Source organism: Panicum hallii, chromosome 3, assembly GCF_002211085.1.
Source record: "Panicum hallii strain FIL2 chromosome 3, PHallii_v3.1, whole genome shotgun sequence".
NCBI lineage: Eukaryota > Viridiplantae > Streptophyta > Magnoliopsida > Poales > Poaceae > Panicum > Panicum hallii.
In genome coordinates, this window is record NC_038044.1 from 6,688,266 (window position 1) to 6,750,398 (window position 62,133).

General features: G+C 45.7%; 9 protein-coding genes and 2 long non-coding RNA genes across 22 annotated transcripts; 5 read left to right on the forward strand and 6 right to left on the reverse strand.

Annotated features, from left to right (window-relative positions):
• Positions 1-2,520: 2,520 nt before the first annotated feature.
• On the reverse strand, positions 2,521-6,226 carry LOC112885803 (metal tolerance protein 1). Of its 2 annotated transcripts, none has more exons than XM_025951449.1 (2): positions 5,927-6,226; positions 2,521-4,210 (listed from the first exon to the last, which is right to left on the reverse strand). In XM_025951449.1, the coding sequence occupies exon 2, from the start codon at positions 4,208-4,210 to the stop codon at positions 2,945-2,947; it is 1,266 nt and encodes a 421-aa protein (XP_025807234.1). In that variant the 5' UTR covers positions 5,927-6,226; the 3' UTR covers positions 2,521-2,944. The 2 variants fall into 2 exon arrangements, with proteins under 2 accessions (XP_025807234.1, XP_025807235.1); XM_025951450.1 differs by lacking the exon at positions 5,927-6,226 and adding an exon at positions 5,072-5,668.
• A 5,014-nt stretch (positions 6,227-11,240) lies between these two features.
• LOC112886149 (glutamate--cysteine ligase A, chloroplastic) lies at positions 11,241-16,240 on the forward strand. 3 transcript variants are annotated; one of them, XM_025951948.1, is made up of 16 exons: positions 11,244-11,569; positions 11,668-11,936; positions 12,349-12,499; positions 12,702-12,809; positions 13,280-13,372; positions 13,729-13,812; positions 14,000-14,068; positions 14,143-14,213; positions 14,295-14,363; positions 14,473-14,566; positions 14,694-14,783; positions 14,868-14,948; positions 15,103-15,195; positions 15,374-15,454; positions 15,560-15,629; positions 15,747-16,240. In XM_025951948.1, exons 2-16 carry the CDS (start codon positions 11,689-11,691, stop codon positions 15,833-15,835), a joined length of 1,491 nt encoding a protein of 496 aa, XP_025807733.1. In that variant the 5' UTR covers positions 11,244-11,569; positions 11,668-11,688; the 3' UTR covers positions 15,836-16,240. The 3 variants fall into 3 exon arrangements, with proteins under 3 accessions (XP_025807732.1, XP_025807731.1, XP_025807733.1); XM_025951947.1 differs by having other exon boundaries at positions 11,241-11,569; positions 11,673-11,936; positions 14,694-14,948; XM_025951946.1 differs by having other exon boundaries at positions 11,242-11,569; positions 14,694-14,948.
• A 369-nt stretch (positions 16,241-16,609) lies between these two features.
• On the forward strand, positions 16,610-18,752 carry LOC112886150 (acetylornithine aminotransferase, mitochondrial). The gene is made up of 3 exons (XM_025951950.1): positions 16,610-17,152; positions 17,289-17,723; positions 18,036-18,752. The coding sequence occupies exons 1-3, from the start codon at positions 16,727-16,729 to the stop codon at positions 18,570-18,572; spliced, it is 1,398 nt and encodes a 465-aa protein (XP_025807735.1). The 5' UTR covers positions 16,610-16,726; the 3' UTR covers positions 18,573-18,752.
• Positions 18,753-20,185: 1,433 nt separating this feature from the next.
• LOC112885084 (endoglucanase 14-like) lies at positions 20,186-22,041 on the reverse strand. Its single transcript, XM_025950762.1, has 5 exons — positions 21,835-22,041; positions 21,324-21,737; positions 21,131-21,217; positions 20,898-21,050; positions 20,186-20,779 (listed from the first exon to the last, which is right to left on the reverse strand). The coding sequence occupies exons 1-5, from the start codon at positions 22,039-22,041 to the stop codon at positions 20,186-20,188; spliced, it is 1,455 nt and encodes a 484-aa protein (XP_025806547.1).
• A 6,283-nt stretch (positions 22,042-28,324) lies between these two features.
• LOC112886151 (bZIP transcription factor 53-like) lies at positions 28,325-29,610 on the forward strand. Its single transcript, XM_025951951.1, has 2 exons — positions 28,325-28,371; positions 28,449-29,610. The coding sequence occupies exon 2, from the start codon at positions 28,838-28,840 to the stop codon at positions 29,270-29,272; it is 435 nt and encodes a 144-aa protein (XP_025807736.1). The 5' UTR covers positions 28,325-28,371; positions 28,449-28,837; the 3' UTR covers positions 29,273-29,610.
• A 1,903-nt stretch (positions 29,611-31,513) lies between these two features.
• LOC112886152 (homeobox protein knotted-1-like 10) lies at positions 31,514-38,068 on the reverse strand. Of its 2 annotated transcripts, none has more exons than XM_025951953.1 (5): positions 37,077-38,068; positions 36,863-36,976; positions 36,623-36,752; positions 32,149-32,387; positions 31,514-32,049 (listed from the first exon to the last, which is right to left on the reverse strand). In XM_025951953.1, exons 1-5 carry the CDS (start codon positions 37,302-37,304, stop codon positions 31,855-31,857), a joined length of 906 nt encoding a protein of 301 aa, XP_025807738.1. In that variant the 5' UTR covers positions 37,305-38,068; the 3' UTR covers positions 31,514-31,854. The 2 variants fall into 2 exon arrangements, with proteins under 2 accessions (XP_025807738.1, XP_025807737.1); XM_025951952.1 differs by having other exon boundaries at positions 32,149-32,399; positions 37,077-38,066.
• Positions 38,069-42,728: 4,660 nt separating this feature from the next.
• Positions 42,729-48,118, reverse strand: LOC112884419. Of its 4 annotated transcripts, none has more exons than XR_003227116.1 (6): positions 47,573-48,118; positions 47,347-47,434; positions 44,444-46,688; positions 44,299-44,350; positions 44,017-44,205; positions 42,729-43,145 (listed from the first exon to the last, which is right to left on the reverse strand). It is a non-coding gene; the product is annotated as an uncharacterized LOC112884419 (long non-coding RNA). The 4 variants fall into 4 exon arrangements; XR_003227118.1 differs by lacking the exon at positions 47,347-47,434 and having other exon boundaries at positions 44,444-44,600; positions 44,695-46,688; positions 47,477-48,118; XR_003227117.1 differs by lacking the exon at positions 47,347-47,434 and having other exon boundaries at positions 42,729-43,055; positions 47,477-48,118.
• Positions 48,119-48,378: 260 nt separating this feature from the next.
• LOC112885085 (heat shock cognate 70 kDa protein 2-like) lies at positions 48,379-48,858 on the forward strand (the record flags this gene model as incomplete). Its single annotated transcript, XM_025950763.1, has 1 exon — positions 48,379-48,858. A coding segment is annotated over one exon (480 nt), but the record flags the coding sequence as incomplete, so codon positions are not given.
• Positions 48,859-49,266: 408 nt separating this feature from the next.
• On the reverse strand, positions 49,267-53,299 carry LOC112886028 (RNA polymerase II-associated protein 3). Of its 3 annotated transcripts, none has more exons than XM_025951773.1 (12): positions 53,145-53,299; positions 52,951-53,019; positions 52,399-52,527; positions 52,168-52,292; positions 51,763-51,884; positions 51,585-51,667; positions 51,229-51,336; positions 50,802-50,915; positions 50,333-50,518; positions 50,154-50,248; positions 49,973-50,070; positions 49,267-49,710 (listed from the first exon to the last, which is right to left on the reverse strand). In XM_025951773.1, the coding sequence occupies exons 2-12, from the start codon at positions 52,951-52,953 to the stop codon at positions 49,580-49,582; spliced, it is 1,194 nt and encodes a 397-aa protein (XP_025807558.1). In that variant the 5' UTR covers positions 52,954-53,019; positions 53,145-53,299; the 3' UTR covers positions 49,267-49,579. The 3 variants fall into 3 exon arrangements, with proteins under 3 accessions (XP_025807558.1, XP_025807557.1, XP_025807556.1); XM_025951772.1 differs by having other exon boundaries at positions 50,333-50,515; positions 52,150-52,292; XM_025951771.1 differs by having other exon boundaries at positions 52,150-52,292.
• A 1,404-nt stretch (positions 53,300-54,703) lies between these two features.
• LOC112886034 (cysteine-rich receptor-like protein kinase 2) lies at positions 54,704-58,989 on the forward strand. 3 transcript variants are annotated; one of them, XM_025951786.1, is made up of 9 exons: positions 54,704-55,594; positions 55,914-56,024; positions 56,113-56,252; positions 56,402-56,612; positions 56,711-56,945; positions 57,081-57,234; positions 57,321-57,649; positions 58,015-58,143; positions 58,221-58,989. In XM_025951786.1, the coding sequence occupies exons 1-8, from the start codon at positions 54,790-54,792 to the stop codon at positions 58,019-58,021; spliced, it is 1,992 nt and encodes a 663-aa protein (XP_025807571.1). In that variant the 5' UTR covers positions 54,704-54,789; the 3' UTR covers positions 58,022-58,143; positions 58,221-58,989. The 3 variants fall into 3 exon arrangements, with proteins under 3 accessions (XP_025807571.1, XP_025807570.1, XP_025807569.1); XM_025951785.1 differs by having other exon boundaries at positions 58,015-58,136; XM_025951784.1 differs by lacking the exon at positions 58,015-58,143.
• On the reverse strand, positions 55,802-57,165 carry LOC112886037. Its single transcript, XR_003227318.1, has 3 exons — positions 57,024-57,165; positions 56,386-56,787; positions 55,802-56,278 (listed from the first exon to the last, which is right to left on the reverse strand). It is a non-coding gene; the product is annotated as an uncharacterized LOC112886037 (long non-coding RNA).
• Positions 58,990-62,133: the final 3,144 nt, after the last annotated feature.

Sequence of the window (62,133 nt, forward strand, 5' to 3'; positions counted from 1 at the left end):
ACCCCATTCTTACTTCTACAGTGGAAGATCCCGACTACATTTCCGAAGACGTCGAGTAGGGTTCCGTCCTGCACCCAGTCTTACCTGTGGGCGAGGTCGCCGTTGGAACTCCGCATGGCGCAAGACTCTGATGATCCTCTTTTCGTAGCTAGTGTAGTAGTGTGGGTTTTGGTTGTAATCCTCGCGATAGTGGCGCTTCACTGCCCATTACCGCGTAGAGTTGTACGGTGATGTACCATCTGATGTAATAAAAGTGTTATCAGCCTCCTGGGACTGATAAATCAACACTTTTAAGTCTTCCCTGATGGGGGGACGCTTCACAGCGGCCAGGCGCCAGGGCCGGGGTCGGTGCCCTCTTGGCAGGGGGCGATGCCTAAGGTGGCGGGGGCGCGCGCTTCGTGGCTGCCGAAGAGAGGTTGACAGCGACGGTGGCGGGTGCCAGTGCCGGTAGCTATGGTCGGCAACGGCCTCGATGTGCGGCAGTGTCTTGCGTGCGGTGGAGTCAGGTCCGGCCCGCCCCCATGTACTGCCTGATTGGAGGGGGTGGTGCCGACGCAGCTGTGCGGCTACCACGTGCAGCCGGTGCCTCGTCGCCCCTCTGAAGAGGCTTCCGTGGGGTAGCGGGACGGCGGCGTTGAAGGGGATGGATGGTGAGGGATCCAGCTTCTTGGTCCGACATTCGTGCTAGTGGGGTCTTGGACGAAAGCCTTGTTTGACGACAACACCGGTGGGCGCCGCTTTCTGTGCTGGGGGAGTCGTGTTTCCCCCCTAGCGTTGACATCCAATGGTGAAAGTCCGGTCCTTTTTGGACGTGCAATGGCGGCGCCGTTGGTGTCACTACCTTCTTGAATGCGTCGCATTTGGATTTTGTCATAGCTTCGAGGTCTTCTGGGCGGATGCTCTCACTTCTCGGCGTCTGGTCGAAGCGCGGAAAGCGGGTTTTGCAACGTGAAGTCAAAGCTGTTGTGTCAAGGGCGTGGCTCGGCAGCGATGACACGTGGCGTCTGGCTGACGCGGGGAAGGTGGGTGATGGAAGACAAGGAGACATCATGCTTTTGGAAAAGCTTCCTGCGGCTGTAAGGGCACTTGCAATTAGCCCCTTGATTGATTGGTAAGGATATCTTGATTTAGTACTTAATTTATACCCCTCCATTTATACGACTCTATTTTCTATTTGTCCATATTTATGATTCATAAGTTAGGAAAGAAATATTCATAAGTCAAGTTTGTGCATAAGGAAAGAAATATGCGGGGATCAATTCTCTCCCTTAATTGTGCATGTCTTGATGTTGCAATTAGCCTCTTGATTGATTGATATGGATATCTTTATTTATTTAGTATGGAAAAAATTTATAATCCTTAATTTATGCCCCTCCATTTATACTACTCTATTTCCTATTTGTGCATAAGCAAAGAAATACGCGGGATCAGTTTTCTCCCTTAATTGTGCTCATGAGGGTGCTCCATGCGGCGGATACACCGGGTGGGTACATTAAAGGTTTTGGTGAAAAAAGTTTTAGCTTTTAGATGGAAATATTTTCCTTCTATCAAGAAATGGGACTTCACCCTATTTCGTCAAACCTTTTGACCCTTTTGGCCTTGAGGCCTATCAAGCAGGATCTCCGTGAGAAGTATGGTGAGCCTAATGTTGATGAAAAATTATTTCAATTGTTTTAACTTATAGTATAGAATAAGTATAGAAAAGGGCCTTTGGGCGTTGAAGTTTCCTATTTTCCCTTTCAGTCAAACGGATCGGCTGTCGGCTTGGAGGAAGGAAAGCGAGAGCCGAGAGAGATGAATCTATCGGCCCCGCCTGGAAGAATAGAACCTTCTTCTCACTACGCCATGAAATCAACTGAAGAAGCCCACCACGGTGCTAGTTCGGCCCAATAATAGATGTATTGGTCTCGTGGAGGCCAATCAATCAATCAGCCCGCTTCTTTGCTGCTGCCTTTGCCTTCTTACAGGTTGCATGCTAAGAAGAAGAAACAAGTACGCACGGGAGGATCAAAGAGAGACAAACAAAAACCTGCCTTGATAAGAATCACAATGCAAGGGGAAAAAGAAAAGAAAACGTAGCTCCCACCAGACTGGTTTGCAAGTTTTGAGATTTCCATAGAGCGCTGTACCCTGAATAACAAGGTTCAGGGGAAGGCTTGGTTTACTGAACAGAAAGAGAAGATTTTTGCAAAGTAATGTATACAACGCTTCTTGTTTTTTTTTAATTCAAAAACAGGTGAAGAGCTTGCTGTTTGGCAGAAACATGACTTGAACATTACTGTTTCTCACCAATTTCCTCAGCATTTTGGATTCTGGAAGATACTAAGTTCATGTTCAGCACATTAGATATTGTATGTGTAACAGAGTAATTTCACTCGAGAAAAAAAAAAGAACTTCCCATCTGCTTGTCCCAGCAGATGTACATTGGAAAACAGATACATGGCAATAGAGACAAGGAACAAAGGTGCCCAGACCAATCATAGGCAAAGTGTAACAGCCACTGCGTATCCAGTGGTCAGCTGAGAGCATGCCTTTCCGGCTCCCTCCATTCAATTGCAACAAACAAAGCAGAGCTCAAAACAAACGGTCATAGGCCACTCACTAACTTCATATCTTTCATGCCAGAAACATTATCTTACATAAAGATGACGACACAGGGTGCTAAACTAGAGATGCAGTTCGATGAACCCACAAGGCGTTAACATGTCCGAAAATTTGATTCATGTGAATGCACAGACTAACAACTACACCGCCCGAATAATTCCTTCACCTAATAGACTAGTAATAGATGATATTACCCAGCATCAAAGCTGATGAACCTGTGAGCACATTATGGCTCGGTTGACTGGCTGACGCCTTCCCCGGTGCAAAAAGCAGTATTAACTGACATGAACAAGATAACCAGCGAAGACACCATTTATGCCCTGACAGCCTAAAGATATCCCTACTCGCGCTCGATCTGAATGGTCACATGGCTGATGTTGTACTCTGTCTTGATGTATCCGATCACCTTGTCAAGGATCTGATCAGCGTCGGCTTCCCTTGCTATTGTCACATGGCATGCTAGGAGCACCTTCCCAACTGTGATGGCCCAGATATGAAGCTCGTGGACAGCAACCACACCATCCATCTCGCAGAGCCCCATCTCGAGCCTGGTGGCATCAATCTCACGGGGAGTGCTCTCCATCAGTACTTCAAGTATGTTGCGCAGCATCCTGATTGTGGTGAACAGTACAATCACAGAGAAGATGAGGGTGCAGATGAGATCGATGATCTTCCACTCAGGCTTGTACCAGATGATAGCCCCACCAATCATTACCCCAACACTCTGGATCGAATCTCCAAGCACGTGAAGATAAGCACTGTGTACATTGATATTGCGGCGTGGTTTCTTAGCAGATTTGGCAGCAGATTGGGTACCCTCACAGCTGGCTTCATGCTTAAGCAATGGTTCCTCAGCATCATGATGTTGTCCAGTGCTTGGGTGGTGGTGGTGATGAGTTGTGACAGTAATAGAACTTCCATGGCTGTGCTCGTGGCGATGCACATGGCCCTGCTCTTGTTCTTCATGGTGTGAATGGTCATCATCTGAATCACCATGGCTATGATCATGCGAATGTCCATGGCCATGACCATGGCTGTGGCCATGGCCGTGTCCATGGTCATGCCCTAGCAGTACAGCCATTATGATGTTGACAAACAATCCGAAAGCTGATACAGCAAACATAAGGGAGCCCTGCACCTCACCACTCTCATTAATGAGCCTTACAATAGCCTCATATACGAGTATGCCAGCAAGCAGCCATATGAGCTGAATGGAGACCAATGCACCAAGAATCTCAATACGAAAGAACCCGTAAGACTGTTGTGGTGTTGCTTCCCATCCAGCAGCCCAAAGAGAGAATAATGATATGGCAAAAGCTGCCACATCAGAAAGAAGATGAGCTGCATCAGTTAAGATTGCAAGACTGTTTGCTTTGATGCCTCCAACCACTTCCACTGTCATGAATATGATACAAAGGATCACAGCAATTATAAGCTTCCTCATGGATGCGGATCTCTCCTTGGCATCTTTTGAGCTGTTACTGGAATCAGAGAAATCACATGCAGCACCTCTGCAGATTTTGTTCCCTGCTGCTCCAGAAGCTGATGGTGAGATGTCCATTTTCACTTCAGTAATCTGAGGATGGGATGAATTATGGCTTTCCATCTGAAAAAAGAAGAAGATACAAGTCAATACAAAGATGATGACAGATGCACTGCTGAACTGCCACACATACTATAAGAAAACCTGCTACAAGCCTACAACTAGTGTGGAAAAGAAGGAAGAGGCAAGCAATCTATTTGTCAGGGAAGGAGCAAAAAAAAAAAGGTAGCATTGATGTAAGAACAATCTCATAACAAGTTAAATGTAAATACTGAAAAACATCCATTCATGTATAACCAAGGCAATTACATGCAAGTAAGGAAAAAAAACTTGAGGACAAATTTTCACAAAGAACAGTCCTTAATAACACAATATGCAGAGTATAACTCAACACAACTTCAACAGGTTCAGCATCGCCACATCATTGTATTCCATTCAAACCATCCAAATGCACGCCAGTAGCGCGTACTATTTTATTATATGGAATTAAGGAATAGCAGAAAAACAATGCAACTACGGTTGTAGAACAACAAATTTCTGCAGCGATAACAAAACTGATTTCTTTGTTTTTCTTCCCTCCCTTTTTGTTCTGCTCCCTCCCCCCACAAGTGACATGACAGTCACACTCCTAATTGAAAACTACTAAACATTCAGTCCACACTAGAGCACAGACCGACCTAGAAGATTCAAGCAGGTGCCTGAAAAATCACAGGTACCCAAGTACCACACACATCATTCATTCCCTTGCAAAGCTACATTACACTCTACCCGATCCAAACAAAAATTGCAACTAAACCTCGAAAACGGAACCATACCATCAGTAAATAGGCATGCACAGGATCGAGACCGTTGAGGATATTTGCTATCCCGGAAGCAGAAAGAACTAGGTTACTCAAACTGAGAATGGAAAAGAAGGTGCAATACCAAACTAAGATTCAGCGACAACGATGACTCTGCAACCAAAGATTTCCACTGTAACTCAGCCAAAACAAATGACACGCGAACCACTGGACTGCTGTCTCCCGTCTGGAATCAACCATGGGCAGATGGTATTTGTAGACACCACGGGAGAGAGGAATCAGAGAACCATCTTCGTCTAGAAGACACCAAAACACAACCACGGACACACAGTACTGGTACACTTACCACGACGCGGTGGCATTTGGCATGACATGAAAGAAGCAAAGTAGCCGAGCAGCATGATGATATGATGGAACCAGTCGACCCTACCCTACTGATTGAACCTATCCACCACGTCGCTCGGTCCCGGACAAGGGTGAAAGGCCTGACGAACACGGCCACCTGCAGACCAAGGGAATCGCGGTCCTGAAGAATAACGCAAAAGCAGATACGAACAAGGCGATCCCTCCCCGACTTTTCCTATAATGCGGAGAAAACGACCGGTAATTGACGCTCACGTGGTTGTCGGATCGACGGAACGAAGATTCGTTTTGATCCTCCTTCCCCCAAATCAATTAACAAAGCACCATCCGTCCAACAAAATTCCATAACAACTACGGGAATTCCCTCGCGTCTTTAGACTGGCGGCGCGTCCCCTCGCTGATCGGTGGAGGGGGGGGGTGCAGCGATTGCCTACGCCGAGCGCGGCGCGTGCGAGCATCAGATCGGGAGCGTTGCCGCCATTAGGCTCCGCGCCGCTTTCGCTCCCGCCCTTCCCGGCCGGTTCGCCCGCTCGCGCGGCGTCGCCGGATTGGGATTTCAGGTGAGACGCGGATGCGGGGGGAGAGAGAGAGAAAGAGGGACGGTGCCGGTGCGTACCTCGTGGTCGCGAGCACGCCCGTGCGGTTCTCCCCGCGCCGCCGCCCGCCGAGATGGGCAGGGGGGTGTTCTGCGGCGGCGTCGAGACCCGACCCCAACTGGAGAGAGGCGTCTGGCGCTGGCTCACGGGGCGAAGGCGTCGCGGCGCGGCGCGGGTCTCCGCCTCGGGAAGGGACGGACAGGGAGGGAGGCGTGGGGGTGTCGCGGGGCTGGCAGGCGGCGGTTATATCTCTCGTGGCGTGGCGTGGAGGCGGGACACGAGCCACAAGGCCAGGGAAGGGGCCAGAGAGACGAAGAGGATCTAGGGCAGCCTGGTAATTTTCGTCTTCAAAGCAATCAGATCTCCTGCGGATTGCGGCTGCGTCGACCACCCTGTTCCGACGTGGAGGCCCGGTTCGGATCACTTTGCCACGGCCACGGGCCCGGCCCGGCCCGGTCCGGGGCCGGAAAAGGAAGAGCAAGAGTTCTTCTTTTCCTAAATATAAATACGAGAGGCATTCAAATCAAACTTGTACGTCTGAATGAGAGATCTTTTTCTTTTAAAAGTTCGGCCGGCAGGCAATATATACCCAAACACAGTGCACTCGAGGTCAGAATTCAGCTCCGAGTTCCTTCCGAAAGACCCGGCGCACATGAGCCCTCTGGGCTCCGGCGAGCAGTGCGACTTTGGGTGCGTTTGATTCAGCTGTGAGCTGTGAAAAAGCTGCTATCAGATGTCTGCTGTGAAAAAGCTACTGTGAGATGAATGCTGTGAAAAAGCTGAAAGTCGTTTGGTTCAAACTGCCGTGAGTTATCGACTGCGAAAAAGTTATATATTGTCTTTATGCAAATTGACAGTATACAATATTTTTTTTGATGACCAAATTCTTTTTCCTTTAAATCTTTATTTATATATATATGAAAATATTTGGAGTTAACTTTTTTATTATTTTTTATTTTTATTTTCCTATATATGAAAATCTTTATTTTCTTATATATAAAAAAGAATTGAAAGGGTATATATGTGACCAATATTAGGTGTGTAGTTTTCACAAATTCGGAAAATCTGCAAACAGGATGTAACCTACTTTTAAATTTGTACTACAGAAAAGCAGCTTTTTTAAAGTAGTTACAGAAAAAAAATTTCTGAAAGCAGAAGCAGGTTCAGAAATCTGAACCAAACACACAGCCTTCTTCTTCCAAACAAAAAAGAAAGCACTTGTTCAGAATAAAAGGTTAATTAGGGCAGAGCATGCTGCTGCGGTCAGAAACGCCATGTGTTAATTACTGCCTGAGCAAATGCGCCGGGAAATTTTACCACGAACGCCGGAAAACGTTTGCAGAAGAGACCGTCCAGCTCACGGGAATGCATGCGTTTCTACTTTCTACACTGTTCGCTAACGGTGGCTTTTCTACTTTCTACACTGTTGGCATAATGTGATGTTTCAGGATTTAAAGTTTCTTTAAGCTACCTGACTTTCAAATTTCCTCGGAAACATATGTTAGTCGTCACAGCAATCGCGATGAACATCTAAACCTTTCTGTTGTTAATGAAAAGCCAAAAACTTTTTGCCGCAGATATATTGAGACATTATTAGGTGTTGCCATCATGCGCGAGTGCGCCACACATGTTCAGCAAGCAGTGGTTACATCGTTACAGCTCACAAAGATCTAGCTTCTAGCGCATGTAAAGCCACGCACTAAAAACAGAAAAACGCATGAGCGTTTGCAGTGCTTGCGTCTTTACGCTTGAGGAACTTGTAGATCGAGATCGTTGATCACTTTGGAACGACAGCTGAAAACGATGCTCATCTGCAGGCATCACGACCTTGCCTGTTTGTCACTCTCTGGTGGAGTTCCGAATTGGCCAGTTTTCTACTAGTATGTTCCTTATTAACATCCCTCAATAATTGAAAAATTAAACCTGAGGATTTTTTTTTCCATTGCGCTTGTGGCCGTTCTAGGAGTGGGCACAGTAAGATCTTATTGACATCGACTCGGACACGATGTCTAGCGGAAAATTCTTCAAAATGCCGATGGATGAGTGGCTGAGTTTTCTAATGATGAAAAATACTGACAAAAAAATATTGTATCGATCGAAAGGTACACCTAATGACGAATGCAATGACCGTAAGTGAGTATCAGTTGTCGACCTGTACTACAGTGCAGTCCAGGTCACCTTTGTTTTAAGCAGCAAGTGGCCATCAGAAGGGATGCAGATGAACGATGCAACAGTATGTAGCACGTGTTTGGTGTGTCAAAGTAAGGTCATGGTAATTAGTACTCGCTCCGAAAAAAAACGCTAGGTTGTTGTTTATCTTTCGCAGATCTTGAAGTGAGACTTTGACCACTCTTATTATTAAATATGTTTATATAATATGATAATTTATTCGCAAAAAAATTCTAATAGTTCAAAGTTATCTATCATTCAGAGTCTCAGAATTAATTTGAAGTCTTCGAACTCCTTCCACGTGGATTGTCAACATAAGATTGGCATTAGTTTCATTATAAAAAATAATTTCATAATATATAACTCTTTGGAGAAAAAGAAGTAGAATAAAGTCATGCACTGGTAATAATTACGAAGATCCTAGAGCTGATTTTTTTTTTTACGAAACACAATAGACGTCTACATACATGCACGCACACTCAGCGGATTGTAACTGCGTCTTTAGGCGGGAGCTATTGTTCATCGTGTGTTTCGCAAGACCGTGGGTAGAATGCTGATGTGGATGAAAATGATGTGCATCGCCATTACCTACTTGTCCCTCTCCGGTGGCGCTCTTATTTTGGAGATGACTTGAGAAACATGAGGACTTCCATTGCGCTTGCGGGGCATTGCTGGTTCGGGACACACGATACTACATGCATGCGTGATCTCACTGAGATCGACACTAGCCTGCGACACATCGATCAGCGGGAAATCTTGAAACGACAATGAAAAGTTTGCTGAATTCTCAGAGACACCGACAAAAGGAGCGTCACGTCGATCCGAAAGGTACGGCTTCCAATCAGGTCAACTCACTGGTTACGACAAACGGGAGACAGAGACATAATTGTAGTTTTATCAATCGTAGACTTGCTTGGCTAGTGCGCTCGAGGCCAAGCTTAATTACTTTGTTCAGGCAGCAAGCGGCGTTCTTCTCACGTACTGCATTATCGGACGCCAATGATCGATGCAACAGTAGATGCATGCGTGTGATCCATTCATCTCAACCAAAAAAATCAAGGGGGGAATGTGGTAATTTTCATCCGGAGAATACTCCGGGAAGAAGCCAGGGAGAATGAGCTGGTTTTCACCTTTCTATATGTCTCAGATGAAGTTTTTACCTAGTGCTTAGTGTGCTTCAGATAGCAGCTGGTCTCAGCTGGAGCTGCCTGTGCTGGTGAATCGGGGTAGGTCCTGACTAAAGATTCATGCGTGCCTCATGCCTTGGTGGAACGCTAAATTATTGCTAAGAAAGTAGTGGTGGGGCTAGTCTGCTGTTTAGTAATGGTCGCTATTTTGCCGAGTAACATAGTTTGATTAAGCCCATGATGTCACTTTAACCTGACAGGAGACGCTTCGAATCAGATTGGTGCTGCTGCTTCTTTTTTTAAGGAAGGGAGAGGTACTTCCCTTTTTTTAAGGGAGAGGTGCTTCTGGCCTTCTGCTTGAGTGTTTTTTTTTTTTATAGAGTGAATCTGTTTGAGCCTCTGAGGTAGTGCTACCCCCATGAACTAGTAAGGGACCATTTGTCGTAGAACGGCCCAATAAGAAGCGGCCCAATACTATCCGTTGTGTGTGATCGACATCAGCCCCCACCCCCACTGGGCCAGGCTATCAGCAGCAGAACCTCTTGTGCTGGGCCAGTCTATATTAGCTTTAGCAGGACTGCTGCTTAGCCCAAACACACAACTAACCACCTGTAGAGGATAGAACCACACTGAACATTGTCAAATGATCAATTCACTTGGTCGAAGCACAAAGCTCATAATTTAAATTTCCTTTTCCATTATAGCTGCAAAAGTGCATGAGATTATGATTGCAAGGGCGAGATGAAAGACAGCCTAGATGGATCGCAATTGATGCGGACAATGATCAGATATATAGATCAAATAGAACGAGAGACGAGGAAGAGGGGGTCAAATTTCCCTCGAGATGGAGATGACGAAATGCAGAGATGATCTCCTGTGTGTGATTCGGAGAGAGCAAGATCGGATGGCACACGAGGGTTGTTCAGCTGTACGCGCCATGCATCGAAGAAGAACACACCTGCAAATAGATTTTGGCAGCCACAATGTCTACCCCATTCCCCATTGTTTATCATTGTTCTGCGGCCATGGTCCTCCGTCTCCCGAATGCATAGAATAACACGGCAGAAAAAGGCAGGTGTCCGAGAGGGATCAAGAAGCACACTGTTGTGAAGCCCACATGCTCCATCTGATATGATGCTCATCATGTGCATGGTACCTGCTGTCCACTACTACTACTCCCGATCATAAAAAAAAGGGAAGTGGTTCGGCACTGGAGGCTGAACCTGGCCATGAAGATGGGCAAGGTTCATTCTCATCATACGGTGCAAGAGCTGAACTGCCCGAAACAATGAAAAGGTTTGCCGGTACCTGCTCATTTTCACAGTATGGCTTGCATTGTAACCCGAATGAGCGCTCGGTACAGTTAGGTGCGTGTAAAACAAATAGGTGTATCCACGCGCGCAACGATTTTCTTCGTGAGATTATACGCGTCGTCTATCCGTGCAGGATTGGAACCTTGGGCTAGCTACGTCGAGCCTAGCTTTAGCTTGCATTGGACCTAACTAGTCGCACTACAAGGACACGGAATCGAAATAGGTAGGAATCGAGGAGGCGCCAACCACGACGGACGGCCGAGATCAGTCGCGGCCGCTGCTGGACCATCGCCGCGGAAGATCCCCGACTCTGGTCCTTGTCGAAGCCCCGCGCCCGCAGTGCCCGCGCAGCTTCAGAAAGAGAAGAGAGAGAGAGAGAGAGTCCCAGTCGTGTCTTGCGTGCCGGCACTTAACAAGTTAGCAGCAGCATTATCAGGAAAGAAAAACAAGTAGCAGCAGCAGGAGATGGATGCGTGTCTGCTGCTATGTATAGTTATCGCGACCGCAGAGGATCTCACCCAGCATCATCTCATCACGGAATTCGTCATCCGTGGTCCAGTGAAGCAGCAAAGCTAGTGGAATCATCGGAGGAGCAGCGGCAGCCTCACTTTCGTCAAATTTAGAATTGGGAAACAGCAGAATCATTGGGCGCCGGTCCCACCACTTTAAGAAAAAAAAATTCCCTTTATTTGGAAGCAATGGCCGCTCCAAATCAGCGGGCTGCCACATGTGACGTCAGACCACACCTCACCGGGGTACCGGCTCACCCCCGCCGCCCCGGCTGCTGCCGCGGCCGCACCTGCGGATGGATGGGGGCCGCGCGCACTTCAACGCGGCGTGCTGACGCGGACTCGGCGTCTCGCTGACGGCCAGGCCCCACCTCACCGCTTTATAAGCAACCCGCATCCCGCAAGCTGTCTTCTATTCCCGTCCCCCGTCTCCCTCCCTCTTCTTACTCGTCGGCTCTCGCAGCGGCAGCGGCAGGCGGCGGCGGCAGCGGACGGCGAAGAACCCTACCCCTAGCCTAGCCTCCCGACCACCCCGCGCGGGCGAGGTGAGTGGATTGGGTTCGATGACTGGCGCCCGCGTATCGGGTTGCGCGCGATTCCCGCTGACCTCCTTTTGTTTTTCCGGGATGGTGAATTTTGGTAGGTTAGTTGGCCGTTGGATTTGATGGCGGTGGCGTCGCGGCTGGCGGTCTCGCGGGTGTCGCCGGATGGCGCGGGCCCCGCGGCTGCGCGGAGGAGGGGGCGCCCGGCGGGGTTCGCGGCGGTCGGGCTCCCGGGGAGGGGGAGGAGGCGCGGCGGGGCCGTGGCGGCGAGCCCCCCGACGGAGGAGGCCGTGCAGATGACGGAGCCCCTTACCAAGGAGGACCTCGTCGCGTACCTCGTCTCCGGGTGCAAGCCAAAGGAGAATTGGAGGTGAGATGCTTCCCTGTGCTCCCTTTTGTTACTTTCCTAGTGATGGGATGTTTCACGTGGAGGTGTGATTCTCGGTTATTTGGTACTAGATGTGATGCATTCTTATGGCCAATAATGCTGTCTACCTCTAAAATTGAGGTTTCATGTGCTTGCGGAGTGGCCAACTTTTATGGTGGACTAGTGCCTTGTAGTGAGTGATAAGTCTGCTGTAGTGTGTACACTGTAGTAGGATGAATTCGTGAGTGTGATTACTTGACCACCATTTTATCTGGTAACTGCGTTCAAATTATTTCAGCATTGGCAATTTATTCTGGTTTTTATAAAAGCTGTCGTTGTATTTGTTCTTTTAAAAAAATATATGTCAGTTGAATATTCAGTTTATCCCCTACGTAAAATGTATGCCTTTTTACAGAATTGGCACGGAGCATGAGAAGTTCGGTTTTGAAGTTGACACATTACGCCCTATAAAGTATGATCAGATTCGTGACATACTGAACGGGCTCGCTGAGAGATTTGATTGGGACAAGATAGTGGAAGAGAACAACGTTATCGGGCTCAAGCAGGTACTGTTGCATTGCTCTTTTCCTTTTTTATGAATGCGCCATTCATTACCATCCACAAACAATTGAGTTTGAATGAAAAAGGACAACGTCCATGCATTTCAATGGGTCACTCTCACTCATACTTTAGATGCCACAGCCAAACAAAACGGCACTGCAGGTTTTATTTGCATCTTTGTAACTCGACTTGTCTATATGGATGTAGGGAAAACAAAGCATCTCACTAGAGCCTGGTGGCCAATTTGAACTTAGTGGTGCTCCTCTTGAAACATTACATCAAACTTGTGCAGAGGTCAATTCACATCTTTATCAGGTAAATTCTCATACCGACATGGCATTCCTTGTGTAACATCTAGTAGAATTTATTATATATTAGCTTGTGTGTGTTTTTACTTGTGAGATTATACCTGCCTGGCTATTCTTTTGCCAGAAGATTATCAAATATTCAAATCCCAAACTCAAATTGCAAACCAAATATTTATTTACATTCCTGCCTGCCTACCATGATAATTCTATCGAGGACTATGCCTTTAACTGGAGCATCTTGTTGGAGTTTGTTTGTTTGTCTTTGCTAGAAAATTGGTACCCAGATGGGCACACTAGTTTCATGTTTCCAACTGACTAGAGTCTTGTTGGAAAATGATCAAAATATTTCGTGCCCTGTTTGCAATTTGCCATCTTAGTCTGATGTATAATGTGATACGATGATGTACTGTTTCTGCAATACATTTATGCATTTCTGTGCAATTAGGATAGGACTTCAAAATTTGCATCTTCTTGTAGGTCAAAGCAGTTGGAGAGGAAATGGGAATAGGATTTCTTGGACTTGGCTTTCAGCCAAAATGGGCACTGAGTGATATACCAATAATGCCGAAGGTAATTCTGTCCTTTAACCTTGTAAAACTTACTTTTTTTGAACTTTGCTTTGTCCTTAGACTGTAATAAACACCTCAACCCGACATACTTGTTCTGAACTTTTTCTCTCTCAAAAATTACTTGTTCTGATTTTCAATTGTAGCATTCTTGACACTGGTATCACTAGAAATGTTGTCTTTTGGTAAATCTCCCATTGCTTGACACAACAATATGAAATTGCTAGTTACCCAGCACATGAGTTGAGAAAAAAAAAAGACTGATAATTCGCATTGTAGCCTTGCTCAAATACTGATATGCAACATAGTTGAACTGTTGCCTTTTCCATAAAATCTGACAAAGACAAGTATCCTATGTAGGGGAGATACGAAATAATGAGGAATTACATGCCTAAAGTTGGTACTCTTGGCCTCGATATGATGTTCCGGACATGTACCGTGCAGGTGAGTATATTTTTTTTTCTATTTATGTATGGAGTGCTATTTTCACAAAGAAAAACATATTATTGCTCTCTGTTTGAGATCATCTCAAAGAGACTTGAAACTGTCTCTGACATAAGTTGTTTCACTAGAGAACTTAACTGATTTGTATTATGATAATCTTGACTGATGTTCACTCTTCTGTATCCAGGTTAATCTTGACTTCAGTTCGGAACAGGATATGATAAGGAAATTTCGCGCTGGCCTTGCATTGCAGCCTGTGGGTATTTTTTATTATCTTCTGTCATCATTTATTTGCAGTTCCCAAATAATCCTGGCTTGTTCGTTTAACAGATTGCAACAGCAATATTTGCCAATTCTCCCTTTAAAGAAGGAAAGCCAAATGGATTTCTCAGCTTAAGGAGGTATTTACTTGATAGTCCTGCACAACATACATGACTTATTTCATTATCTGTAGTTGTTAACACAATTACCGTTATCTGCAGCCATATCTGGACAGATACTGATAACAACCGTGCAGGGATGCTCCCTTTTGTCTTTGATGACTCATTTGGGTTAGTCTCCCCCACCTTGAATGCAAGTGATTTGATTGATAGGCTCATTTCACTCTTAAGATATTTTTCATATGAAATGATCCTAACTATAGTTTTTGTTTGGGAGCAGATTCGAGCAATATGTGGATTATGCATTAGATGTCCCTATGTATTTTGTGTATCGAAATAAGAAGTATATTGACTGCACCGGAATGTCATTTCGGGTCTCTTTCTTTCTCTGATGTCCTTTTACTTCTGTAGTTGTTAAAGTTTTTTTTAAATATTATGTTGGAAGACACAGTATTTGGTTTTCATTAATAAAATCTCATTCGGCATGCATTTATTCTGCAGGATTTTATGCAAGGAAAGCTCCCACAAGCTCCTGGGGAATTGCCTACTCTTAATGATTGGGAGAACCATCTAACAACAATTTTTCCTGAGGTTTACTCTTTTATCCCTTTACACGATTGCATCTGTCATCGTTATTTTATCATGCTTACTGTATCCTTTGTATTCTGCTTGCAGGTTAGGTTAAAGAGATACCTTGAGATGAGAGGTGCTGATGGTGGCCCGTGGAGGAGATTGTGTGCTTTGCCCGCATTTTGGGTTTGTGATATGTTCCCTTTGTCTTTGTTTTATATTTCTGTACACTCTGACAGACAGTAGTTAATACGAGTGTGGGTACTGTACATTATTAGTTTATTTCATTTTTCGGTCAAAGTTTGAGCCAGACTTTCACTTTATGTTTCATTATGTACAGGTTGGGCTGTTATACGATGAGGAATCATTACAAAACATTTTGGACATGACTTTTGATTGGACAAAGGAGGAAAGAGAGATGCTAAGGCGGAAGGTATTGATAGATGATTGTGCCCTCTGTCCTTCCATTTGATAGAAAATGAATTTGTTTTTCCTCACAATTCCAACCGTCCAATAGATTTTATCCACTCTTGTGATCAGAAACTGTGTTGTAGTAGATAAGAATAACCTTTAGCAATTTTTGTTTGTCTTACGTTGTAATATTTGATCAGGTACCGGTGACTGGTTTTAAGACACCATTTCGTGACGGATATGTAAGAGATTTAGCTGAAGAAGTTCTAAAATTGGCCAAAGTTAGTACATTACTTTCCCTTTGCTTCCTTTGAACTTTTTCTTTAAGAAAAGGACAAGGCCATAGAGCTTCTGTTTGTAGTAATGCTTATGTTGTCCTAATGCAGAATGGATTAGAAAGAAGAGGGTACAAGGAGGTTGGTTTCTTGAGAGAGGTTGAGGAAACGGTGGGAACAGGTAATGCACCAACGCTATTCAGCATCTTCAAGTCTTCATTCATTTGGCGGAGACAATAGTATTTGACCATGAGTTTCCTTTGCCACCAACCAGTCGCTAACTTTAAATCGTTTACAGGAGTGACACCTGCCGAGAGGCTTCTGAATCTGTACGAGACCAAGTGGCAACGCAACGTGGACCATGTTTTCGAGCATTTATTGTACTGATGACTCTGGATAGAGCTTGTAGATGTACTCTGAATACACAATCTCGCCTTGATTCATTTCAACGCCTGGAGCTGCAAGCCTGATGCTCAGGCTCAGCTTGGTTGCTCGTTGACGAGGGAAACCGCCACCTGGCCCGGCGCTGCGGCTGCAAATAACTTCGCTCGGACCACTGTGTTTTGACTTCACCCCCGATCTCCAGGGGAGATGGAACAAACCACTACATTTTGTACCGGCCCTTTCGTTCTGAGATTGAATGTCAGCATGAAAAATAACAAGCCCATCCTCTGTACGATGGCAACGGTTTGTTTCTTCCTTCAGATTTTTGTTGGGATGTTTGTGCCGGGGTTCACTACATGCTAAAGCAATCGCATCGACGATAAATAAACCGACGGTTTGATCCGTGAATCTGAGTGCCCTTTTCATCCGCTTTCGATGTCTGATGTCTAATCATCTTATCTCAATTCTCAAAGATCCGTGCGCTTGAAGAGGTTTCCCGTGTCAGCATGCACTACAATTATGCCGGGGCTGCAGTGGTAGTTAGCGAGATTTTTTTGTTTTGCGATGTAGTTTGGCAGTTATGTTAGCGAGAAGGAAACCAGAGTTGGAAACGTGCTTGTCCTCAGACGTCTGACCAGGCCCGGCTGACCCGAGACGGCTGCGCGCACGGCACTCCTACTGCTACCAACCGCGCCACCCAGCGCGCGCACCTACTCCCTCCCCCTCTCCGTCTCACTTCCACGCGGGCCCCACCCACGCGCGATCCGAAGCCATGGCCCCCCTGACCCCGGATATCTTCGTGGAAACCCCCGCGCTCAAACGCAGCCGGCAAGGCAAACCCCGGTAATTATAATCCCCACGCGACGAAGCACTCCCCGTCCAATTCGATCCGCCATGAACTCGCTCCAGTCCTTCCTCGCCGTCGCGCCCGTCGCCGTCTCCGGCGCGGGCTCGGGCTCGGGCGCGCGGCTCGCCCCGTCGTCCCGCCGTGCGCGCGTCTCGGCCTGCCTCGCCACGCCGCCGCCGCCCCCGACCGCCGCGGCCTCGGGGGCGGCGCGGCGGGAGCTGTCAGCGGCGAGCCTGGCGGTTGTCGAGGACGAGGCGCGGTACCTCGTGGGCACCTACAACCGCTCCCGCGTCGTCATCGACGGCGGCCGCGGGTGCAAGCTCTACGACCTCGACGGCCGCGAGTACCTCGACATGGCCGCCGGCATCGCCGTCACCGCGCTCGGACACGCCGACCCCGACGTGACCGCCACCCTCGCGCGCCAGTCCGCCACCCTCATCCATGCCAGCAACGTCCAGTACACCAGGCCGCAGGTGCGTGCCCCTTCCTACTCCTCCTCCGCACACAACGTGTTCGACGCATTGCCCCCGCTGGCCCGCGGCCTCGCTCTCCCCCTCCTCTCGAAGCTCTCTGTCGCTGACCTTGCTCTTCCGCTCTGTGGGGGCGCAGGTGGCTCTCGCCAAGCGGCTTGTGGAGGCGTCCTTCGCGGACCGCGCCTTCTTCGCCAACTCCGGCACCGAGGCCAACGAGGCGGCAATCAAGTTCTCCCGCAAGTTCCAGCGGGTCGCGAACCCCGACACCGACGCGCCGCCCGCCGAGTTCCTGGCCTTCTCCAACTGCTTCCACGGCCGGACCATGGGCTCCGTCGCGCTCACCAGCAAGTCGCAGTACCGGGAGCCCTTCGCGCCAGTCATGCCCGGCGGGACCTTCGTGGAGTACGGCAACTTGCAGGAGGCCAAGAAGGTGATACAGTCCGGCAGGCTAGCCGCTGTGTTCGTGGAGCCCGTGCAGGGTGAGGGTGGCATTCATAGTGCCACCCAGGAGTTCTTGCAGGGGCTGCGGGAGGCATGTGACGAGGCTGGAGCTCTCTTGGTCTTTGATGAGGTATGCTGTGCTCTGCCATTACTACCTTTTGTTCTATTCATCTTTAAAGAAAGAATAGCACGATAGTGCTAAACTGTATTTGATTCAAGAATTCTATATACAATTTGTTGTGAACGATTAAACCTTTGGGTCAAGAACAAAGATTTGAGGGATGCGTTCCACGAGTTAACAGGGACATGAGAGTTTGCATTTCTGTTCTTATCTGAAATTAACACCGTTTCACGATTGCATTCCATGTCTGTCAGGTCGCATCTATCAGTGAAGTGGATAACATTCTAATCTAATGTTGCTTTATGGTTTTGAAAAAAACAGGTGCAGTGTGGTTTGGGGCGCACAGGTTACCTCTGGGCCCATGAGGCGTATGGAGTATCACCGGACATTATGACTTTAGCAAAGCCACTAGCCAATGGTCTCCCCATCGGGGCTGTCTTGGTCAAGGAAAAGGTTGCTGCAGCCATAAGCTACGGCGACCATGGCACTACATTCGGCGGTAACCCTCTTGTCTGCCAGGCTGCGTTAACTGTATTGGACAAAATCCAGAAACCTGGTTTCTTGGCTGAGGTGTCCAAGAAGGGAGAGAACTTCAAGCAGCTTCTCCGCACAAAGCTGAGCGGAAACCCGCATGTAAAGGAGGTCCGTGGCGTTGGCCTCATTGTTGGCATCGAGCTGGATGTACCAGCTGGTCCTCTTGTTGATGCATGCCTTGATGCTGGTGTCATAGTGCTGACAGCTGGGAAAGGCAATGTTGTGAGGCTCGTACCGCCACTCATCATCTCAGAGAAGGAGCTGGAGCAAGCTGCGAATGTTATAAGGGACTGTCTACCGGCGCTTGATGTCGCTACTTCTTAATGTAACCACAGGTCTTTACCAATTGGTGCTAGAGTGATCCTCCCTTTTGGGAGGTTCAGATAATGTATGTTATAGGTCTGGATATGGAAGCTTGTTCCAAATTCTGGAATCGAATAATTTCATGTTGGATCCATTTTTCCAAGAGTGACTTGTTGGATGTCATTGGTGTCATTCTGTCAATTTACAAGATGTTGTTCTTATAGTAAATTTCAACAACAGAGAGTAGTATTCGACATCTTTGTTGTTGAAATTCTCTTAGTGCAACTCCCGAGTACAACAAAAAGTACCAAGTTGGCTTTGCACAATAATTTGGCCTAGCATTTTCTAATCCCATCAGCATCAACATTAAACTTCACGTACAACAGTTTTTGCAAGAACATTGTAATCCTTGGCTTCCTATGCTTGCTGTCCTCACCACTCAGCTCTAATTTCTCTTTAGGCACTAAAGTATGCAATAGATTTTTCAGGCCCCACAACATTTCCAAGACAGCTTCGTCATATCAGCAGGTTATGCTCTGCAAAAGAGACATCAAAATCTGAGTTGATGTATTTCACACAAGCAGAAGAGGGGAAAAGGGAGCTTAAGCTGACCAGTTCTTTTTCAATAATGTATTTATGCTCAGGCTTTCCAACAAGAAGTGTCTCCCCGTACCACCATTTCTTGATCATTCTGGTGAGGCGTCCATCAATACCAGAGCTAAGATTAATGGCATCCGACTTGTTCTCAAACTTCTGGAATTCCAACGGAAAGATTACCTGGCAAAGAAATGCAGAGCTATGAGCATGGTAAAGGGAAAATTTGTCAAAGGCTACTGAGTACTCCCTCCGTCCTATAATATAGGGCATCCTAGCATTTTTATGATAGATTAAGAAGATGAGAAAATTACGCATGCACCCCATTTAATGCCTTATTTGACTATCATTTTGCTAATTTCATGGCAACCTAGAAATAATTAGTTTTCATAACATTCTAGGATGCCTTAGGTATAAATTTTGAACCCTTCGATACCTTATATTTCAGGACGGAGGGAGTAGGTTTCTTCACCAACTATTTTGCACTGCAAAGTTCTATTGAAATAATTTGTGCCATGACAAGTTACTATTTTTTTTCTAGTCCTAATCTTCGGTTTCTTGGCATTGCTTTATGAAGATCATCAGTTCATCACCTTTCCAATAATTATCTAAGCATTCTACTTTTCTTTCAGCTTTTAACTAAGATAATCTTGTAAAGTAGCAGTATTTTGCCTACAATCAAACCATCAAGTGGACAAGAATTATCGTCTTACTGGACGAATGCTGTCAAACATCCATGCTGACTTCTGAATAATTTTGCAATCAATCTGACAGAGAACAACCTCTTGTGAATTGTGAGTTTAATAGATTCCCTACAATCAAACCATCAGGTGGACAAGAATCGAATGGTTACATGTCGGACTATCAAAAGAGAAAATTTCAGTTTTGGAAATAGGTCCATCAAAAGAGAGTGGAGAGAGCAATAAGCAGTGATTTATTGGACGTCATCGTTTTCAATTTACAAGATGTTGTTCTGAGAGTAAATGAATAGTTCTCTCGGCACAACACTCCTGAGAGTCCTGGATAAAACGGAGCATGTCTCAGTTGTGCAAAAGCCTCGCAAGCACTCCGACGATGGGTGCGACGGTGACGGTGGACGGCTCGGTCTGCTGAAAATTCTGCCGGGAATCGTTGTAGTGGTCGTTCCCGTCGGGCCCTCCGACGATGGCGCCGACGAGCACGTTGGGGTTGGGCGTGCTCTTGCTGAAGTAGTCGAACCCGCCCTTGCAGGTGATCTTGCCGGGGCTGGACTTGATGGACGGCACCGACGCGCCGCGGTGGTGCACCTGCGCCGGGAACCTTGGCCCGTACCCGACCATGTAGCTCATCCGCCCGGGGTTGGCGCCGAGGATGTAGTGCGCCTGCGACCGCGCGAACGAGAGGAGCAGCGCCGGCGGCAGCGCCGCGCCGCCGCACCGGAGCGAGGCGCCCGCCAGGTGGTCGGCGTGCGCGGCGGCGACGAACGCCGCCGACGTGACGTACTGCAGGTTGTTCCACGGCTGCATCCAGAGCATGCCGCCGGGGCTGAGCTTGGCGTCGACGCCATGCTGCACCACGTTGCAGAGGAACTGCTCCAGGCTCCTCTTCATCACAGCCGGGTTGCCGGCGTCCGGCAGCTTCCCTTCGAGGATAAGCTGCAAACAAGAACAATTATCATTGCAAATTATTATTTCTATGTTGTAACTTTCGAATTCTACAGGGCAGACAGTTAGTTAATTAAATGAAATCTAGCATGGATAAGTGCTCGCTTGCCTTGGCGACCAGTGCCTGGGCGCCGAGGAACTTCTTGTCCCATGACAGCGTTGACTGCACCTCGCCGCTATTGCCGTCGCCGGCGATGAAGGCCTTGTAGTCTTCACGCCCGGTGGCGACGAAGAGCCAGACTGCAGCCCAGATCAGGTCGTCCTGCCCCATTTGTGATCCCAGCATCAAGAACAACACGTTAATTCCATGGAACTTTGGAGAAGTAAAGTAAATGATAGTACCTCGTCGCCGCTGCTAGGATAGAATTCCCCGGCCCCCGGCACGCTGTTATGGTAGAGGCCACGGCGGTTCTTGGCGAAACGGAACAGCTGCATGCAGACGATCATACGACCATGGAACGTTAGTGTTTGCAACGTGTCGTGGCCTTGTAGGCGTGAATGCATGGGCGCACACGCGCGTGTCGTCGTACTATACCTGCTCCGCGTGCCCGAGGAGCGTCGCGCTGTAGCCGCCGTCGAGCTGCCGGAACGCGACGGCGGCTGCGGCCAGCGCGGCGGCCGTCTCGGCGGCGACGTCGGAGCCCGGGCGGGAGGCGTCGACGCTGTAGGCCGTCCGCGGCGTGTCCATGTCCTCGGGGCGCTGCCAGCAGGAGTGGTCGGAGTCGCCATCGCCGACCTGCACGTACAGGGTCTCCTCGGCCGCGTGTGCCCGGGCCAGGTAGTCCGCGCCCCAGCGCACGGCGGCCAGGGCGTTCCGGAGCTCCCCCGCCGCCGCGAGCGGGCGCGCGTACTCGACGACGCCCCACGCCAGCATCGTGACGGTGAACGCCATCGGGAGGCCGAACTTGACGTTGTCGCCGGAGTCGTAGTACCCGCCGGTGAGGTCCACCTGCATGCACGCGTATACAATGTATGTCAGGGGTAAGTGACGGAATTAATTAATCTCGTGCATGCAAATGTAGTAAGTGTGTGACGGCGGCGCTCACGCCGTGGTCGCGGCCGTCGGCGAGCGCGGAGTCGCCGCGCCACTGGACGCGCTGGCCCGGCGGCAGCTTGCCGGAGCGCTGCCCCTCGAAGTAGAGCAGCGAGTTGGCCAGCGCGGCGCGGTAGTCGGGCTGGCCCTCGCCGGAGGAGATCGCGCAGCCCAAGCACCACAGGGCCGCGAGCCCAGCAGCAAAAGGAAGCCGCACCATTCTGCACAAGCTCTTGCCTGATCGAGCGATTTCTCCAAGCCTTGTAGCAATGTTCAGTGGTGAAATTCACTTGCATCGATCTCTCTTTCTTCTTGCTACGGGTAGTATTTATAGGCAGACGAACGCAGTTGAACCGGCCTAAAAGAAAAATAGGAAACACACGCAGATTTGGATCGAGCGTAGATGTATTTAGTATGGGATGATTTCGTGGCGTCCAAACAGGATGCCTGCGCCGGAAACATACCTGAATTTGCTCGGCGAATCAACGTCGGGGGAAACGACTGAGCGACACGTGCTGCAACACTAGCTACAGTTTCACCATCTGCATGGTCAATCGCCTTGAACACAAGAGGAGAGGCGTGCATGCTGGAGGCAGGGTGATTTGACGTTGATCGGGTGAGCTAGATCAGTAAGGATATCCTTTTAAATTTTGGGATTCAAATTAGAGATGTTCCATACGAGTGAGATGACAAGAAGATATACTAGCAAAGGATGTGAATTGGATCTTGGAGCCAGGAGAGAATGCAATCACCATTGCCTCATGGATATTGTAGTTTATACTGTAGTAGATTTGGATTGATAAAGGATTTGATGCCTTTCACTTCTTTGCACTGCTTCAATAGAACTTTGTGAAAAATTCTATCTTCTGCTACAGTACTACGATTGCAGCGATAGTCCCCGATTCCTTGCAGAATTAGCTGCTTTGTTGTTGCTAGCTGCTGCACAATCCAAACTTGGCAGAGTGGGCTAAATTTTGGGCCGTGATGGGTCACCAGTGACCAAAATTGATTGTTGTGGGCTAGCCCACTCTCTTTTTTATTTTTTATTTCACTTCTCCTCTTTGATGAGGATCCTGTTTTACCGTTTGCCGTCTGGGTAGCCGCCATATCTGAAGTCTTTGTTTTCGGGACAAATTATCTATGAGTATTGAGTAACACGTACTGTAAAACAAATTACAACTTCTGCAGTCCATTGCACATGCTTACACCTAATTGAAAATTTGTCGTAAAAGATACAACTTTGTCTTCCAATCAGAGGATAACGAACGGGTCCAACCTGAAAAAGTTATAGCTGTTCTGTTACATCGTGTCAAAATAGTTATAGGCATCTACAAAGGGTAAAACTTTTAGTTTCCAACACGTGCTAGAATAATTATAGAAATTTTAAAGTAGGTCCATATATCCATATCCATCTATCTACCTATAATAGTTACTGTGAGGAAAGCCATATGTATGAATTTAGCACAAGTTCATTAACATGTAAAGGCCTCCTATAGATTATACTCGATAAATCTTGAAATTCATAAAGTCACTGTATGCGTTTAGCTGTCGACAACCACATCACCTAGATTTTGTAAGACCTAATTTAACAATTCCAAGAAAAAGTAATGTAGTATACAAATTGTTGGAACGGAAAGCTTTCTTCCACACGAGCTTTTTCTTTGTCATGTGATCTCTCCAAAACTCCTAGTCTCCTAGCAATGTGCATTGGTGAAGAACACTTGCATCTCATGTAGTGCTTGCTACGAGTATTTATATATATATGAATGATGAACATGGTTGAACCAGCCTTGAAGGGTAGAAAAAGAACAGATTTGAATCCAGCGTAAAGGTATTTTGTATTGGATGATTTCGAGGCATTGAAATATAATGTCTGAATATATACCTGAATTTTCCCAGAAAACCAATGAGAAAAAAATTGAACTTATTACATTACATGTGGGCCATCTGTATGGTCATTGAAACTCACTGAAAAGGATGTGAAGCTTGTGATTCACGCGGACAAATCTTGCATTGCAGAATCTAAAACCCCCAGGCCCCAGTCGCCTTCTCATGAACCTACTAGAAAAGAATAAGCTACAGAGCCACACAAAAAAAGGCCACCAGTCGATTTTCCGTGAATTGAAGACAAAAGCAGAGTGCCCTCCCATGCTCGCCAAGCATTATTGCCCAAAATTTATTCCGCACGGTTTGGCCATGGCTTTCATCAGCAATGATGTAAGGCTCACCCTAGCAATTATCGTACATATAAAATAGAGTTGTTTTCTGAAGAAAAAACTGTTGCTATTTGTGCCCTTCTTTGTCTTGGAAGGATTCCGTTGGCATTGATAGGCGAGCTGTTTTCTAGTTTAAGTAGTTGAAGCCTGACACCGCAACCGGTAGTATGTTGTTGTGGCCTTTGCATTTGCCGGGTCAGGTTATGCTTAAGTTAGGTTAGTGGGATTACATTAGGAAAATGAAAAGGTAACTGTCAGCTGTGACTTGTGAGCTGCGCACTTCCATAAACTATCACCTACCCAAAAAATTCGCTATATGCGCACTCCCATGATCTCGAATTCTCAATATAAATTATATACAAAATTATGATTCTTTTTTTTTCAGAAAAGAGAGAGTTTCCGATCTCTGCAACCTCATGCAGCTAATTTTTACAGCAATCTCAGCTCCAAAGCTGATCATAAATAAAAATAAAAGTGTACACCAACTAAAGTAAGTAATTAAAAGCAAATTCTCTTATTGCTTCTCCATCCATTGTTGGCGAAGATATCCAAAGAGATGACCTCTAGCGCTTTGCTTGCCAGGACAGTCTCCCTTGATTCCTCAGTATCCAGTAGGGACCAAAATCGTAGCGAATATGCTCCTCTAAAAATAACCTGCATAAAAGGGGTAAACTGTTTTTTCTCAAAAATCAAATCATTACGTGTACACCAAATCGCCCATAATCAATAATCTATCTTTCTGGTTTATGCCAGTTAACTAGTGTCCAAGTATAGAAGATATTGACTTAGGTGGGGTTAACCCAGTAGCTATATGAACAATATGCCAAATAATTTTAGCATGTTGACAATAAGAAAAGAGGTTCTTAATTATTTCATTGCAATCGTAGAAGCAACATTTTTACTTCCAGTCTAATTTTTTTTGCTAAATTATCCTTGGTTAAAATAACATCTCGCTGGAGGTACCAATGAAAATCTTTATTTTTAGTGGAATCTTGACGTTTCAAATAAATTTATTTCTAAAGGACGTATTCTGGTTTATTAAAAAATGATACATAGACCGAACTGTGAAATGATCATGTTTATGTAAGTCCTAGTGTAAAAATACCCCTTCTATTTGAAAGCTGTTGGCCGGAAATTTTAGCTACTAGATTGTGCCAAGCTATCAATTTATCCCCAACTAGAGCTCTTCGAAAAGAGATATTCAATGGCATTTGATGAATCACATTCGCCACTGTAACGTGTGGATAATGGACGATATTATATTGTACAAAATCATGAGTCTGGTAGAGCCAAAGGCCACAAGCTCACAACCGTCCATTGAAGAAATCGAGTGGCTGAAATATAAAGTTGTTTCTCATGATAATATTAAAACATCTTTATATAAGCTCCTTCCATGCGACCAAATGATTCTTCCCAATGATTCTCTATAATAATTTGTAAAACCAAAGTTGCTAATGTTCTCTAGCACACTAATTATTTCGTATGTATTATATGCTGGTTTTACAAATATAATCCCCCTAAATTGACCTAAATTATGGCATCTTAAATCTAAGAAGAGAGTTTATCGATTCGGATTCTGGTCGCGTACATGCTATCTAGCTTCCGGAAAGTATCAAAGCTAGAAACAAAGCGTTAACATGTTTCAGTAGCAGGAAAGCTAGTAGACCAAGTTTAGGTTATGTTCTAGTCAACAAGCACATGCAATTCATGTCGCTAACAAAGTGATTTTTTAAAGACAATAATATATAGATTTTTTCCTATCACGAATGTATTATTTCGAAACTTCAAAAATGCAGTTATCATCTTTTTACCAGATGACGGATTATTCGTTGGCTATTAACTACATTTTTTTTATCGGCTATACAATACAATTGACTAGAGGTTTCGGAGGACACAAGTTTGTGAAAAGAAGAGCATGCTGTAGGCGCTCAAATGATTATTACTGCGCATACCAAAGATAAAAAAAAAGGGGGTCAAGGACTACAAAAAGAGACAACTTGAGGGCCTTGGATGATGGTGCCTTAATGCCGAAGCTTGTGCTCTCCCACTTGTTCCTTTAAAACATAGTTGAATCCGGAATTCTAAAGCTATCTGAACAAAAATGTTTGAATGCAATTCTGAGAAATGAAACAGAAAGGTGCAGCTGATAGCTCAGCCTTTTTCTCCTAGGAAAAAAAAACCTAGACTAGAAAAAGAAAACATAAAAGTTAAAACACAGCCTAGAAAGTAGTATTCTGGAAAAGAGAAAAGAAAATAGTAGAAAAGTGGGGTGGATAGGATACTACCAAGACGGTGCAGGGATGGCATGTGCTTTTAGTGTGGTCCGCTAGCTGTTTCGGTCGCGGCGGTGGGGGCCCATCCGCCGTGTCGTCCAATGCCTGCGCCCCGGGCCGCGTCACCCGTCGGTGGACGCCGTACCAGCTTGCACAATCAGCAGGCTGTTATGCCGCTGCAGCGGCTGATACGGTAGATCCGTGACCCTGACCAGAAGCAGACCATCCATCGGCACAAAACCACGGCTCCAGCTAATCACAATCTGTGGGATTCCATATCCTTGCGGTCAGGCTGGCATACTGTGTGAGACATGGTAAGTGGTGACACAGCCATAACAGGGCCGTTTAGCGAGGACTACCATGCATCATGCATGAAGGAGACTCGCCCCATTTTTCAGAAGCATGAGGTTGTGCACAAGTTTATTACGCAGCAGGAAAGAGATTAACATCAGTTTTAAGAAGCTTGGAGTTGTAACATCCGTTTGAAGAAGCCTGAGGTTGTGGACATGTTTATTATGCAGGAAAAATTAACTCCAGTCTAGTTATACGAAGTCGTGCACATGTTTGTTGAGGTGTTTTTCTTTTGTTTTCAAGGTCTTCAAAGTTCAAATCGTAGAGTACAACTCCACAAGGAAAGGAAGGCATTTCACCCTACTAAATAGCATGTGATACGAAAAATAGTGTACCTGGTCAAACTTTAAACTATCGAGCACACGCCTCACCTAAATATTTAGGAAGTACTAATATAAATCTGCAAAATTTCTAAGTGCTACTACAAGTTCAAGCGGGACGCAATCCAAGAGAAAGGTTAGAAGGTCCTTGTCTACTAATCCAACGACCATGTGACTATTAAAAGCATCCTTCACCTTGAAATGACAGCAAATTAAAATCCTAAATTTATCCGTAGAGTAGTTTACAAGGAAGATTCTATTTATAACCTCGCAGCAAGGGCAGCGAACTGGTGTTATGGTAACAAGAACAACTCAGCAGCGTGGTTGAACATGGTTTAAGGATGGATCCAAAGATAGCAAGTCTAGAAGAAGAATATCCTCGAAAGATCAAGAAGATGTCACTATCCAAGCAGTAAGAATAACATTATCTCACCAACTCTATCATCATATTTCTCCCCAAAATTCCACCAACCAGCTTGCTGGGTTTGTTTTTCTTTTCCCTCTCTCGGAGCTGGTAGGAGGCGAGGCTAGTTTGGTCAAATGACTCTTCACCTCCTTCCACAACACGAAGAGCCCTTTGCTTGTGCCGTATTAGCGGGCAAAGCAAACAAATTTATTAATCAGTGGATGGCAGGTGCGACACGGCTTCTTGATTTGTTTTCTAGGGAGGGCGTCTTCCTACCGGCTTCTTCTGGTGCGGTAGTGTGGATAGACATGGCTTGCATTTCAAACATGTAAAATGGTGGGCAAACTCGGTATAAAAAAGGGCACTTTTGGGAGAAATTTAATGACCTGGACCAGCTGGGGGCTTGGGTGTGCGTTTGGAGGGGGTGGCCACCGTCGGGTCGTTGGTCAGCCGGCCGCCTCATCCGCCTTTTCTCGTTTCACCCTCCAGCAATGTGTAATTTCTATTTAGGTCTACCATTATAACTTTGGAAATATTGTCTTTGATGAAGTTGTTTCCTTGGCAACCTAAGTGAACATAAAAGCCAAGAACACTATTCAGGAAATTTAAGAATCCTATTTTCTAAATAACGCTTTATTCTAAAGAATCTTCACGCAGAGTTTATGTTGCCCACAACTATCATAACTTCACGGATTGGCAAGGAAACTAAGCTCAAGCTGCTCAAATGTTGTTCATAACCAGTGCCGCAAATTCCAACATCGTCAGGTACCGAGCTGCAAAAGTGCTAGATAAACTTGACGGTAGGGTAGGTTTAACGCCCGCGACAGGCTGGCACCCGGAATATGCCGTCCACCATCCCCTTCCTCGAATCCCCAAAATACCCTTCTCTTCAGCTATAAGTAGACCCTCCGGGAGCCATTGTAAACCTTCCCCATTTCCACAAGCTTCCTGGTGCTATATGCAATAGAGCCCCTGGTCGCCCAGGTCTTCTTCCCTTTCAGCTAAGTTCCTTGCTCCCTTTCTTTTGTTTCATTAAGGTCCTCATAGTTTCTTTTCTTCAGAGTCGCCTCCTCCTTCCTGGAGAAACTCTCGCAGACAGCCCCCTTAGGTTTTTCGAATTCTAGTTGGCCGGTCCCTCCTGTGTAGATCCGGGGAACCTTGCCGCCGCCCCCATGTTTACCTACCAGTTTCTCTAACGTCAGCCGTCCCCCGATGAAGCTGAGCGTGCTCCGTATCCGCCGTTCCCACTCCTTCTCCGTCGCCTTCCTGTACTGGTTCTACGTCTTCTCATGAACGCATCACCCTCTCTCAAGAACGCCAGCATCTCTTCCGGTCTCTAGGTTGTTTGATTTCTTTTAGTTTCTTGAATCTTTGGTTCCCCCCCCTTTCTTCCAAAAAAAGTTCCTTTTTTAAGCTGAATCTGTCCAAGAAGAGGAACAATCATCCGACAATGTCGTCGCGCCGGAGCTCGAGCCCTGAGAGCAACACCGACAGCGGCAGCGGCGGCGGATTCGCCGCCGACGAGCGCAAGCGCAAGCGGATGCTGTCCAACAGGGAGTCCGCGCGCCGCTCCCGCGCGCGGAAGCAGCAGCGGCTGGAGGAGCTGGTCGCCGAGGTTGCCCGCCTCCAGGCCGAGAACGCGCAGGTGCAGTCTCGCATCGCGACGTTCGACCGCGAGTTCAGCAAGGTGGATGGCGAGAACGCCGTGCTGCGCGCCCGCCACGGCGAGCTGGCCGGGCGGCTGGAGTCGCTGGGCAGCGTCCTGGAGGTGCTCCAGATGGCCGGCGCCCCCGTGGACATCCCGGAGATCCCCGACCCACTGCTCCGCCCATGGCAGCCACCGTTCCCGATGCAGCCCATCGCTGCCGACGCCTTCCAGTTCTGAGCCGGCGGCTTCAATGGCCGCCTCAACTACCAAGACATGGCCGTGGCGTTGCCATGGTTACCTACTACTATTATTACTACTGCAATACTCATGTACTAGGTCTGTGGTTGTGATGTCCTTAATCATGGTTTGCTTTGTGTTACTATTAATCTAGACCATTAGTAATAATCAGTTTGTGATTCTGAACTTGTGAGTGCATTATGTAGCAATGTGCTCCTACTGTGTGATGTTGAGGATCAATGGATGTGTGGGAGCACATGGTTTGTGATTGTAATATCTTGACATGGAACATATATTATGAATGGTTTCATTTCAAATGAATTTCTATGTGATTGTAATATCTTTATGCTGATTTTTGTCTGTGATTGAATGGTATGATGGTGTATCCTATCTGTGAGCTGCTTGTGTGTTTGTGCAAAACTGCAAATGAATTTCAGGCGAGGCTAAGCATTGTTCTCTGATTGAATGGTATGATGATGTATCCATTCTGTGAGCTGCTTGTGTGCGCGCAAAACTGCAAATGAATTTTTCAGGCGAGGCTAAGCATTACTCGGTGACCTGGTAAGATGGAGAGATGCAAATGGTTGTACCTTGCTGTTAGAGGGTTTGGGGAAGATGATTGGAAGAACAAAGGCTCTTACAGGGTCTCTGCAACCAGAATACTCTGTTATGAACCTTTCTGCTTGCTCGTTGCTTCCTTAATCTATTCTTAGCTCGTCCTGACCAAAAGTTCTGTCTGAACAGGTACTCCGTTCTAGAATACCACGGTAAGTCTGGTGTTAGATGTTCATTTGCATTTGAACTTCGGATCGGAAACATGAGGTTGGGGATCATGCTACGATTCCTCCAAACCATGTAGAAAGTCTCCCCATCCTATGAAATTCATTCGCAACCTACCAGCAATGTTCCGTTTTACCTCTACAACTCCTTTGGTTCCAATGAGCCGTGCTTACTCTGAATTCTGTTTTGAAGTTGAGCTCGTTATTTTTGTTTAGTTCTTAGCTCCTTCTGACAAATAATTCTGCCTGAACAGCAAGAAATTCCAATGAGCCGTGCTCGTTAATCCTTGCACAGTTCCATGGATCATGGATGGATATGGATCAAGAAATTTCTGGCTCATGGGCTCAAATTAGAACACTAGTACTGTCCTTTTAGGCCAGTTTAGTAGGCCTTAGTTCTAACCGGGCTTATCATTCATTTCGTTGAACCATTCTAACAAGCAAACGGCTGTCTCCACCGGCCGCCTGTAAAACGTCCCGTTCTCCAATATGGAGGTTACTGTTCCGCCTGTACCACTCCAGCGGCATCCTCCATCGCGTCTGGTAAAATGGGGGATGAGGTCTGCGTCCCGCACAGAGGAGGCCACGAGCGGCGTCCTCCATCCCGGTCGCGGTCTAGCGGATCTCCACCAGCCGCTTCCGCGCGGGCGCGGGAGGAAACAGCCGGGGAGGGGCGGCGCGCTGCGGGCCGGGGGGGCGCGGGAGGGGCGGCGGGCGCGGGCGGAGGGGCAGAGGGCCGGCGGGCAGACGGGCGGCGGGCGGAGGGGCGCGGGCGGAGGGGCGGAGGCGCAGGAGGAGGCGCGGCGGGCGGACGGGCGGAGGGGCGCGGAGGCGGCAGAGGGGCGGCGGGCGGATGGGCGGCGGGCGGGAGGAGGCGCGGCGGCGGGCAGAGGGGCGGCGGGCGGAGGCGGCAGAGGCGCGCGGGCGGAGGGGCGCGGCCGGAGGGGCGGCTGGGGAAAGGGCAGTTGGAAGAAATATAGAAAATTGAGATTATAGGGTATAGAAGATGGAAATAGAGCATGTTGTTGGAGTTAAATTTGGTATAGAGTATGAAGTTGATATGGAGGATGATATAGGGGATAGGATTTGGAGAATATCGCTCGGGACAGAAGCTCGATCCGTTTCCAGTGCTCCGTCAAACCCTCGAACAGGGGAAAGTCAATATCAAATATCCTGGAGCAGAAGCGGGACATTTCCTTATCCTCTTTCGTCTGCTCCGGCCAACGATCGACACGAAGACGAAGCAAACCAAGAAACGGCAGCTCCGGTCAGCTCCTGAGCGAATCTCTCGCGAGTCTCATAACATCCGAGCCGCCGCAGCGGCACAAATTTTCTCAACAGCACTCGTAGCAAAATTGGGCACTGCATGAGCGCGCCAGCATCAGATACTTGCACACAGAAAAACACTCTCTGAATGCATACAGAAACAATAGGCAGATCCATTGCTAAAAGCTTCAGATACTTCTAGATTCCAACTCCCAGTATATTTTAGATTTAATAATCGGGTGATCAATGGGCGTACATACAATTAGGTAATTAATTCATGTTTTGGTACCACCAGACAGTTTTTACAGGCCACCTGAACAGCAACTCCCTTGTACATACTGTGTGTCCCGACACGTTGTCGCCCATATACACAATAATCCGACAAGATGACACGGTTATTTGTCCCAATGTGACTAATTTCCATATCAACCAACAATTGCCCATCACACGACCGGTGCGGTGCAGCGCGATGCGACGCAAACTCCAGTTGCCAGTAAATGTGTGCCTTTTTCCTGCAGGAATGCGTGTCAGCATCTTTCACGGCCCGATCGTGCCCGTGTCGAAGTAGAGCGTCGTCCCGGAGGAGGATCCGCCTCCGGTGACGCCCTCCATGAGCGCGAAACGCATGTCCTCGGACGGCTTCCAGTGCCGCTTCCGCTGGTTGATGAACCAGTTGTTGATCTGCTTCGGGTCCAGGCCAGTCATCGCCGCCAGCCTCACCTTATCCTCTTCCTGCCAAGCACGACCATGCCATCCCAAGATCACGGCCAGGTCAGATCGAGTTACAGTTTTGAGTTTTGACAATGTCAGTAGGTGTTTTCAGGGCATTACCGTAGGGTACGGCCAGCGGTAGTGCGTGTTCCACCAGTCCATCAGAGCCGATCGAGCGTCCTTCGGTAGCTTCCCTTTCTTCCTCTTCTTCAAGAACTCGGACCGCAGGCGGCTGAGACAGCCACTGTACTTCTTCAGCAGCATCTCCTTGAGCTCACGGTCAGCCAAGCGCGAGCTGTGCTCCTGCCCCACGTCGGCCGCATCTGTGTCTCCCGAGCATGGCTCGTCCTCCGAGGACCCTACCATTTCATCTTGATGCAGAAACTCCAAATCAGAATGCAATTCCCAACATGATGAAAATGCTAGGCAGAATAAGGTGGATTCAAGCATCATAATAAGATTTCAGTACGTTAGGAGAGCATACTAGAAATTTAGACTACAGGAGAATTATTCGAAACAGAGACAAGATGCAATCCACAGGCTGATAAATACTAACAACTATCCCTTTGTTCATCAACCAAAGAGAAGCACATTCAAGAACCAAACAGAAACTAAATCACATTCAGAAACAAGGCACGTCTGGACTAACGAGCAACAATTTGGGCAGATACTGAAAAAATTTGTCCTCAGTAACAACGAAAAAGATTTCAGCAGCGAGAAGTAGTCCACATGAAAATTTGCTTTACATTTTTTTTGAATAAAATGAAATTCCGAGTTCAAAACAAAACAAAACAAAACACAATTTGTAGATGTTTAGTAAGTGATTCTCCACATATTCTGTCGAATCTTTAGTGCTCAAGGGTTAATTCTCCAAACTTTTTAATTTCTTACCAGACATTGTAAAGGTTTAATGTTTTCTTCCAAAACACCCAGTGCAGCTAAGATAATAGGAGGAAAAAAAGCTGATTAGATCTGCAAACCTTATATGCATGAAGGAATCTAGTTAGTTTTTTCCCTTCCCATAAAGATCTGTTCAACTTATTGTGGAATTGATATTTCAGGAAACAGAGCAGGGTGTTAGCATCCCTTCTGCATGATTAGGTGTTAAGTCGTAAAGCTATCTACTACTTAAGGTGGTGACTCTTTGCATACCTCCTCATATTGCCGTCCATGCCATGTAGGCACCCGATAACGTTCTAGTATTACTTGAGATTAATATGTGTCAACAAGCTCAATTTAGAAGCTTAAGCTGCCATCTATCTGAGAACAACATATATTTCAGCAAATCCTTGAAGCAAACTTCAGGTGCCGTTTCTACTTTCTAGTTGAAAACCTAGCAAGCCCAAGAAATTGATTTTGAGATGTTGTACACATGCAACTGCATTTATGTCTTAGAACTTTCTCTTTTCTTAATAATCTTTGCTGGCAAACCTGGAAAGATAGCTTTTGTGACTAAGGTATCGCCAGCAAGCTGAACAGCCCCACTTAAGCACTACCATTGAATCCGGTTTTGTGCAAGCTTAGCATATTTACTCTACAAAGAAGTGGTCAAGGCAAAAAAGAAAGTATGATTAAAGAATGCAAGCTGATATTGCAGTGAAAAATTTACTGCAGCACTATGGTTTTCTTGTTCACATACTAAGTCCTATATGTTACATATATAAATAATATAAAAATAATAGAATAAACAAATATCAGTAAATATATCTGCGGAAACAATTCATAGGATGCAGAAACTACATGTTTGTAGTTCAACCAATAATAGCCTTCATACAATGTTCTCCCTTGCCACAACCCTACAGTATAGCGAGCTTTTGTAAAATATTCTGTAAGACATAGTTACAGCAAATTTGTATAGCAAGAATCCTAACAATGTGGTTGCAATAGCAGTTCCAGTGACATAGTGAAAGATAATAAGACAACCAGATTTCCATGTCAGCATTGTTCGTGGCATTTTTTTTTTTGGCAAATCAGCATAGCTAAAGGGGTTCCAGCTATTTACACAAACAGACCAATCGATGACATACTTGAATATTAAAATACTCTATTATCTATTCCAAGGATATGTCATTTGACTAATAATTTATTATAGTAAATTAAAATGGCAATAAAACATAAATGAAACAATATCTAGAACCACCGAAAAATTACTGTTGCTGACATACAGAGAAAATCACATTTCTATTGTTGTCACTCAAAAGAACTACCAAAACAGTCATCTTCACCTGTATTACTATTCAGGCATTGCAAACCAGCTGAAATTGAAACTGTCTGCAACTTCCACGTGATCAAGATATCACTTGCAAAGCTATAGATGTCGTATTGTAGAAGCCTCATAGCTTTGGTTAAGTTTGAGTATTCCTTCAGTACTCATCTATTTTTAAAATTATTAATTCAAAGCAAAAACATAGAAAATAAGTATACAAGTTAATTTAATTACGCTGAGCATGGAGAGTTTGTATCTCATTTGCATATTTTGACTTGCAAGTTGCAAACCTTCCCAAAAAAGGGCCACCGATTAATTAGTAAATCATCTGGAGCTCATGGAGCTAGAAATTGAAAATAGAGGGATTTCACAGATGGCACATGAAGGCAGCATCAATTTGATCTTTGATCTTCTACATAAATAAATTAAATAATAATAAAATATAACGGCTTTGTAGATACATAAACTAGTTATGCTAGACAGTTCAGTTAGTTTCTATTAAGATAAGTTTGCCCCACAGCTGGGACCGTTCTTTTGCTGAAGAATAATAAAAATTAATATACAGGAGTTCTAAATCACCCCTATCATTTTTAGAACATGCAAGGTCAGCATATTTGCAAAAAGTCTAAGTTAAGAACAAATGTCCAAATGTTTAGTCCACGCGAATGTCAAAAGGAACCCTTGGTAGTTGCTATATCTTCTCAAAATTGGTGTCCTCATTGAGATACATTATTGAATATTAGATCATAACACATTGTTGAACTTAAAAAAATCTATGCACTCATTAGCGCTACTTTCTGCGTGCAGTTTGCAAAAAAGTTTGATTTTTTAGAATATTTACATAACTGAATAGATCAAAGAATACACATTTGGTGTAGAATGATCTTGTCATTTTGAGTATATCTTATAATAATATTGTAGCACAAAGATACAATCAGAGTATTTAAGTTTCTTACAATATTAGTTATATTTCAGTTACCTGACATTGCCAATTGTAGTTATACACACTGCACACAGGCAGACTCTCCTTGCATGCATTTAATATTAACATGTGTGCATACTTCTAGTGGTTTGATCGAATTGTCACATTAGACATATATAGAATCATTATCCTTCTGAGTAAAACAGGAGATACATTTTTTTATGGTCATTCATACAATTGTGTTTCATGCTCCTTTGCAGTAACCTGCACGTTTCTTCTTGGCATTGCCTACATAGACTGGAATGGCAATAAAAACAAAACATGAACTGTTCTGACGAGAACTGTGCTACTATTTGTTAGGTTGTATTAAAGGTTTCACATGCTTCCATAGTTACCAAACGCCGTCCTTTTGACTTTACTAAACATGTGAAGTTTCCAAAAGTCCATCGGTGTTCACCGCTCCAAATTCACCTGTTTATGATGGTGAGATGTCACAATATACATGGAATCGCTGATGAGAATGGCAGACACAAAGCAACTCTCTAACTGTAAAAAGGTAAAGAAAATTATTCATCTCCATCCATCAGCTTAACTGGAAGCGAACTCGAACTCGCTCTTACAATAAGCTGCATTAGCAAGTAACAACTGATGTTTATCTGTAAAATGTATCGACAACAAAGCCTTACCTTGAATCACAGAAAATAATAAAGTACAAGGAAGACCCCTACTTAGAAGCCTAATTGCTGTCCTTAATCACTTGTTACCACAACAAAATCCTGGAAGAGATCATATATATCATCAGAAAATCATATGATATATTTTCAGGAAAGCCAAGCCAGTATCCAGAGCAAAATCTTGAGCTGCCCCACGACAAGAATTTTTCACCGCTGGGCACCAGTAACTATAGCCAGCAACACGAGCAAGATTCTCTTTTCCTAAAGCCATCCAAGCAGTGTCACTGCCCATCAGCGCGCAGCACTCTCTCAAGTTCCATCAGTCATCAGAGCCAGCCTACAAAGTCTACAAGCACCAGCTACCTCCATGCTCGCTCGCTCTCTCTCTCTCTCTCTCTCTGTGCACACATGAGAGAGAGAATAGAGGGAGAGTGGAGAGAGAGAGAGATGCAAAGGCAAAGCCATGGCGCTTGGTTGCACAGGAACCTTGGACAAAAACCCTACACAACACGAGCAAGCTAGCACACGCCCAGAACTTTACTCATCCGACCCCGGCGTCTGACACCCCTGCACCCCATTTGCATGGACACGATTTGACCACACAAGAGCACGCACACGCACACGCATTCATCAAAGCTAGCCATCCACCTCTACCCACGGCCCCTATAATGCACTGCACAGATGCATGTCATGTCCGCAATGGCGATGCGAAGGCCAGCTCGTACTTGCTGCCTTGCCCACCTGCAGATGGGAGGAGGAAGGGAGGGGAGATGCAAGCGAGCGGGGGGTTACCGGAGAGCGAGGCGGCCGCGCCGCAGAGCGTGCTGAGCTGCGTCCGGACGCTGCTGAGGAAGGACGCCGCCTCGTCGAAAGGCCGCGACAGCTCCTCCTTGTACCGCTCCAGCACCCCGCAGTACGCCTCCTGTGCGCGCCGCCGCCGCCGCCGTCGCGCCGATCACATGTAATAACAGCGCAAGAGTTAGAACAGGCGAAGCGCGTGGTGCGCGCGCGAGTGATGAGCGCTTGGCGTACCATGAACTCGTCGAGCTCGGGGTCCAGGCCGACCTCCCCGCCGGCGGCCGCGGCGGCGCACCGCTCCCGGCCGATCTCCTCCAGCAGCGTGGCCACCTCCGGCGGCGCGCCCACCTGCCACGCCAAATCAAGAACCGGACACGCAAGCGCATAAAGACGCAACCTTTCCGCAATTCTCGGCGAGCTCTAGCTACATGATGCGACGGCGAGGTACCTTGCGGCACTCGATGTAGGCGGAGAGGAGGGATGGGTAGCGCGGATGCCTGGCGATCTGCGCCTTGACCAGCTCCGTCAGATCCGCCGGCGGCGGGGGAGGCTGCGGCGGGGGCGGTGGGGGCGAGCCCGCTCCGCCGGCGACACCGGACGCCTCGCTGGCCGCGGCCGCGGCGCCTCCGCCCCCGGCGCGCGAGATCCCCGGGTGGATGCTGTACAGATCCTCCATGCCCCGCCGCTCCGCGCTCCCAATCTTCTTCTTGGCTGGAGCTCGCCCGCCCAGCAGCCAAGCAGCGAGTACCTCTCTAGCTATAATCTTCTATCTTCTTTCTTCTACCTATCGGCTATCTACATGCATCTGTGCACACATCCAGATAATAAAATGGCTAGAAATAGTAGTAGAAGAAGACTCCGGTGATTTTGTTTCTTTATTTGTTTGGATACGGGAAGCTCCAGGAAGACGAGGCAGCGGCAGCGGCAGAAGAAGAAAGGGGGCAAGAAAGGAAGGGGAAGGAGAACTAGCAGCAGCCGTTCGCACTGCAGCTCCTGCTGCAGCTGCTGTTGGAGCTGCAGGCGCAGAAGCTGGCGTGATCTCTGCAGCAGCGGGATACGGGGGGTGAACTGGCTCTCCGGCTGCAGGCTGCTCTGGGAGGATGATGGAGGAGGCAGTGCCTGCCAGGGAGAAGCAAAGGAAGATTGGGAAAAGGCAAAGGAATAGCTGGGGAGGTAAAGTTAGGTGTTTTTTCTTTGGGAAGAAAATAAAATAAACGTGCATGGATGATTAGTTTGGGGATCTTTGTATGGTAGGGATTTTTCTTTCATTTTTTCATTAATTCTTTTATGTAGAAGGAGGGAGAAGAACCTGTACTATTGTGAGGAGATTTGGTGATTGTTGTTTTTGCATGAGAGGCCTAGAATGGGTAGGATTTATAGAGATGCCCTTGCTAGGTACCATCAGATTGCATGGTTCCTTTTAGAGCTCGCTGGAACCTGAGGAAAGATGAATTTCACACTTTTATGCACTTTCACAACAAACTGTTCACACTGTATTTTCTTTTAGAAGACTCTCATGTGGTTATATATACAAATTTCACTATTTCCACTAAAAAGCAAATTGCACTACCTAAGTACCTATATCGACTTCTAGGGCAACAAAAAAGATGTCAGTCATAGAAACCTTTAAGAAGAGATAAAATTTTCCCATCCATAGAAATGCTTATCTGTCATGTAATGTGGAAGACAAAACTTCAAAGCTGTTGGAAGAAGCGATACTATAGTGCCACCGCCTGAGCAAGGACGCCTTTGTAACTGATGCCAGGATTCAGTGTTTTCCATTCATGCAATAGATCACAATCACTATACGATTTATATACCATTTATTTTAAATCCTGTAACATCAGATGTTTGATACTAATTAGAAGTATTAAATATAGACTAATGATAAAATAAATTTTATAATCACTAGATTTATTCTCGAGATGAATCTATTAAACCTAATTAGTTCGGGATCAGCCATGTGATGCTACAGTAAATATGTGCTAATCGTAAATTAATTAGGATTAATAGATTCATCTCGTGAATAAACCTTAGGCTTATGCAATTAGTTTTATAATTAGTTTATATTTAATCTTTTTAATTGATATTGAAACATCAATGTGATAAGGTTTAAAATAAACGTCAAGGCAGAGACACCTCCCTTTTATGTACACTATCCAATTTGGATCTTTAGTGCCCGTTCGTAAGGTTTTTCATATAGGTTCGCATTCTCTGTAGGCCATCTACGCATATTTTCCGCTCTTTTCTTTCTAAGGTTTTTCATCTATCTTGATCGATTGTGCTACCTTTTGTTTCTGTCCTTTTCACTCTTGTAGTCTAAAAGGAGGTACCTCAAGAGTGCCTCTAGTTCCATGGTGCCAAATGCACAAGGAGCCTCACATGCAAATGCCCAGTTCTACAAGCACGTGACAGGAAAAATGTAACGAGTGCCTTGGTCAGTAGTCAGTACCACAGGGAAAAGAAAGAGAGAAGGGGGAAGATTGGAGAGGGCAGAGACATGCACAGTGGGTGAACCGAGGCCTCCGAGGGCACTGTCCTCTCTCGCTCATCGTCCTGTTGCCTCCTTGCTGCTTCAAAGGAGGAGATGCGCCTCTGCAGCCGGGGGCCCAGAGAACACACGCGCGCACGTGGGAAGTGCGTGGGGCCCCGCATGCCAGTTAAGTGGAAGGTGGGCCAGCGACGCGGGACCCGCATGTCGGTGGGACGGTGCGGCAGGCAGAGGCCGGTGGGTGTGGGTGAATGGAGTGGGGGCAGCGGGCAGGCGCCCGTCTTCCCCGCCGTCCCATCGCCAGTACTGAATAGTTCAACACCGACGTGACATTCCGCCACGTGTCATCACATCACCCGATCCGTGCAACCCCGTGTCAGCTTGTATTTTCTTTTCCCTTCCACCACCCCCGCTTGTACCGTGTGGAATTTGAAATGTCTGAATTTGCAGTGCTCTTTTATGTTTCGCTTGTGCACATTAACCGGACTCGTGCATTTTTCTTAGGATAAAGGGAATATCATTTGACTAAGGATACTTTTACATTTAATTCCAGTAATACAAAGTACTAAATCAAACATTATAAGATTTATGCTTTTAGATTAACCATGAGTAATATTTCCATGAATCTATAATTTTCATGTCATTAAACTATGCGAACTTTTAAGAATTGGTGGTCACAGATATAAATATTTGACTTAGGGCATAGCTGGAACAACAACTATCCTGAAAAGGAGAGAGTATTAATTAGAGAAAAATATTATGTGTGCCCAAGGACAGAACTACAGTTTAGTGTCTGAGTCCCAAAGTAAACAAATGCTCTTGCCTATTATAAACAATTAAAAATGGTAACGGACCATAATAGCTGGGATACAGTGTTTGAGCTTCAGGTTACAGCATGCATGTTGCAGTGGTGGTGGGTCCAGGCCTTTCATCTTTGGAAAATTTGCCCCCGTGCCAGACGATCTCCACCAGACAAAACGTCAAGCAAAGCATGAGGGCTTTTGCATCGTACCAACAATATCAAAGAGAAATTGATTATTGGCTTCAACAACATACATCAAGATCGCTCAACAGTTGGCCTATTATAAATGAACAGTTGGTAATAGCTATCGCGGCTGTGTTTGCCACGGCTCAAAGATAGGTACATTGACATTGTTTTTCACTTGATTCGTTCTGTTTCTAATTTAAATCATTTTATTTTAGCATAGAACTAGGTTACTGTAGCTCCGCCATTTACAGCAAAAAGGAAAAAAACACAACGTGCAAATGGTTACTCTTTTTCAATTTTCGAAAAATGACACTGCATCGGTACATTCAAATAGGGATACCTCCTGCTAGTGTGTCCAGCTCGAGGAGCGCGAGGTTATCCGTAACCACGCGCTAAGCTTCTGGGCAACCGGGCGTACGGCCCAGGCCTGATGGCTGGGGGCACGGTCTCCGGACCTCCCCCCACGCACTAGCAGGTCTAGCGCCTCCACGTGCCCGCAAGGACTAAAGTGCTCAAGAACGGCTGTCACGAGGCCGGACCGCCGCGGGGTGGTCCTAGGCCCCCACGTGAAGAAGCCGGACCCCAGGTGGTCTGAGCGCCTGAGCTAGCCAGGGGGCCCGGACCTCCCATCCCTCCGGGGAGGAGGTCCAGTGTCGCCATGTACCCCTGAGGGAGCGCTTGCTAAACCAGCGCCGCCACGTGTCCGGAGGATTCCAGCCTTCTGCGAGAAGCCAGCCCAACTACCGTATTAAATGCGGGTGGTTGCGGTGCGCGCACCCGAGACAGGGCATGGGCTGTCCTCTAACACGTTGGGCAGGTATGGCTGACATCACGGTAAGCCCAGTTACCGAGGCGGCGCGTCACGTTGCAGCGCCGGGTGCGTGAGCGAGGGGCGTATGGTCACATCACAGCGCCGCGCACGTGAGTAAGGAGTCATTATGACCTGCTACAGGAAGGCCACGGCGTGCACAACTACAGTGCGCAAAGGCTACAGCACGGCGGGTCAGTGTAGCCCCTTCGCCTGTCAGCAGGAGCTGGCTCTACAGCGACAGCACGACCCCCTTTATGCATGTCAGCGGCAGCAGACTCAGGACGGCACGAGACCATATCCAGACGGAGGATACGCACAAAGGTTGATGAGGAAGATCTCAGGATCTGAGGCACTAAAGGCTCCGATGTGTACGTTATTTAATATGTCGCCGGGTCCACCTGTCGGGACCCCGCTCAGTGTACACGCTCCCCTTAGGCCTATAAAAAGGAGAGCGCGCACGTTACAACATAAGTTCCACGAACTCACAAGTTCACACAAGCTTCCTCCTCGAGGTCACAAGTCCCAAGCTTAGTCACACACACACCACTAGTTTCACAGACACTCGGAAGTGTTCACACACACAATGAAATTGACATTCATGCAGGGTTAGCCGTTCCTCACCAAAACATACAATATATCACACAGTGGACGTAGGATTTTACACTCCGGCGGCCTGAACCACTCTAAACCCTTGTGTGCTACTCGTGATTATTCGCTTTTAGATCGAGCATTTCTTGACTTGCCCCAAACTCATCCTAAACTAGGATTAGGTGGGTGCACTCCGCCATCCAGCTCGAGAAATCCTCCTCCGACGGTATGAACTGTTTGTTTGGTTGAATATCGCACGACCAAGACGACAAAGAAGACCGGCCGAATTTGTGGAAGGGGGTAAAATTTATGTGTCCCTTTGTGTTATCACTGCATACTTGGAAAATATCGGGACAACTGGGTAAGGATGTAGCCCCATTGCCTAATTTATTGTTCTTTTTTTGTTATTTTACCCCTAGCCTCAATGTAGGCTCAAAGTAATTTTAATTATATTTTCTAAAAATATATAGGCACATGACATCTGATTAGGTGACTTTTAGTTTTTGTTGTGATGCACAGTTGAAAATTTTAGTTTGAAATATGGCAACTATACTGTTCATAGAAGATATTAATAAAAACTGTCGGAAAGCAAGATAGTACTAGTGATATGAGAGCAAAAAATATGGTCAAATACACATTGGGTCCCATAGCTATTGTATATTTGTACGGTGATTCTTGGCGAGCGAAGGACAGAAGAGTTGGAGGCATGTGAGTTTGTGCTCAAACAGTGCAGCTGACCGGAGCTCACGACTTCGTTCAATTAATTAGAACTAGACTTGCTTGTTTCCTCTCCTTGTTGCAGGTGTTTCTCACCTCCTTACTCTTATGTTTGTTCCCGCGGTAAGCTGATTGTCTCTTTGATGACCAAAAAAAAAAGAAAATGCTATGTTATGGATTTATGTATGTGTGCCCCCATACAAGAAAAGCAGCATAAATGGTGATTTTTTCATGAATTTCAAGATTTTACGGCATCATTCAAAAGGCGGGAGTTATAGGGTTTCCTGTGAGAATAATGCCGTCTCTTATAAATTCCTTGTGTTCCTAATGAGGCCTTAAGTGTTCAATACTAATTCTAAACGACTTGGATTGCTAGATACTCCCTCTAGACAGATCCTCAAGAAAAAAGAATTGTGTCATTGCAGGGCATAATTAAACTTGCTGATCATGATGTCATAGTTCTAAATATCACCATAGTCATGGAAAGGCGAGAGAGATAAAAGGAAGAGAATATTCATTATAGGAGTACTATAAAATAAAGCGAATCAACCTGATTATTCAATACCTAACGCTACTAAAGCTGGGAATAGTACATGAGGTACTGTTCCCATTGCAGAGCTAAGCTATTGCTTTCCCTTCCAAGTTCCAAATGCCACCACACATTCAAAGCTGTGCTGCCTGGAGCCAAGGAGGGGCTAAAACAGTTTTGTGGACTTGTGGTTGGCCAGTGAGCTGAAGACCTCAGAGCCAGCAAAAGTATCCAGATGTGGCAAGTTTAGATGATTGATGGCATCCAAAGATAAAAAGATGGCTGTCCTGGGGATCATCTGTGCTGAAATAGAGTAGGACTGTTGGTGAGCCAGGACCACAAACGGTTTTCACCAGGACCACAAACTGCCTCCTTGGAAGCACCAACTGCCTCCTACTTGCATCAAACAACAATTATCAGCGGAATCGTTTCTTTATGTTTCCTTGACAGCAACTTTCTGATTTTTTCATGCATGCACAATTCTTCCGTGATCCCTGAGGTATTTCAATAGATCTCATGTATGTGTACGCATGTGTTGTGTTCATGTTTGCTTTCCAAAGTACCGTAACAAATCTCCTATCAATAATAGGTGATAATTGTTTGCAAAGTGGTGAAAATTGCAAGGGCAGTGAGTTGGGCTGTTATTAGTGTAGAGTGACAGGAGGAACATCAGGATGATCTTGTCTCGTGCTCACAAACATGATATATCGATTTATGTGTCCATACTGAATAAAAGCTGATACCATGACAACAAACACGAGTTACAATCCTCTTTTTATCGCATCGATATATGACAAGCTTATATTGATTTATCATTAATGAGTTGCCTTCTTTCTCTAGCTAAAGAATGTAAGTATTTTTCTAAAATAGTATTTAGTTGTCTGTGCAGCAGGCCTTCTAGTAGTTTTATAATTTAGCTTTTTTTAAGAGGAAGCAAAGCTTATCTAGAGAAGGTAAGGAAAGACATAAGTCAATAATGCATTATTGTCCATAGGCCCTACTCTTTTTGAGACATATCTTCAAGACAAGGACAGCCACTGTCAAGTCTAGACAATGAGGGCCTAACCGACGCCATATCTATGTTTTGGTCATCTTGATCTTTTAACAATGCGTGTAGCCATATAGGTAACATTGTAGCCCCTGGTAGATACGTGCTTGCTTGACACGTATTTTTTGGGTTGGTTATGTTGTATGATGTAAATAGTTCTAGTTACCTTAACAATTCTAATTCTGGAGAAAATAAAAGGAGGACCCGACCGATTACCTGGATATCGCAATTGGGTCCAGCAAATATTTGAAATCTGTGGTTTCTAATGCTGATCTGAATTTTCTGCTCAGGGTAACATCACGTGGATTGTTACTGAGAAATTCCCCACTTCATATTTTATCAAAAAGCAGCTCTGATGGACAGTGACTTCGAAGTTGAGACCTTCATTGTCATCTTTTCACCTTTCTAGCAACAAACAAGCACAACATGAATGCATTGTTTCATTTGTTTGGTATGAAGCTGCACTCGGCTGAGAAATCTGATGAAATACGTGCTCACATTCCTCTCAAGAGGTCAAATCGCAATGGGCCTTCGCATCCCGAAAATTAATCTATATAGAAAATTTCCTTTCATGAGACTGTTGAGGAAATAGACAGCACCAAAAATCAGGATTGAGCAGAAGCCGGGAAGCAGATGAACATACGCATGAAAGTGAAAACCGGAAGCTTATCTGACGCTACTCCACCGCCCGTGACGGTGAAAATAAAATCCAGTACCCAAAATAAAACCTGATGAGTGTTCAATCCCCATCACCTGCTCCAGTGCTCTAATCCTAGCTTCAGTGGAACTTCCATTGTTGACTGGATGAAAATTTCAAACCCAACCTATATAAACGTGACTTATCTCTGCAAACCAATCAGCCATTCAGCATCTATCATCTCAAATCAACCTCACCTTTTTGCCTTTGGAGTGATGCAACTGAAAAACCCATCTTTTTGTCTGGTTTAACTCATGTCTCATCTGATTGTTGCAATTGAATGTAAGGCAACTGGTTGTGAAGTCCCTGGAAAATTTTAAACAGCCTGGATGAGTTCTGTGCATTAGCAAAGCCCAATGGTTTTTGGAACTTGGAAGATTCCCCTCTTTCTTTGAGAGGATAGAACTTGAAGTTGGAACTTGAAACATGGCTACTTTTGAAGTTCCCACCAAGACTGCGAAAAGCAGGGTCAGGAGCTAAGACAAACAAAAGCAGAAACCTCTCACTTTCAAATATCCATCATACTCATCATTCAACCATTTGACAAGAGTAGTTTTATAATGCCAATCTTAAAGTTCCAAGAAAGCCTAGAGATGTGTACATGCCGTAAACTACTGACAAATGGAGTACTACTATTAATAAACCATGATGTCAGAATGGCAATGAGATCAGCACTCTTGTTTATAGTAAGCAAAGCATTACTATAAAATAAGTTGTATTAAGCATTTCTATAATGTTAGCTTTAAAGGGGTTAATGACTACATCTGGCATAAGTATGACCTGATGGAGACTCATCTAGTTACAGCTTTCGCTTTTGGTCTAATCATTGCTGTGCAAGTGTCATAATACTACAGTTTGATTGTTTATCAAGAGAATAACAGACGATTAACTCAACAGAAAAGCATGTTTGAAAATGTCTTCCTTTTTCAGGACATTTCCAGAAGCATTTTGCATATACAGTCTAAAACTGGTCGGTCAATCGCATGTTTGGTGGATAACATTTGAAAGAACGCTACAACAGGAAAAAGAGGGGACAAAAGGGAACATAATACCATAGTGGAAGTGGAACCATCAGATGGATGATTTTGTACTTGAGTGGTACAATGGAGGCACATTGTCTCACACAGTGTTTGTTTATAGCATTGAGAAGTCCAGAAGTCTTTCGTGCTAGCTATGCCCAACAAATGATACAATCATTAGTCTAAGTATATCTTTTCTATAACTCCATTAGTTTAAGTATTGGGACAGGCATTTTTTTGCCAAAATTAGCAAGAGGATAAACACTTGGATCAAGGAAACAAAGAGGGCATTGCAACAGATAGAAAGAGCAAGAATCTACTCCAGGGAATAGATAAATCAACAAGTGGTGATAAAAGAATGGCAAGCACAAAAGATTGTCGGCATATCATAGGTTTTTGTCCTTATTGAACCATTTATTTATAGTTGTCAGGATAGTGAGATCAGATTCCCTAATGTAGGTGGAGGGATTTGGGCCACCCCAGTTTTATAGTTTGATTCTCATGCAGCAGGTACCATTTGCAGCATTAAACTATGATTGAGCCTTATCTTTACTGATAATTCCCTTCAGTTTTCTAATGGAAAAGGAGAGGCAGCTTTCTTAAGCATGGGCCTCAACAAATTGGGCCACACTTGTACAATAATGTACTATGCATTACTCAGAATTCAGAAACCTATTAATTATGTTCTCCTTTTGGTTGAAACGTTACCAGCTTACCAGCACAAATCAAATCTCTGCCTCAGATTTAGAAAGCACATATCAACACAAGGTAAGAATAGATAAAACTTCATATAAGGTATTCCCTAACTGTAACAATGGAAGGTACCTGCTTTGCAAAAGTCAAGTTTTAAAGTGTTTTAGCAGTTGATTCGCTTTGACAAAAAAGGAAGAGAGAGACAATAATAATGTAATGAGCCGTATTAATGAACTCAAGAGATGCTTAAAAACAGACCTGGCAGTGGTTACTGCTTTGCTACCACAGTGCTGAACTTACCCTTGCCAACCAAATCATTGAAGGTACTTGCCCTCCTTTGCTTGTTCTATTGACGCATCTTCCACAAGACCACAACCACCAAGTAGTGCGACCTAGTGTGAGGCGAATGTCACCCCAGCATGCACGACTTTAAGTGCTACCATTTCGCTCCCTTGATGAGAGGGACAGTGATTTCGGACCTGTAAAAAGGTGCAACTCAATTAAACTACTGTAATTTTACTTGTTCCATGTCTGATTACTATTAATATTGAGCTATGCATGCAGTTTGAACTCAATTACACTATTATTATGTTGTTATCTTACTCGCTCAGTGGACTACTAACTCCAGCTTGGCACACAAGTATTCGAGATAAAGTATTGGCACACTAAAGTCAACAGCGAGAGCAGGCAAATATTATTGTTATTCAGAATGATATTGTTTTAGCACCGCTTCTGAAGAATAATTAAATAAGAAAAGAAAGGGCTTCTGAATTGAAAGGGAGTGGTCACACTTGCTGCAATCAAGAACAAGACATAAAAACTGCACTTATCATTCAATTCAAGCATGTGTCACAAGGAGCCCGGGCGAGCAAAACACTAGTAGTTCCTAAGCAGTGTAGACAGACATCTGAATCTTGGTTCCTGTTGAGATATTGTTGTTGAGGTGGACGGCCATAATGGCACGGAACAACGGTGGCTTATTCTCCCGGACTACAGCATTTGGTGAGAGAGAGAGAACACAGAACAGTATATACAGCACATTTTATGCCCTGTTAGGAAAAGAGGTTGTAGGAGGTAAAAATTCTTAGGATTTTGTGGAAATGTCAATAAAATCCTGAAACTTCCTACAACATCAACCTTCCAGACAGGCCCTTATACTGCCACTCCTGCCCAGCGAGGAAATTCATCGAACAGGTGCCGTGCAACGCAGGAGCTGAGCCAAAGCCTAGACAAACAATGGACGTGGAAGTAAGTAATCATGGCATACCAGCGCCAAGGTTCTCCCTTGGCTGCGCTGAGTGAACCCGTGAAGCAGCTCGATCGGCGTGAATGACGACGCATCGGAGCTGAAGCGCGGACTCACCCTTCCTTCCGGGCCTCCGGCGCTGCCTGCTCCGTCAGCATGTGAGGACATGCTGGTCTCGATGACAATCGGTGTGGGCTGAAGTGAACGAAGGTTAAACAAAGAATGCCTCTGTTTGGATTCGGCAGCGTCACGGAAGGAGAAGGGGATTTCCATTTCTCAGGACGCTTGCTGGATTGGAATTAGGAGCTGACGAGCAACAAGCGGCGACCGAGCGTCCGTTGGCGCCCCCGAAATGGATTTCAGTTTCACCGCCCTGGTGTCAGGACGGGGCATCTCATCAGTCAGTAGCAACGGGCAACGGCGATCATGGTGAACTGCAGGGAACGGCGGAAGGCCCAGTCGCCTAGCTGCCGCCGCTGCGGCCGAACCGCGTGGAGGAGGTAGGTAGGACCATGAGGGGAGCGCGAGGGGAGCTGGAGGCAGCGGAGCGGCAGGTGGGATCTCGGAGGCTAGCGTGGTATTTATCGCGGCGGCGCGAGCGAAGGTCGCCGGCGGCTGCGCGGGCTCGCCGGCTTCTCCGGCGCCGGCCCAAAATATTTGCAGTTCACCCTTGATCCAAATCAGAGATCATTTTGTAAATTCGGGATTGGTTATTTTTATAAAACCCCCTGTTTTGGATCGCGATTCATAATCGCGATCCAATCCAGGGGTCCTATTGTAAAAGTTTGGATCGTATATTTTCAAAACACCCCCTGGTTTGGATCGCGATTAGTAATCTCAATCCAAACTGGGGGTCCTTTTGTAAAATATCCGAATGTATATTTGCACACAGAGCCCTGCTCCGGTCGGCTCCGCCTCCGGCACCGACGACCGCGCCGCCGCCGTCACCGTTCGACCTAGGTTCCGTTCCAACCGGAAGCGCAAGGTCAGGTCAGGTCCTGCCCTACCACGTGGGCGGCTCCTCCCGGACCTCTCGCATCTCCAAGGTGCGGCAACTGCTCCGGGACTTGTTCGACGGCGACAGGGATCTCTGCCAGAGCGTCAACCCTGACGAGGCCGCGGCGCACGGCAGCGCGGTCCAGGCCGCCATCCCGAGCGGCGAGGAGGTGGGTGACGAGAAGGTGCAGGTGCAGGTGCGCGACGTGAAGCCGCTGCCCCTTGGTCCGGGGACCGGCGGCGGCACGGTGACCATGCTGATCCCGAGGAACACCGCCATCCCGGCGGCGGAGGAGCGGGCCGTCACCACCTGCTCCGACAACTGGCGTGGTCGTTCTATCGTGGTGGAAATTGGGTTTAGTTGTGGAAGCCAGCGGGATTTGGAAACTCGCGATGAGCTCTGCTGAATGCTGAATGCTGATCAGCATCTGAATATGTGATGATGCTTGCTTAATTGCTGTTCGTTTTCTACTCTGATTTGATTGATCACGGGTTTGCAATGTTGCCTTTGGTGGTGACATTGCTCCTGAAGATTAAGGCGCAGGGTCTCTCCAGGTGAGCATGAGGCGCGCTGGCAATTGCGCACAAAGTATCGTCAGAAACTCACCCTGCCTTGTGCATCTGAAACACTGCATGTTCCTAGTGATGTATATGCAGGCCCATGACAGAATCAGGCCCATAAACGAGATCAAATGGCATGACAAAATTTGAAGAGACGCAAGAACGGCGAGTCACTGACAAGGAACAAGCTAACGATAACGTCATAACATACATACCCAAGAGAATTATTTTAACTCTCTCCATTTTTAAATGGATGACATTAAGATGATCTATCTGATCAGTAAAGTATTTAAGGCAACATAATATAATCAGATAGTCGTAAGATGTTAGGAAGCAACAGTAGCGTGCATACATTCGTTTCATCTCAGCCAGGCACAAAGGATTACATGCTGCGAGCATATGTTCCTAAACTAAATGATTCGACCATTCACTGCAACCGGGGAGCGTGCACATATGCTCCTGGACTCCCCAGTGTCTGCATCCAGTAGACGAGAATTTCACAACCATTTGACAGGCACTCAAGAGAAGGGTGTAAAAGGTTTCTAATGTTTTGTCCTTGCATCATCATTAGCTTGTTGTGAACATGTTATCCTGCCATCCTCCCTGAATATATTTGCCTCGCAACTGCCTAAGAGCTTCCACCTGATCAGCTGACGCTTTTTCAGCTAAGAATACTTGATCCCATATCTTCCTCAGTTCTGATGGGAAAAAAAAATGAAAGCATCAATTAGAAGAGTTACCCAAAATATATTGTCCAACTATTGGACAATAAGAAACAAATAGTCATATGTCCTTTTATCATCTCACAAAAACAACACAAGCATACTAAATTACTTCCCACTCCCCAGATAGCTTATCCACCCATTCCTCTTATGGTTTACCAGTCTTTGAACAATATAAGTTTTAGCCAACCATAATGGGGAAAAGAAAAAAAAATCTAAAGGCACAAGTTCAACTCACCAGATTTGTGCATGGATGAAAGGCACATGATTATCAAGTCAAAGCGTGGAACTTTTGCCAAATTCTCCAAAATGCTAACAGCTAACGCTGCATCATCCCTGAGTATGTAATATGTAGAAATTATATCAGCCATGATCCCAGATTGGCATCATGCAAAAGGACATATAACAAGTGAGCACACCGGAAAATTGAGGCTGAACACTTCACGATGTCAACGAGGAAAGGAGCTGAAAGTGCGTTCTTGAAAATCTCTGGTAGGCTTGCTGGTGGAATTGACTGCTTGCAAAACATTGGCAGGAAATTAGACAGCAAGATTTGATAAGCAATGGTGCAGTAAAAAAGAAAGAGATGGAAATAAACCTTTAACAACTGTATTTGCTGAGCAGTGTCATCAGAAAGAGCTCTCCAAGAAACCTCAAAGTCATAAGCTGTCTTCGGTATCTTGACGCTCTTTACAGTGCTGGCCATATACCGTGAAGCAGCTCGCGATGCAAGCTCTTGAATTGAAGCTTCTGGCCCAGGCTTCAGATTAGCATCCCGAGACTGCTGCATCAAGCATATGACATATGGCATAAAGAAACATCAATACTCTTAAACTGTTAAACCACAAACATGAGCCTCCAGATTTTTTTTTTCAAGCAAAGTAGAAAAATGCACATACTATCTTTAAAAAAAATGCAAGAAAAACTACCCAAGTGATACAGCTAGCACATCCTATTATACAAATAGGTGAATTCTAACTTGCCATGGTATGACTTCAACAAGTGCCAAGACATAAACCAAAGATCATGGATATTATAATAATCAGAAAGGCTGTAAAAATAAAGACCTGCATGACATTCTCATTGATGATTACTCCAGACCCTCCTTTAGACCTGCCACCAGCACTCTCTCTGATATCCACTGCAGCTCTACTTGGCGAATCAACTTCCATGAAACTGTCCTGTAGAGTCAGATCCGGACATCAGGTATATATGTCCAGCAAAATAGGTTGAAATTGGTTGGCCGAAGCCTTAGACAGACCTACAGAGGAATGCAACCAACTACCCAAGGTGGCAAAGGAGCAGAGAAAACAGCAAAGCTCTAGTTCAAAAGGGCAAAGCCATGTCAAGTCATGTGCAAGTTTTCTAGGCAATGAAAACCATGATTTTACTTCCTAGCAAACCGTATTCAACTGATACTATTAAATATATGAATCATCCATACACAAAAAGAACTACAAAAGTACTATGGGATTGTACTGTTGCTGAGCCTACCTTCTGGGAGATGGTCGGCGGTTGAGAAGTGATTTCTTTTTTATCATCAGGTTTATCAAATCCAGAAACTGCACGTTTTGCTGGCACCTGGGTTTTTTTAGCCAATTTCTGCAGAATTAATAGGCCCATCAGTATTCTTGAGGGGCAAAAATGTTTATAATCTCTGCAGATATTATCCACATGGTGGTGCCACCGAATAATCATACACTCATGCATCTTGAAAAAGCCATATTTTGTCAACATCATAACTCAAATGAAAATATTGAGATTTTATAATAAAAGACTAGTAAATTGCCAGAATGCTAAACTATTAACAAAACATAAGGTGAAAATTTTATGAGGTAGAGTTTCTTCACCTCCATGTGCAAAGCTTTTATCTCAGAATACTGCTTCCTTAGCTCTGGATTGTTTGGCTCAAGACTGATGGCAAATTCAGCATCTATACACATAATGGGTGTACAATAGTGGTCAATGTTCATACAGCAAAAAAAAAAAAGGTTAAAAAGAAAGAAAGGAGGGTTAGAGTGTGGATACCATCCATTGCTTCCTTAAACTTCCCAAGTTCTTTCCGTGCTGTAATTCGCCGTGAGTATGCTTTAATGTATCGATCATCCAGATTCAGAGCTTCAGTGCAATCGTCCTCTGCCTCCTTGAATCTGATGAATTTCATATCCATAGTATAAGACCTCACCAGACATCAACTCTTAGAAAAAACAACTTCCAGGTTCCACGACAGATTGCTAAAAATATGAAATATATCATAGATAGCACAGATAGCAAGAATACACAACATCTGCCCTATTCAACAGTCTCAAATTGATGATGCCAACCAAAGTAAGGTTCCAGATTCAACTGAGGCGAACTACTTGCAGTAAAAGCATAACAAATGAACAAATAGTATAAGCTGAAGTGAATGCATACAGTCTCCAAATAACCTGCCTTCTTAGTTTAAGATATGCCATAGCTCTATTTGCAAAAGCAACTGCTGTAGGAGACAACCCAATACTTCTGGAGTAGCACTCAATTGCTTCAGCAAACTTCTTCTGTTTGAAATATTCATTTCCCTGGAAATAAAACACAGGAAACAACAGGTTTAGCTTCACCAAAGCTTGTCTCTGCAACAGCCTCAAGTTGTAACAGAAATGGCAGAGAGTCAACACTTGTCCCAACCTGCTCCTTTTCCGACGCGGCATCAGGCATTGGTTCATCGTTTAAGTAGCTTGAATACTTCATATTGTACAGACCGCCAAAACTTCCAGAGGAAGTTTCCGAAGTCCCATTTGATCTCGCCTTATATTCCTGCAGGGTTGTTCTCAATTTTAAGCCAGAGGTCCAAAAAAAAGGAGTGCTAAGCTAAAGCTACCACGTGTCCAAGTCAACAAAGAATCAAAGATGGAGGGAGCAAGATAATTTGAAGTCTCAAAGAACTAACTACAGATATAAGTTGAAACTTTGGACATACGTCATCTCTGGCAATCACTTTAGGGAATAAGCTCAAGAAATACAGCCTAAGCTAAATTCAGTTATTCACCAATAAATGTCGGCATTCTGATCAACTAATGTTCTGCAGTATCCCCAAATTTCAAAAGACAGTCGATTTTCCTTTAGAAATCCGCAATGGCGCAGCAAGAGGATTCCACTAACTATCTAACCATCTTGCTTGAGAACAGCAGAGTCTCACACTAGCCTACTGAGGCGGTGGCAGTCTACGAGGGTTCTTACCATATCGGCGCCGCCTCTTGCTCAAAAATCGCAGCCCAAACCCTGCGGGTCAGGTTATCCGAGCAGCCCCTGAAAATCCACACCAACAACCAAAAATCAAAGGAGGGCTCGTATATCATAAGAGAGGCGAGAACGGAAGCGCCCAGCGCGCAGAAGCAAGCATCAAGATGAAGAACATGGCGGGGAAGCATTACGTGGGGGAACGCCCTTCTCCCTCAAGGTGGAGCCCGCGCCGCCGCACGGGTCACGGCGAAGGGAGGTGGAGGCGCGGCTTCCAGAGGGCTCTAGAGACTCTAGCGGAGTCGAGCCGTCGCCCGTCGGGGGAGAAGACGCTGGTCTGCTGGTGCGGTTTGCTGGTGGTGGTTTCGGGCCGTGGGCTTTAGGCATGTGAATTTAAGCCCAAAGGTTTGTCTCTAGTCCTGGGCCTGGGCCGGGCTTGACAAATATGCGTCACCCACACCACACTTCGAGTTTTGAGCAAACAAAAAAAGTTTTCAAACCTGGAGTTTGATTTGCACCCTAAATTCGCCATTTTTCGTATGATTTTAATGCAACTTTTAATTTCAGCTTTTGCAACAAACCATAACCATAGATAAAGTATGTTTTAGTCTTTTAGATGAATTTTTACTATTTTCAATATTTGTGCCATTTCCACTTGAGTTGCACCCATCAAATTTCATTGTCACCAGCGCACTAGACACTTGTGTGTGCTGGCTTGTGTGCGGACATCGCACGCAAACGTGTACTGCCTCATACTATTTGAGAACGGAATTTGAATTCAAAACTGGATCCTCCAAAATTAGCTCGGACACAACTTTTTTGTGCAGCACAACAATCAAAAAGATCAGACGATGACATACGACGACCCTGCTACACCCACTGCAATCTCTTGTGTTGTAGCCAGCCAGCACACCGGCGCCCTGCCGGCGCGGCGAGTCGGCGACCGGTGAGGGGCCGGTGCGCGTGGGCGGGTGCTGGCGCGACGCCGGCCACACGAATCAGGGTAGCCGCCGCGCGTCGACAGGGACGGCACGGGGATCGACGACGCCAAGTGTGCTGGCAGTCGCGGAGCTGCAGTGCACATGCCACGCGTATCGATTGGCGGCCGGCGTCGGCGTCAGGGGTCGCCAGAGTTCGCTGGCCGGCCGTTTGCCATTAATCTCGCCTCGCCCAATGTCAGCGCCGCCGTGGTGATCTAGCTAGATGAACACTACGCAACTGCTTAAACATGGACTAATGCAAACAATTATTACGGAAAGCGTGAAAAATTAAAAGCAATATTTAATTTTAGGACGCTTGGGGTTAAAAATCCTCTCACACGCAATATTATATTTACTATCCTATATTATATAGAAAAATATGATACTGTAATTATTTATGTCAAGCTGCCAGGTGCCAGCTATGCCTAACATTCTTTTTGCCAGCAAAATGTCGCCACTGAATTTCTGAACACCGAATGTTTTCCATTACATTCAACAGTCAACACTGCGCAAGCTAGAAATTTATACTGGACCATGTAATCGTTTGAAATGTCCATACAAGACTATGTTCTAGATGCGTAGATAATCCTTGATTTTGGCAGGTCAATTTTGTTAGTGACTACATCACCACCTTAACTTTTTTATGTTTTCGTTACTTACGCCAATAATCAAACAGAAAATGTCCATTCTTTGACGTCAGTCCAAAGAAGCAAGCCAGCTGCTATTTCGTCCAGTTCAGACACAACGAAGTCGGAACCCAGAACGGGCACGCCACGACACGTACAAAAATGGAGCCGAGAACGAAACAGTCGCACGAGCGCGGCTGGCTGCTTCGGCGCGACACGACGACCGCGGTGCCATGCAGCGGCGGCGAGCAGGAAGAGCGCACCACCCCGTGCTCCCGGCGGCGGCCGTCCTGACCCATCTCCTCCTCGCCGCCGCCACCGTTGCTGGCGCCGATGAACCGGGCACGCCGGCGATCCTGGCCACGGTGTGCGGGGCCAGGCAGACGCCGGACCCGGAGGGCTTCGACGTCAGCTTCGTCACCACCCTGGAGATGATCTACCAGAACGTGACGCGCTCCGGCTACGGCGCCGCGGGCTCCGGCGCCGGCAACGACACCGTCTTCGGCCTCGGCCAGTGCCTCGCCTACCTCTCCCCGACCGACTGCCAGCTCTGCTACGCGCAGAGCCGCGTGAAGCTGCCCCACTGCCTCCCGGCCGACGGCGGCCGCATCTACCTCGACGGCTGCTTCCTCCGCTACGGCGCCGACAACTTCACCGCCGTCGCCACCGACGCCAGCGACACCGCGGTGTGCGGCTCCAACGCCACCGGCGGGCCGCCCGCGCCGGGGTTCGCGGCGGCGGCCGCGGCGCTGGTGCGGAACGTCACGGCGGCCGCGCCGGGCGCGCGGGGCTACTACTACGCCTCGTCGTCCCCGGAGTCCGGGCGCGCGCCGCGGGCGTACGCCGCGGCGCAGTGCTGGAGGTCGCTCAACGCCAGCGCGTGCGCGGCGTGCGTGGCGAGCGCACGCGACCGGGTGCTCCGCCAGTGCCTGCCGGGCGCCGCCGAGGGGTACGGCCTGAACGCCGGCTGCGTCGTCAGGTACTCGACGCGGCCGTTCTACCTGCCGGCAGACGCCGCCGGCGGCGGCGGATCGTCCAGTGAGTGCATTCTACGTACTACTCTTTGTATTATTATTCGTGTCTCCATTATTTCTTCCTCATGGAAAAAGGAAGTTTTGTTGGACTTTCTGATCTGTTCTTGATCCAGAAAGTTTCACGGGGAAGATCGCAGATGCGTGCCGTGTCTGAATTTTAGTGATAGCAGCAAATCATGTGCTTGTTGTGTGGATGCAAGTGTCATGGAAATAGAAAAGATCCACAGGGTTAAACTGCAAATTCCGTAGATAAGAACATCACATTGCTCCCTCCAAAGATTCTGAGCCTGACAAAAAAAAAATTCCTGGGTTTTTCATGGCAGCGCGGCACACAGTTATCATCGTCATCGCTTCAGTCTTCTCGGCAGTGGCCGTCATTGGCATAGCGTTCGTCTGGACGAAAATGCGGTCGAGAAGAGACCATCTCCATGACGGTATGTAAACTGCATCATGCCATTGGCACCTGATGCCACATTCCCATGATAGCTGACACTGCGCCATGCCGTTGGCCACACTGCACAGACATGGACGGCTCCGGCGAGATCATCCGCGCCATCGCCGCGTCGCACCTCAGCTTCAAGTACCAGGAGCTGCGCCGGGCGACCGACGAGTTCAACCAGATCAACAAGCTCGGCCAGGGCGGCTACGGGTCGGTTTACAAGGTACATGATCCTACACCGACACCTTTCTGAAAAATGTGCAGATTCGTGAATTGACTGAACATGTACTGTATTGCAACTACTGCTATACTAGTCCTGTGAATTGTTTGTGATTGCAACGGCTGTGGTCTCTGACCTGCATGGCGGCGTAGGGTGTGCTGCCGGACGGCCGGGAGGTGGCCGTGAAGCGGCTCTTCTTCAACACGCGGCAGTGGGCGGACCAGTTCTTCAACGAGGTGCGGCTCGTCAGCCAGGTGCAGCACAAGAACCTGGTGAAGCTGCTCGGCTGCAGCGTCGAGGGCCCCGAGAGCCTCCTCGTCTACGAGTACCTCTGCAACACCAGCCTCGACCACTACCTGTTTGGTATCCTGAATAATCTTCTCTGCACCCTGAATTTTCTCTGCTCCTGAAAACGTGTGGGTGTATGCATCTCTGACCTTCCGTGCTCGATGGCCATGCAGACGCGTTCAAGAAGAACGCACTGGATTGGGAGCGGAGGTTCGAGATCATCCTCGGGACGGCGGAGGGTCTTTCCTACCTGCACAATGCTTCGGAGATCAGGATCATACACAGGGACATCAAGGCCAGCAACATACTGCTGGATGAGAGGTTCAGGCCTAAGATCGCCGATTTCGGCCTGGCGAGGAACTTCATGGAAGATCAGAGCCACCTCAGCACTGGTCTGGCTGGAACCTTGTAAGTTCGACCCCTCAAGATATCATAAAACAATCGCAAGATCATGAGACAAAAGGGAGGGGAAAAAGACATACGGACCAAATTGTGAAAATCTGTCTGAAGAAATGGCACTCATACTCCATTTTTCCTGCACAGTGGATACATGGCTCCGGAGTACATCGTCCACGGGCAACTGACAGAGAAGGCCGATATCTACAGCTACGGCGTGCTCGTCCTCGAGATCATCACCGGTCGGAAGAACCACAACTCGGTGGCTTCATCGGCAGAAGGCCTGTCCCTCATGGCACTGGTACAAATTCTGTCAAGTAGCAGTACTAGCTACTGTAGCATTTTCAGAAAACCTGATTGAGCTAGCTCTGCTCTGTCTCTCCTCAGATATGGAAGCACTACAACGCAGGGACCCTGATGGAACTCCTGGACCCAAACCTTCGCGAGCAGTGCTCGGAGGAGGAAGCTGTGCAGGTGTTCCACGTCGGGCTGCTCTGCGCCCAGGCGTCGCCGAACCTCAGGCCGCCGATGTGGAAGGTGGTTGAGATGCTGAGCGGCAGGGACAAGGTGCTTCCCCGGCCCACCCAGCCCCCGTTCATCAACGTGAAGGGGTCGAACGCGAAGAGCGACGGGTCAGGATCGACGTCTCTTCTGTCCAACTCCGACAAGTCACCGTTCTCGCTGAACCAGCTCTCAGTGAGCGGCGTGGAGGCCAGGTAAAAGATGTAACGATTATCCGTTAGTTTGAGAATGCGTTTGACTTTTTCTGGTCAGGGATCTTTCGTCGATCTGATAGCGTACACTTGATTTCTTCGGAGGAAAGATTCCTGTTTGAAAGTAGTTGACATACAGAAAATGTTGGATTTTAGTATTCTCTAAACATTCAGAGCACAGCCGTCTCGATCACAGTCGCAAAGAATTTTCTTTCGCGTAATCGCTACATAACTGAAACTGGTATCTTCCAAATTTAACCATGGAAAGTTAACGTTCAAATTAATCCTAGAATGAAACAGTAGTACAAGCAGCCAGTAAATAGGTTGTCGTTTTATTTTTTTTCACTTTTGCCATGTACCTTCCGCAGGGAATGAGACGTAGATTGTACCACAGCGAGTAAATTTTCTTTCACTTTTGTCGTTGGATGAAAAGGTCACACAGGAACCCATAGATTGGAGCACACCTGCCATCATCTCAGAAACGAAGCACGTAAAAAGTCTGACAACTCATACGTCAATATTTTTTATACTTTATATATATTATATTAAAGTAGCATTACAAATTCACCCTCAGGGAAAGTGAGAGGTACAAATCAGGACCCAACTCTAGATCTTCAGAAAGACAACGCAAACGCCGGTGAGCACGTCGTGAGCACGTCAATATTGACTGAGAAAACACCGATTGCTTCTGCATAAACTGGAGACCTAATCAACACTAGTTAGCCGCCGCATTTGCGTGACGAAGAGCAGTAATCAACCTGCTGTTTCCCTTTGGGAAAGTCAAGCACGCGGATTAGTCGAGAGAGAAACCAGGTCTTGCGAGAATTCATCGAGATGGGGACTGGCAGCATGAGACCTCAACCGGCTGTGAAGCCCGCGACTTCCTGGTCTGATCAGAGATTCAGAGCTGCTGCTTCTGCTGCCTGGAGTGCTGCTGAATTTCCTGGCTGCGTGATCTGGCCCGGTCCTTGTCGATTTGTCTATGCAAGTTCGTCAAAACTTACTGCTGAGGAGGAGTGAATGGGCCAGCAGCCGAATGGCCTGACCGGACCAGTGGCGCCAAAGAGTATTGATGAGCAGGTCAAGTGCTCGCCGCCGTCCAAGTCCAAGACGGGGACGGTTGAACGACCAGCATCAGCGTCCGGTGAAACTGAAGACAGAAGCAGGCGTACTACTTCACGCCTCCTCGCTGTGTTTCTTCCGGTGCACATATCTAGAGGACTGGCAATAAAAAGGTGGTGCCATGCGGCCTACGCATTATGTAATTTTCTCATGTGAGAAACAAGATAAACATTTGAAAACGGTGTGATAATATTTAGGGAAATGGTATCCAGACGCTTCAAGAGTTCTCGGGAGTTATTATCTATATATCTATTATATTAAGTATTATATTAAGAGTGTTAAAAGAAGTCATCACGTTCGCCGAGAGGGTCTAGAAATTTTCACGTTAATCTAAAATAGAGAAGAATTTACACCGTTGGATTTTATAAAGATCTAACGGTCTAAACTAACTCAAGAGTCTATATCAAATACGATTAATAAATAGCTAACTTAGGAATTTAATTTTTTTTAAAAATAGAATATGATCAAAGTGTCCATATCGAATATGATTAGTAAATAGCTTAAAGAATTTATATCGAATACAATGAGTAAATAGCTAGATTTGAAATTAAAAGAGGACTACGTTGGCCAGCCTAGAGAAAAACGCACGCAGGAACAGTTCATGTGTGCGACGCTGGGTGTGTGTTCTCGGAAATCGGAAATTTGGTTGTTAATTTATATATGCATTTTGAAAAAAAATTATCTAAATAAAATTAGGTGTCAAATATAATTAACCTATTATTGCCTTCATTTTAAACTGTAGGTTGTTTTGATTTTTAAAGATTTATAGATTTTGCTATGCACCTAGTCATACATTATATCTAGGTACATAGCAAATACTATGAATCTAAAAAATTCAAAACAACCTACATTTTAGAATAGAGATAGTATATTAATAAGTAGTGTTAAAATAATCCACCATGTTCAATGAGAGGGTCTAGAAATTCCCACAATAATCTAGAAAAGAGAAGAATTTACACCATTGTATTTTATGAAGATCTAACAGTCTAAACTAACTTAATAGTCCATATCAAATATAATTAATAAATAGATAATTTTAGAATTTAGAAATTAGGAAAAATTAGGATATGATCAAAGAGTCCATGCTAGACTTGATAATGGGCTGCCCCGACTCGACGAACCCGACCACCAGGCTCGGGCTGAAATTGTCGACCCGCTATAAAAGTCGGGTCAGACAGGAGCCGAATATTTTGACCCGAATCCTGAAACAAATCTAACCTAACTGACCTGATCTGAAAATTATACCAAAAAATCAGATTTTACCCCGCCTGACCCAACCTAACGCGACCATGAGCGATTCGGGCTTGAGACGAATAATCTGGCATGGTGGTTGTGTCATCGGGCTTAGGACGAAGGAAGAAAACAATAGGTTTCTTTTACCCCTACCCGATGGATGATCCAGTCATGATTAGGTAATAGCTAGACACAAGAGTAAAGAAAATAAGAAAATTAGTAGTTGAGCAAAGAGTCAATATTGAACACGAGTAATAAATAGATAAATTAAAGAATTAAAAAAATAGAAAAAATTAGTAGTTACTTTGTATAGTGATTAAAAAGTAAATTAGGAAGAAAAATAGCTAAATAATTAGGATAATTGAAATACAAATAATAAATTACTAAATTTGAGTTAAGAAGGAATTACATGTTAGTAAACATTTCATGTCCAATATGATTAATAAAAAGCTAAATCTAGAACTAAAACTAATAAGATTAGTGGTTAATTTGTATTTGATTTCTTTAAAAGCTAAATAAAAGTCTATTTCAAATATAACTAATAGAAAATTAAATTTGGAAATAAAAGAATGAAAATAGATATTTTAATTTCTACTTAGTTGGAAGCAAATTACATATATAAATAGACATTTATTTCTTCAACATTTAAAAGTATGGCTTGAAATCATCACGCTAACAAATATATATAGACAACATTGATTTTTATAATAATCTCACGGTTTACGTTAATCAAAAGAGTTTGTTGAATATAATTAATATATATACCTTGAATTTGAAACAATAAAAATATGTACTATTCTACATATATTTGGAAGAAAAATAAAAAAAATAAAATCCATATAAATGATAAATAAATAAATAGCTAAATTACAAGGGAAATAATGAGAAATCATATTTCATTTTCAATTGATATTTGGAAGTAAATTACTTAAATAAAGAGCACGTGCATCTTGCCACTACTGGTATAACTTCTTTTACTGCTTTTATAACGAGTTAACTATTACCTCAATTACATATATGTGTAGCTTTCTTGATCTGTTATATGGTATTGTAGAGTACAACAATTACGTCATGGCAGTTGTCACCTTCTAACATTCTGTTACTAAATATTAGTTTGGAAAACATTAAAAAGATGTATGCTTCTACTTTCGAGTTACAAATAAATAAATAAATATAAATGTTACAAATCAATTATTATGGATCAATAGCTAAGTAGCGGCTTGACTATGATATCCGTTGAGCTTTGACATGCCCTTCATCATGTTGTCAATATCCCAAACACCGTTACCATTGATGATAATATATTTAACCCTGACGATTATTAGGATATGTTTGCTAGGCCTTCTCCAATGGTCGCTCCAAAAATATTTTATTGGTAAAGTTCAATCAAATAGGTAAAATTAAACGGCTTCACCCAAAAAATCCATATGAAATCTCAGAACGAGTTACATTAGAGAGTAGGAGAAAAAAACGGCTTTAACCAGCTTTTCCTCCCTTTCTCAAATTCTAAAGTGTTCTCATAATTACCATATTACCATTAAGAAGCTGCTTTGCAAAAAAAAACTGTTTTGACTCCACCAAAATATGGTTTCACCATTGAAGCCAAAACTAAATCAGTTTTAAAATCTTTTTAAAAAAGTCAGTTTTAGAAGGAGTCGAAGCCCTACCAAAATTGTTATTAGTGTTAAATTTAGGGAGTGTGTTGACAACCCCCAAAAAATTATTGGAATGGCTATGGAGAAGCACAATGTAATAGTATTAGCTTGAGGAACAACTATAATTAAAAGAAAGGAGAGGAAAAAAAATTAACACGAGTCAGATTCCAAGAGGGTGATAACGACCATAGATGATGATGAGCATAAAGAAGGTCATACCTTGCCGGCTAAAATAGTAAATTTGTAGATGACGTACACGGCACGTGATGGGGGAAAAGGTTGCAGCAGCCATAAGACAATATAGGTGCATATAATATGTATGAAGTTTTAAGAATTGGGGATTGGAGAATAAAGCAACACAACTAGCTACCCGCGCTATTTGCGCATACCACCTTGCTAGTTATATTAATAAAGGAGTTTTAAAAGAAGCCACCATGTTCGCTGAGAGGATCTAAAAATTCCCACATTAATAAGAAA

Excerpts from the sequence above, each read along its gene's own strand:
- LOC112885084 (XM_025950762.1), bottom strand. The coding sequence starts at position 22,041 with ATGGTGCGGCTTCCTTTTGCTGCTGGGCTCGCGGCCCTGTGGTGCTTG. Across the intron at positions 21,218-21,323 it reads TCCTCGGGCACGCGGAGCAG|CTGTTCCGTTTCGCCAAGAA; the intron begins GTATAGTACGAC and ends GTCTGCATGCAG. Across the intron at positions 20,780-20,897 it reads CCCAGGCACTGGTCGCCAAG|CTTATCCTCGAAGGGAAGCT; the intron begins GCAAGCGAGCAC and ends TCTTGTTTGCAG.
- LOC112886151 (XM_025951951.1), top strand. The coding sequence starts at position 28,838 with ATGTCGTCGCGCCGGAGCTCGAGCCCTGAGAGCAACACCGACAGCGGC.
- LOC112885803 (XM_025951449.1), bottom strand. The coding sequence starts at position 4,210 with ATGGAAAGCCATAATTCATCCCATCCTCAGATTACTGAAGTGAAAATG.
- LOC112886149 (XM_025951947.1), top strand. The coding sequence starts at position 11,689 with ATGGCGGTGGCGTCGCGGCTGGCGGTCTCGCGGGTGTCGCCGGATGGC. Across the intron at positions 14,364-14,472 it reads GTCTTTGATGACTCATTTGG|ATTCGAGCAATATGTGGATT; the intron begins GTTAGTCTCCCC and ends GTTTGGGAGCAG. Across the intron at positions 15,630-15,746 it reads TGAGGAAACGGTGGGAACAG|GAGTGACACCTGCCGAGAGG; the intron begins GTAATGCACCAA and ends AATCGTTTACAG.
- LOC112886152 (XM_025951952.1), bottom strand. The coding sequence starts at position 37,304 with ATGGAGGATCTGTACAGCATCCACCCGGGGATCTCGCGCGCCGGGGGC. Across the intron at positions 36,753-36,862 it reads CCGAGCTCGACGAGTTCATG|GAGGCGTACTGCGGGGTGCT; the intron begins GTACGCCAAGCG and ends CGGCGCGCACAG. Across the intron at positions 32,400-36,622 it reads CGCGGCCGCCTCGCTCTCCG|ATGAAATGGTAGGGTCCTCG; the intron begins GTAACCCCCCGC and ends TTCTGCATCAAG.
- LOC112886028 (XM_025951771.1), bottom strand. Across the intron at positions 52,293-52,398 it reads CCGCGTCGGAAAAGGAGCAG|GGAAATGAATATTTCAAACA; the intron begins GTTGGGACAAGT and ends TTTTATTTCCAG. Across the intron at positions 50,071-50,153 it reads TGTTCAGCCTCAATTTTCCG|GGATGATGCAGCGTTAGCTG; the intron begins GTGTGCTCACTT and ends TTACATACTCAG.
- LOC112886150 (XM_025951950.1), top strand. The coding sequence starts at position 16,727 with ATGAACTCGCTCCAGTCCTTCCTCGCCGTCGCGCCCGTCGCCGTCTCC. Across the intron at positions 17,153-17,288 it reads TCCAGTACACCAGGCCGCAG|GTGGCTCTCGCCAAGCGGCT; the intron begins GTGCGTGCCCCT and ends GTGGGGGCGCAG. Across the intron at positions 17,724-18,035 it reads CTCTCTTGGTCTTTGATGAG|GTGCAGTGTGGTTTGGGGCG; the intron begins GTATGCTGTGCT and ends TGAAAAAAACAG.
- LOC112886034 (XM_025951784.1), top strand. The coding sequence starts at position 54,790 with ATGCAGCGGCGGCGAGCAGGAAGAGCGCACCACCCCGTGCTCCCGGCG. Across the intron at positions 56,025-56,112 it reads AAGAGACCATCTCCATGACG|ACATGGACGGCTCCGGCGAG; the intron begins GTATGTAAACTG and ends CACACTGCACAG. Across the intron at positions 56,946-57,080 it reads ACTGGTCTGGCTGGAACCTT|TGGATACATGGCTCCGGAGT; the intron begins GTAAGTTCGACC and ends TTTCCTGCACAG.